General features: G+C 47.0%; 4 protein-coding genes and 1 pseudogene across 5 annotated transcripts in view; all 5 read right to left on the reverse strand.

Moving 5' to 3' along the window:
- Positions 1–9,996: 9,996 nt before the first annotated feature.
- On the reverse strand, positions 9,997–14,355 carry LOC109781224 (linoleate 9S-lipoxygenase 1). Its single transcript, XM_020339824.4, has 6 exons — positions 13,937–14,355; positions 13,261–13,553; positions 12,055–12,699; positions 11,856–11,963; positions 11,452–11,762; positions 9,997–11,321 (listed from the first exon to the last, which is right to left on the reverse strand). The coding sequence occupies exons 1-6, from the start codon at positions 14,127–14,129 to the stop codon at positions 10,286–10,288; spliced, it is 2,586 nt and encodes an 861-aa protein (XP_020195413.1). The 5' UTR covers positions 14,130–14,355; the 3' UTR covers positions 9,997–10,285.
- A 10,782-nt stretch (positions 14,356–25,137) lies between these two features.
- On the reverse strand, positions 25,138–27,274 carry LOC109781223 (F-box protein At1g55000). The gene is made up of 2 exons (XM_020339823.4): positions 26,718–27,274; positions 25,138–25,778 (listed from the first exon to the last, which is right to left on the reverse strand). The coding sequence occupies exons 1-2, from the start codon at positions 27,078–27,080 to the stop codon at positions 25,404–25,406; spliced, it is 738 nt and encodes a 245-aa protein (XP_020195412.1). The 5' UTR covers positions 27,081–27,274; the 3' UTR covers positions 25,138–25,403.
- A 2,563-nt stretch (positions 27,275–29,837) lies between these two features.
- On the reverse strand, positions 29,838–31,107 carry LOC141021617 (uncharacterized; annotated as a pseudogene).
- Positions 31,108–68,942: 37,835 nt separating this feature from the next.
- LOC109761610 (uncharacterized) lies at positions 68,943–69,866 on the reverse strand. Of its 2 annotated transcripts, none has more exons than XM_020320421.4 (2): positions 69,706–69,866; positions 68,943–69,630 (listed from the first exon to the last, which is right to left on the reverse strand). In XM_020320421.4, exon 2 carries the CDS (start codon positions 69,552–69,554, stop codon positions 69,384–69,386), a length of 171 nt encoding a protein of 56 aa, XP_020176010.1. In that variant the 5' UTR covers positions 69,555–69,630; positions 69,706–69,866; the 3' UTR covers positions 68,943–69,383. The 2 variants fall into 2 exon arrangements, with proteins under 2 accessions (XP_020176010.1, XP_020176011.1); XM_020320422.4 differs by having other exon boundaries at positions 68,943–69,624; positions 69,706–69,858.
- An 877-nt stretch (positions 69,867–70,743) lies between these two features.
- The window catches only part of LOC109761612 (pentatricopeptide repeat-containing protein At2g13600), a 3,324-nt gene continuing 2,274 nt past the window's right edge, over positions 70,744–71,793 (reverse strand). The window contains exon 1 of the mRNA XM_020320424.4: positions 70,744–71,793. This exon is cut by the window's right edge and continues 2,274 nt beyond it. Coding sequence (XP_020176013.1) covers positions 71,641–71,793 — 153 coding nt within the window. The 3' untranslated portion in view covers positions 70,744–71,640.

Here is a 71,793-nt window from a genome sequence, read left to right on the forward strand (position 1 = left end):
GAGTGTTTGAGATCCGGTGACCAAGAGCTTCAGCTCTCGTACGTGGTTACTGTTGCTGCTGGTAATTATAAACAGTGCTGGCCACACTGCACTGCCTCTGGCTGAACTGGCCAGCAACACATTTGTACCACCCCGATCCAGATTGAAGGTGTACAATCTGCGCCCTGCCGGAAATACTAGCTTTGCAAGCGCACACGACCATGATTCACACGGCACCACGTGAAACGCTCGCTGATCTACAGCTAGCGGGGCCACCACCTCAATCGAATATGGGGTAGTACGGTATGATCCCAGCAAGAAGGTTGGCAGCCGACAGAAAATGGAACCGCACCGCATATTCGATTCGGATTGCGACGCGCACGGCTAATAGCCTGTCCAGTGTTCATTCACGCGCAACACGATGAGAGAGAAAGATAATGGTCGTCTCGTCTCTTTCTGAAAACTGGTTATTCTTCCCCTTTTGGGGGGCGTCTTCACGTGCATGGTTGCGTTGTGCCCATTTCATTATTATTATTTGAACCCAACACATATGCAAGTTCTTATATATACGCGTATACACCAAGTCCTATGAACACACACATGCATACCATATACTTATGAGCACCTTCGATGACTGAGCCGGCATATTATATTCAGATTTTACAAAGTTACCATAAGCGTCTCGTTGTCGACGGTAACGTCTCCTCCCATTGAACGTGCATCGTCAGAAATCCTGAAATAAATCCAGGTTAAATATATACGAGCAACATGACGTGAATCCTGATGAGTTGGGGATACCGTTGTCCTCCTAACCATCCAACTACATGTCTTGACAAATTGAGGTGGGCCTTCTGCTGCCACTTTATATGAACAACATATCACGACGTTGATTAGAGCCTCCAGCAAGTGTGAAGTCAATCATTCATTCGTACGCAAAACTCATCTATCTTTTTACACTGCTTTGTCAATGTTTAACCTATGTGCTAGTCTACTTTGTTCCTCAAAAATGAAAACTAGTCTACTTTGTTCACTGGAATCGGGAGGCTGATTGTTAAATGGCCGGATCAAGATTGTTTTATTATAAACACGTGGGGGACATAAAGGACAAATCGTACAACTATTGCAGTGCTTAATCATCGTAGTTGATCTGCCATCAACAATCAAACTTACTTTCCGAAAGAAAAAAAAAACAGTGTTACTAAATCTCAACCGAGACTTAACCAAGTCTCAGTCGATGCTATATTTCGTGAGATCTTATATTGAGATCCGTGTAAATTTTGCCTTTCAGTTTCTTACATGTTATATCACTTGACGGAGACAAGGTCTCAATCGACTGAGACCTAACCACACGCCTAAAACAAAAAACCAACAACAATCAAGCCCTCCAGAAAAAAAACGTTTGAGGATGAGTATGTAAATTCTCCGCCCAAAAAAAAGGGTCAGTATATAAGTCCAAAAAAACTCTTCCCATGTCCCTAATCCCATCGGCATCATCATCCTGACGCATTATGAATTGCAATCATTTTAGCAAACATGATTTGGTGAATTATTAATACTAGACTATCAGCATGGGATACTACATTGTCAAAATAGGCTAAGCCCTGATCAAAATGAGGATGTATATACCTCGTATGAGAGATTTATACAAAATCCCATCCAATTTGGAGGGAATTGAGGGCGATGATGATTTTTTTTAAAGACCAAAAAGAAGAATTGATTAAAAGAAATGACGACAGACGGAAAATAACTACTCTTATACAATTCCAGAAAATATTATGTTGGAAGGTTGTCATTTGGAAATGTTTGGAATAGCTGAGTACAGGGTGTCTGTCAGGTAAGCAAGTGCATGTATGGACGGGAACTTGGTGCTCTCGGATACCCTCGCACCCTATATGCACACAATAAAACATTAGTAATTCAAAAAAAGTACAAAAAAAAATCCAAATCTTGTTTGGAATCAAAGATGATCAGGTATTGTACACGTATAAAAATTTTGGACAAGAAATGATTCCTATTGACTTCAGGGCAACAAAAACAAGTTTATGACGACAATATAGCGTGTATAGTACTTGTATATAGCGTTTTTTGCCAAATATCCGACGAATCTTTTTATACGACTACAATACTTGATCATGTCTGATACCCAAAAAGATTTGGAATTTTTTAAACTTTTTTTGAATTACCTTTTTTTGCCATGCATGGAGCTGCTAGTTAAAACTGCAAGCTAAGTAGTACCACTACTACTATGTTTAGAATTTGTGCTCCGCCTAAAATACTTGTTTTGCAAGCTTACACGAGCATGATTAGCAACGCACACGTTACAATACCACGTGAAACGCTCGCTGATCCACGCTGAATCATATGATCCCGGAAAGGCTGATCCACTACAAATATTCGGACTGCGACGCGCATGGCTAATTGTCTGTCCACTGTTTATGCACGCTCAAGCTGAGCATCTATATCAATCAATAGAGAAAGATAATGGCCGTCTCTTTCTGAAAACTGGCTGTTCCTCCCCTTTTGGGCGGGCCATGGTGTTGGTTTCGTGCAAGCAGGGCCCATCTTAGGCCTTGATTAAAAGCCCCGAGCAAGCATGAATTCATCATGCGTACTCCTGTGTAGAGAAATATAAAAGCGTTTAGATCACTACAAGTGCTATGTAAAACCCGTCTCATCTTTACACTGCTTTGTCAATGTTTAAGCTACTAGTCTGCCACCTTGCATGCTCCCTCAAGAAAAAGAAGAGGAAAACTAGACTACTTTGCCCACCGGAATTGGGGGGCTGATCGACAAGTTCAGAGGCTGGATCAGGATCGTCTCGTTAAACACGTGGGTGGGGACATATGAAGGACTAACAATCATACAATCCTTAATCATTGCGGTTGATCTCCCATCAACGATCAAGCTCATTTATCCTCCCGAAAACGTTTGCGCGTTATCTGTCTCCTCCCATCGGTATCATCATCATCATCGTCATCTTGTCGCATTATGAATTGCAATATTTTAATTAGTAGCAGAAACACAGGGATTTGGTGGATTATTGATCCTACACCGTCAGCAGAGGATCCGTTCGGCTGCCAAGAGGGAGATAATTAGGATGACAAGGGACTACAAACACCCACCTCCTTTTATTAATTCAATTCAACACGGGCATGTTGTTTGGTCGAGTGCTTGAGATGCGGTGACCAAACAGCTTCAGCTATGATACACTGCCTCCTGCTGAACTGGCCAACAACACCTTTGTACCATCCAGATCCTGATTCTTCTCGTAATATTCGGATTTGATTTGATTTACCTGACATATATATATATATATATATATATATATATATATATATATATATATATATATATATATATATATATATATATATATATATATATACACATGTACAGTCCGTTAGCTCATGCAGCTTCTCCACTGATCAGTGAACATGGGAAAGGCGATGGGAAAGATAATGGTCGTCTCTTTCCGAAAACTGGCTATTCCTTTTCTGAAAGATAATGGAGTTCCTTTCGTCCCGACCTTGATTAAAAGCCTCGAGCAAGCGTCAAGTCATCATTCGTACTACGCGAAACCCATCTCTTTTTACACTGCTTTGTCAACGTTGAAGCTAAGCTGCTAGTAACTCTACTTTGCATGCTCCATTAAGTAAGAAAAAGAAAAGGGAAAAAACTAGCCTACTTTGCCCACGGGAATTGGGGGCTGATCGTTAATAAAGTTCAAAGTCTGGATCAGGATTGTTTCATTGAGCACGTGGGGACATATAAAGGACTAATCATCCAACCATTGCAGCACTTAATCATTGCGGTTCATCTCCCATCAACGATCACGCTAATCCATCGGTCCATCCCCAGGCCGTCTCACTCTTCCTGGCAGCTTCACCCGCCCTCCCGGAAACGTTTGCGCATTATCTATCTCCTTGCGTCGGCATCATCATCATCATCATCATCATCATCATCATCCTGACGCATTATAGATTGATTTGGTGATTATTGATCCCACACTGTCAGCACAGGATCCGCTCGGCTGCCAAGAGGGAGATACTAATAAGGAGCGCAAGAGACAAACACGCACCTCCTTTTTTTCTAAATTCAACTTGGGCATGTTGGTCGATCGAGTGTTTGAGATGCGGTGACCAAGAGTTTCAGCTCTGGTACGTGGTTGCTGTTGCTGGCATGGTAATTTGGCCACATTGCGCTGCCTCTTGCTGAACTGGCCAGCACACGACCATGATTAGCACCGCACACGGCAGCGGCACCACGTGAAACCCTTGCTGATCTGCAGCAGGGCCACACTAAGGACCTCTTTGATCTGCAGGATTTTAAAAACGCGGGAATAGGAAAAGAACAGGATTAGAGTGTTGGCCGCACTGTACTGCCACTAGTGCAGAACATGCCTTTATCACCGGTTCGTAAGGGTCTTTAGTGCCGGTTCTGCAAACCGGCACTATGGAGTGGAGACTAAAGGCTCCCCCTTTAGTATCGGTTTGGCACGAACCGGCGCTAACGTGCCACCACGTGGCACGAGCCAGGCCCGGGTGCGTGTAGGACATTAGTACCGGTTGGTAACACCAACCAGTACTAAATGTTTGGGTGTGTTTTGGTTTTAATTTTTTTTCCTTTAATTTGTGTTTTCAATTTAATTTAGTGATTGTTTTACATTATAATGAGTTGTTAAATCATTAGGTGAAAGTACCACAGATTAATTTCGACTGGATGCATGTGGATATTTAGTGATCAAGTAATATGGATATGGCATATACTTGATCACTTAGCTAGGATCCATCCAGTTGAAGCTAATATGCGGTTTCTTTCATAAATGATATAATAACTCCTCATCATCATATTAATATAAAAACTCTTGCATCATATCATCACCAACAACAGTATATACTAGCTAGCAAAGATATCATCGAGTTCAACATGGTCATGATATTATAAGCGTTCATAACACCACAAAAGCAAATCACTCTTTGAGATTAAGTTCAGGACGAAGAACACGGACACGCATGAGAGGACAACAAGTACTAAGAGCATGATAACTAGCTAAATCACTCCTGCTGCTCTCTCTCTCTCAGGTAAAATAGCATAGAACATGTATAGATCTCCTGATTCATCATATTGGAGCATGCAGATGAACTTGTCTCCTAATCATGGGATGCGCTTCTGATTGCTGCCCCCTAGTACTTCTCTGCGATCGTTAACAATTTTGCTCCAATCTTTAACTATTAAGCATTCATCGTTTTCAGAAATCCTGAATGCACTCATGTGCACCGTAGGATATCTTGGCCGTAAGCTAACAATTGACATGCGACCTTTAGTCTCGATCCACTGAGGCACAACTGTCATCGGGAGTCCCTGTTGAAGAACATCGTATAGTAATTAATATACTTAGCAATGAAAGTTTAGCTTGAAAAATAATGTATGCAAAAGATGCACTGAGGACTAATAGTAAAAATCTTACCATCTTTCCTAAATACATGTGACCGTAGTTCAATACGATCACTATTGGTCGCACGTTTTGAGTACTAAGATTTTCAAATTCAGGAAAATGATTTCTCTTAACAGCATCAAGATCCTCAAGCCATGAAACATAATGACTTATCTCCTCGCAGTTTAGTTCAGCTCCGGGACAGTAGTAGGTCCTGTCTACCAAGCGCCGGACATGTTTGCTTGAATGGAAATAAGCTGTCAATAAAAATTAGTTGTCAACTATTTTTGAATAAACAATATCAAAGACATAAATATGGTTGAGAAACTCACATAATGGTAGAACCGGAGGCGTCTGCACATCGACCCAGATGTCCCTATTACCTTCAATATCATCTTCCGGACGAATATCAATGGTCATAATCATATCAGGCTCAAATGCAAAAGCCTTGCATAGTGCTTGCCAAGTTTTGCATTCAAAATAGGTGTACGTGTCTGCATTGTATAATTTGACGTTGAAAGTATAACGAGCATGCTCGGTCTTCAGGTAAACTCTCTTTACCTCCATAGTTTCCATAGCACTGAAACCTATCTTATACAAGACAAAAATTCTTGCATGGCAGGGGATGCGCTAGTAGAATAGTGAAAATTTAAAATTATAAGTTGAAGCAAATGAAGCATATATAAGTCATGCTTAATTACGAAAAAAGACTTGTCGTTGTGACTTACTGTATCCACTTCGAAGGTCTCATCCAAATTTCTGTCGCACAGGCCGCGCTGGCCTTCACAGAATTCGCACTTCATGAAATCTTTTTTGTCGTCAGACGACATTTCCTATGTTCATATAGGTGAAACATTAAACACTTACTAGTTCTATTAATTCAACTACTTCTATTAGTTCAACTAGTTCTATTAATTCAACTAAGCATTTAATAAAAATAAACGTGTTCTATTAATTTTCTTACTAAAATAAAGTAGCTAGTTCCATATAGTAATATTTTAATTAGATCATCAAATCTCAGATATCTAAATTTTCTTACTAAAAATAACTAGTTCTATTAATTTAACTAAGAATTTACTAAAAATAAACTAGTTCTATTAATTTTCTTACTAAAATATATAAAGTAGCTATATATGGACTAATATTTTAATTAGATCATCACATCTCATATACCTAAATTTTCTTACTAAAAATAAACTAGTTCTACTAATTCAACTAGTTCAACTAAGCATTTACTAAAAATAAACTAGTTATATTAATTCAACTAGTTTAAATAATCTCATATACCTAAAAATAAACTTGTTCTATTAATTTTCATACTAAAAATAAACTAGTTATATTAATTCAACTAGTTCAAATCTCATATATATACCTAATTAATATCTAGCTAATTCATCTAAAATTGACATTAATATTTAACATCTTTTCCATATAATTCATTTAACATTGACATTCTAACATCTTATCTACGTAATTTATCTAACATTAATCTAAACAACAGAAAACAGAAAATAAGTAAAAACAATATGTGTGTGTGTGTGTGTGTGTGTTTGTGTGTGTGTACGTATGTGTGTGTATGTGTGTACGAGCGGGGGGCGGCGGCATACGGGCGGCGGCGCGAGACGGCGATGCGACGGGGACGGCGCGACGACGAGCGGCAGGCCGGGGGCGACGGCGCGATCGAGACGGCGACGTGGTACGGGGCGGCGGCGACGGGCGGCGGGGGCGACGGCGGTGAGGGCGACGACGGGCGGGGAGGGCGACAGCGGTGACGGCGACGACGGGCGGTGACGGCGACGACGGGCGCCGGGGGCGACGGCGCGCGGCGATGTCGTGCGAAGTAGTTGGAGAAGAAGTGGTGGTCGATGAAACTGAATTTTTCGTAAGTGCTAAAGGCCAAAAATTTTTTTGCTGTATTTAGTTTCTTTGTGAGTATAAAAAAATATATAGTTTTTTTCTTTTCTGCATTATTTATTTTCTGCTATTCATTTTGTAGTGATTTTCAATTTCACCGTCATTTAGCTGTTTTGCACATGCTATGCGGGCGAAATGATGATACCATGTCAAGTTCCAACATTTTCAGAATTCATTTTGTAGTGATTTTCAATTTCACCGCCATTTAGCTATCTAAACAAATCGGTAAATGACTGAAAACAGCAAATAATGTCAGAACGTGTTGGAAATTGATGACGTCGCTTTGAATGATGCATACTAAACGCAAAAATAGGATAGAGTTCAAATAAGTTTAAAAAACATTGAAGTGCCCGTGTAACAGATGGGTTCTCGTCCGAAACCCTGATACTCCGAAAGAGATTGTCCAGTTTGTACACGAGGTGCGTCCAGTTTTCGCCGTGACCCTCTCTACTCTTTTGCACATGCTATGCGGGCGAAATGATGATACCATGCCAAGTTCCAACATTTTCAGAGTTCATTTTGTAGTGATTTTTCAATTTCACCGTCATTTAGCTCCCTAAACAAATCGGTAAATGACTGAAAAACAGCAAATGATGTCAGAACGTGTTGGAAATTGATGACGTCGCTTTGAATGATGCATACTGAATGCAAAAATAGGCTGGAGTTTAAATGACTGAAAAACAGCAAATGATGTCAGAACGTGTTGGAAATTGATGATGTCGCTTTGAATGGTCTGTACGGAACGCAAAAAAGTCTAGAGTTGTAATAAGTAAAAAAAAAATGAAGTGCCCATGTAACAGATGAGTTCTCGCCAGAAATTTTGATACTTCGAAAGAGATTGTCTAGTTTGTACACGAAGTGCGTCCAGTTTTTGCCGTAACACAAGAAGTCTGGTGTTGTAATAAGTTATTAAAGATAAAAAAGAGGCACAATGCTCGTTAATTAGCTTCAAGCCTTTCAGAATAGTGCAAACTGCACTGCACATAGCTCCGTGCAGTCTACACTATTCCTCAAGGCTTAAAGCTAAGCAACATGCAGATGAGCATTGCGCCTCTCCTTCGTCGTCTCTGCACTCAGGGCTTATAAACCGCTCCTACTGCCTCTCTCTTCGCGAGGTGGGACTAAAAAACAGCTTACTAAGAAACTATAGTACCGGTTCATGGCACGAACCGGTACTAAAGATGCCCGTGGGGCCACAGCCTGACGCAGTATCATTAGTACCGGTTCGTGACACGAACCGGTACAAAAGGTTGCTCACGAACCGGTACTAATGATCTCCGTCCGCCTAGCCGTTGGAACCGGCACTAATGGACACATTAGTACCGGCTCAAAATCAAACCGGCACTAATGTGCTTCACATTTGACCCTTTTTCCACTAGTGTGCACTGCCTCTTGTTGAACCGGCCAACAACACCTTTGTACCACCCCGATCCAAATCGAAGGTGTACAGTCTGTGCTCTGCCTAAAACCCTAGCTTTGCAAGCGCACACGACCATGATTAGCACCGCACACGGCGCCACGTGAAACGCTCGCTGATCTACGGCGGGGCCACGCTAAATCAAGGCTGGCAGCTCAGCGGCCGGAGCAGAAAATAGAAGCCGCACTGCATATTCGATATAGGCATTTGGACCGTCGGATTCTTAGATTGGACGACATCCGTGAGAGGTTGGATCTGTTGGACCTATGCGCTATTTTTGGACTCCTCGTATGGTTTTTTGCAAATGTTGCAGAGTTGTTGAGAGCCGTCTGATCTAAGAATCCGACGGCCCAGAAGCTTGTATCATGGTAGCACCTAAAACTTGGTAGCACTGGATATTTTCCCGTTCGATATATTCGGATTGGGACGCGCTGCCTGTCCAGTGTTTCTTCACGCTCAACACGACGGAAGAGAAAGATAATGGTCGTCTCGTCTCTTTGTGAAAACTGGTTATTCGTCCCCTTTTGGGGGGCCGTCTTGACGTGCATGATTGCGTTGTGCCCATCTCATTATTCTTGACGAATTGAGGTAGGCCTTCTGCTGCCACTTTATACGAACAGCATATCACGGCCTTGATTAGAGCCTCCAGCAAGTGTGAAGTCATCATTCATTGGTACGCAAAGCTCATCTCCCTTTTTACACTGCTTTGTCAATGTTTAAGCTACGTGCTGGCTAATCTACTTCGCTCCTCAAAAATGAAAACTAGTCTACTTTGCACACCGGAATCGGGGGGCTAGCTGATCGGCAAAAGGCCGGATCAAGATTGTTTCATTATAAACACTGCCTCTTGCTGAACTGGCCACCGGACAACTGAAAGCCTCACGATTCAGGCTAGTCTGACAACACCTTGTGTAGTTAGCACCATTCAGATCCAGATTCTTCTCATCATACTCCCAAGCTCAGTTTGTTCTTCAAGTGGCTCTTCACTGTGAACACGCAAAGTTACTCAAAGTTGTGCGTTGATTTGATTTACCTTTACCTGACAAGCTCGCATATGTTCGCCATTTCCACATGGCAAGGAAATGTATGTTACACATGTCAGTTGCACGTGTGCAATCCGTTAGCTCATCCAGCTCCTCGGTCAAAATTTGACTGCTCCTCTACTGATAAATGAACATGGCCAATCGATGCATGTAATTAATTATTACGAGTTGAAAAGTCCGGCTCCCTCTGTTCAGGTGCATAATTCATCTTTATGATGACACGGTTTCCGTGGAAACCTAAATGCTTTATTTATTGTTAATTTTTTTTATAAGCACATCCAGCCTATGCATAACTAAGATGCACACAGCCAACAGCAACACACACAAATAAACACCGTGATCGAACAATTGCTGACACAAGCTCACACACAGTGTCACACACACTGCACTAGTCTCTCGACACGTTCCCGTACGTGGTGAACGAGTCGCACGCTCTTTATTCGGACGCGCACGCACCGTGGTTGGCGTCAGACGAGACGAAGCTCCGATGTACCATGCTCAGATGGAGATGCTGTTGGGGATGCCCTTGGCGGTGAGGCCGGCGGCGGCGCCCTTGTGGTCGGAGGTGTTGGGGTAGAGCAGCATGTAGGGGAGCTTGGCCGGGCCGTTGCGGTTCAACAGCTGCGGGTCGTGGTTCATGCCCACCACCTTGCTCTCGATCTCCACCAGCCGCTCGCTGAACCGCTTGAACACCTCCAGGGCCTTGGGGTCCGAGGTCCACTCCGGCGTGTCGCGCTGCCCCAGGTAGAGCTCGTCAGAGGAGTGTTTGGACAGCACCTCCAACAGCGAGATGCCGATGATGGTCTGGATCTGGCTGGTGATGGTGTGGATGAAGGCCCGCTCCGGGTCGCGCTCCAGCTCCGCGTACGCGTCCGTCCCGGGCTCCGGCATGCGGCGCCGGCTCACCGTCGGCCGGTTCGGGAGGAACCCCGCGTACGGGTACTGCCCGAAGTTGACCGCCGCGTGCAGCGCCGACCCGATCCAGATGATGGTGGTGCACGCCTTGGCCAGCTCCCCCACGCCCTGCATCCTCGGCCACCACGGCGCGTCCTTGAGGTCGCCGTGCCCGACCTCGCGCGCCTCCTTCCACCACGCCTGCAGCTCCGTGTCGCCCCGCAGCACGCCGTCGTCCGGGTAGTAGATGGCCAGGTACTCGCCCACGTACTGCTCGATGGCGTGCCAGATCGCCAGCCCGTCCGCCGCGTACGGGTAGTCCGACACCAGAAGCCGCACCTTGTAAGGGCTCGATAGGTCCTCCACCGCCATGCCCCTCTTGATGAGATCGTCGGGCAGGCCCTGCTCGGTGAACTTCCAGTCCTTGTACACCACCGACGACATCCCCAGCGCAAACTTGCCCGGGAACACCGTCATCTCGAAGATGCCGCCGGCGTTGATGAGCGTCTGCCGCGCCAGCGCGTTGATGGTCATGGTGTCGCGGTAGTGCGGGCTCAGCAGCTTGTGCACCGGGTGCGTCACGCTGAGGTGCCGGTTCGTCGAGATCACAAACGGCTCCATCACCGCGTGGGTGTTCAGCCTACACGTTTCAATCATAGGTCAGTTGTGCATCGACTGACTGAATCACACCGAGTCAGTGTCGCCATTGTTTTTCTTTTCTTTTTTGAGGGGTGTGTCGCCATTGTTTGGTTAATCCGTAGTGCACGTACCAGTGGCTGACGAGCTGGTGCCAGCCGGAGTCGTTGACGGCGACGTAGGCCTTGGCGAACTCCCACACCCAGCCTTCGACGCTGCCGCTCGGCACCGGCGTGTACACCTTGCTCTTGGCGATGGTGAGGCCGCCCTGGATGACGGGCTCGCTCAGCTCGATGGCGAGCGGCGTGAGCCTGCCGTCGCCGCGCAGGAAGAAGAGGGTCCTGGTGGCGTAGATGAAGTTGCCGGGCAGGTTGTTGACTTCGATCAGGAACGGCATGAACCGGTCGTGGTGATCAAGTATGTAGAGCCTGTTACTTTCCAGCGCCTGCATGCAACAAGCCAAAATTACTTAGACCTGCTCCCACCAAATCACAGTTGATCGCGATGGGTTGGCCAACTCGATCGTGTATATTATTACCTGCTGCACGGTGAGGCCCTCGAGGTTCTTCTGGATGTGTGCCGCCGTGATGGTGCTGGTGTGGTCACCAAACTTGCTAGGGTCAAGACTACTTTTTGGCGGGAACTCCTGCATGCATGCCGACCCAACACAAAGTAAGATTTGCGTGCTCTCACCATGGACAACATACATATTCTACACATAGTAACCGTTGACTGACCGTGAGACGCGTGATCATGACCGGGTTGACGCCGGCGAGCACCTCGCGGGCGAACTCCTCGTCGGTCCTCCACGCCTGCTGGTCCGCCTGGATGATATGTGGCACAGGGAGCTTCAGCAGCGAGTCGCCGCCCACGGGGAGCAGGTCCTTGATGAGCTGCAGCGGGAACTGCTTGCGCAGCTCCTCGAGGGCGGGCACCATGGGCAGCTTGATGCCGCCCTCGTAGAGGTTCATGATGTCCTGGAAGGAGTCGAACTCGCCGGGGGTGGTGTCGACGTAGGTGCGCACCGCCGGCAGGATGCCCTGCGTGATGGCCTTGATGGAGTAGCCCAGGAAGTCGGACGTCTTGAGGTGGCCGAACTTCTCGTCCCGCGGCACGTAGATCTGCTCCAGCAGCGACAGCCGGCTCTCCAGGCTCGGGTCGCTGGCGTTGGGCTTGCGGCCCGTGCGGCCGCGCCGCGGGTAAGGGTGCTCGGCGCTGCCGCCGAGGACCGGGCGGCCCTCGCCGAGGTCGTTGTAGACGTCGTAGCGGTAGACGCGGTCGTGCTCCTGGTAGGGCCCCTGCCGATCGTCGCCCCGCAGGTTCCGGAGCTCGTCGTCGCGGTACGGCTTCAGCGCCGCCGGCATCTGGCTCGGCAGGTACGTCTGTACGCGCGTAACATGGCAAGAAAATTTGTCATTTTAGACGAGCACTGAACCTGCAGGCCGGAAGCCGATCGATGGCTTGCTCATGACAAAAGAAGTACGTGAATTAGATGAGCAGTATAATCGCTTTTTCTTTCATGTGTTTTATGTCACCGTTTCGGCAAAGTAAACCGGATTGAGTGCTACTACCGTATCATGCAACATCTTTTAAAAGTTCTGAGGCGGCCATGTAGCGACCGAGGTCGTCCCATGGTGGTGGAGCCATGCTTGCGTTCATGTGAGCCCACGTACGTGTCTTATCTCAAAGAAATAACCCGGCAGCAGCAGGTCGCACACTTGGTCAGGCAAGGGCAACAGTTTTCTTCACCTACCACGGTGCCACGGTGCCGGTTTCATTCAATCTTCTGCTGCACCTAGCCATATCCTTTTTCTCTACCAACACGGAATAAATTCTGCACCTACTAATCTTATCTTATCTCAAAGAAGACTTAATGACCATGAATGACGAAGGCAGTGAAATGGAAAGGAAAGGAGAGGAAACAAGGGAGGCTCACAACTCACATCGTTGGCGAAGAAGACGCGGCTGTAGGTGTAGGTGGCGGCGGGGTAGATCCAGGAGTTGGCGACGAAGGAGAGGTTGCCGCGGCCGGGGACGTCGTGGAGGGTGACCGTCTTGAGCAGGAACTCGGAGCTGTGGTAGTTGTTGACGACGATGGCGCCGGGCACCCCCAGCTTCTCCACCTCCCAGTCGAAGGTGAGGCCGAACTTGGACTCCCCCGTCGTCAGCGACGGCAGGCTCGTCACCCACTGCTCCAGCTCCGCCTCCGCGCCCACCTTCCCGCGCCCGCCGTTGTCTGCACGCACGCACGCAGTTCGTTCGTTCTCACATGTGCTTTAGTTTACTAGTACGTGTCAACCTGATTGATTGTTGGGAGTCGAGTTCAAAGCTTTAGTTTAGGTTGTGATAGTTACTTTTGACGTGTGCTTGCTTGTTCTATTGCTTTGTCTCGAGCATCCGATGCTCTGCAAGCTCTGGTGCACGCACCATGCTACTATTGTCTCTTCTTTCCATGGCATGCCCATGCTCAGCTAAAGACGACCGACCGACCGAGGCTATCTCTATCTTTAGCCGATCGAGATACATCCATGCATCCATGGCCGACAACACAAATTAAAAGACATATCTAGTAAGGAGAGGAGAGGAGGAGGAGGAAGAGGAGAAGGGTGCACTGCTTACCGTGGTCGATGAGGGTGGAGCTGATAAGCTGGCAGGTGACGCCCTTGCCGAGGAAGTCGCCGATGCCGTCCATGATGGTGGCGCCGAAGTCGGTGAGGTCCAGCACGTTCTTCCTCATCAGCACCGCCGTGCCCTTGAGACGTGCGCTCTTGTTCGCGCCGGTCAGGCTGTCGATGAGCCCGCCCAGTATCATCTTGCTGCTATTTCAGTACCGTCGCTACTTCAACTGCACTAGCAGTGCCTTTCGGTGGAGAGCTGTGCGGAAGGAGATGGGTGTGTGTTGTGTGAGGGAAAGCGTGTGAGGAGGTCGCAGCGCGGGCCGGCCAATTTATAGGGGGTGGGGGTGCGGCGAGAGCGCGCGCGTGCCCAGCGCTGAGCACGGAGCTTCGTACACGAGTTTTCTTGGCCTGGCTGTTACGTGGATGGCGTGGCGCCTGCCCGCGCTTGTTGCGATGGATCCATCTCCCCGTCCTTTTCTGCTGCAAGCGGCGCCGGCGCGTAGCGGCTGGCTCGATCGGATCGGACTACCCGCAGCGCCGGACGGCGACGCGCCCGGCTCGTCTTTCGCATGGCGCGGTCCAGCTCCAGGGATGGGGCATCCGCGCACGTCGCTGCGACGAGGACATATTTTTGCGTCCGGTGCATTTGGCGGTCAAACGTACGCGTCGGCGACCGGCGGGGCGCGCCATACATACATGCGGACCGAGAGCGGCGACGCGTTGGTCGTGTGAATAGTTGGCCGAGTGGTGCATGCATTCCGTTTGTAGATAGCTGTAGGGTTAGGTTTTCGTTTGGCTTCGTCCGGGTGGTGGCCGCGCACTAGTGTCCAATACATCTTCCGCAACTCCGGTTCCTCCACGGCGGCGCTGGAGGCGGCATTATAGAGTTGGGGGACGTGTCTTCCCCAAGTCTCCATGGAGCGCCGGGATCTAGTGTGGGTGGGGGAGATTGGCGAGACGGCGGCGTCCATCTTGTTTTCCCTTTTGTTTCACCGGCTTCTCCATCCATACATGCAAGCGTCCTTCCGTCGCTACGACGAGGATATATCTTTGCGTCCGGTGGATTTGGCGGCCAAACGTACGCGTCCGCGAGCGGCGGGGCGCGCCATACATGCACGCGGGCCGAGAGCGGCGACGCATCGGTTGCGTGAATAGTCCGCCGACCGAGACGTGGCGCTACAACATCGTGGATAGCGAGGCCAAAGCTCGCGACAGGCGTGAGCGCGTCTCTCGTCCCGTGCGTCAGGATCGGCGCGACCGAGATGAAGATGGTGACCGCGGTCGTGGCCGCGACGGGCGCGACGCGTCCAGGGGAGGTCAAGACAGCGGTGCACGTGTCCACAGGAGCCTTTCCCGTGCGCCACGCGACGATCAGCGGCATGACCAAGACAGGGGAAGCAGGGATGACCACCGCGGCAACCGCGACGGCCGCAGGCGCGCTGCATCGCCGCCGCCCCCGCCGGCCGCCGCCCCTGTCCTCTTGGGCTCCGGCGCCGCCCCTGTCCTCTTCGGCTCCGGCGCCGTCTGCGACCCCGAGGCTTGCGCCCTGGAGATGGGTCGAGCCCCTCCGGCCACCGCTCTGGCTGCTCCGGTGGAGGCTCGTGGTCGCAGCCCGTCTAGGCACGCGCGCCCAGGCAGTGCCAGGCGGGACTCAAGGGACGCCCGCACTCCTCCGGCTTCGCCGCCCCTCTCCCCCAAGTCCGTGCTCCGCTCACCACCCCCCTCCAAGCGTGATGAGGCTAGGGTTGCTACAGAGGCCATTCAAGAGAGGAGTCCAGCACTCATTGAGCTTTGCTCGCCGGTCTCCATGTTGAGCCCCATCCTCCACGTCTCGCCAGTACGCCCTCCCGGCTTTGAGGCATCTCCTACACCACCCCTCCTCAGCAGTGGCCCCCTGCAGCGAACCCCGACATCTCCACGGGCTCGTAAACGTGCAGATGATGACGTGTTGCCGGCGGGGCTTGCTGAGCTGCTTGTGCCAAGCCTGGGGGTGGCTCTCCCGGAACCGCTGTTCTGTGCTCGCCAGCCTGCGCTCTTGATGTCTGCCCCGGATCTCCCTCCTTCCCCTGCTTCAACACCACCCAGGAAGCCGGCAGCCCGTCGGAAAACTCTCGCTGGCGTGAAGATCTCCAAGGTGGGTGGCCGCTCCCTGCAGAGGATCAGGCGCCCTGCTGTCCTCGCAGCAACGACGCCGGCGGCACAGGCGGCTGAGCAGTTTATTGGCCGCAGCCTGGGCATCATCAAGAACGGGCAGGACGTCACCACTGCCACCCTGGATGCCTTCGCTGTAAAGTTCAAAGAGCAGCTTCCTCCTGATGTAATTGTGGCCATGAGAGAGTTCTTTGAGCTAGACAATGGGGCTGTTACAGCGGTGGAAGATGCTCTGATCGAGCATGGTGGAGCGGGGGTCCTCGACGCTGTGGGAGCAGATGTTGCCGCGGGCTCGCTGGATGTGAATGCCTGAGGTTTAGATCATGTAGTAGCTGCTGCTGGGTGCATTGTTCCTCATGTTAGTGCAACATCTGTTGTTTTGTAAGGGTCTGTTCCAGTTCAAGGGCAATAGCTCTGTTTATGGAAGAACTACAACTCTGTACGTGGTTTGTACCAGTTCAAGGGCAATAGCTCATGTTAGTGCAACTCTGTACGTGGTTTTTAGTGGCGGCCCTTCGTCCATTTGGTCTTGTGCTAGTCCATGCTTCCATCTTGTTCATGCTTGTGTGCGCCCCCATCATGGGCTTCATCCAAACCTCCAGGGCCACCTTACTTTCCAATGACAGTACAACCGATAAACACAATTAGCTGGAATGTGCGGAGGCTTAATTGCCCAGACCGAAGAGCTACTGTTAAAGCAACGCTTGCCGACTCCTCCTGCCAGCTTGTCTGTCTTCAGGAGACTAAGTTGAATGTTGTCGACAAATTCATCGTTGCGTCACTTGGGGGAAACAGATTGGGTGGCTTTGCCCAGCGTCCGGCGAACGGAACTAGGGGCGGTATCCTATTGCTATGGGATGAGAATCTACTTGATGCTTCCGACTTTGTCACCTCTGCATACTGTATTTCTGCCACGTTCTGTATACGTGCTTCTGGCTCCTGCTTCAAGCTCACTTCGGTCTATGGCCCCACTGATTCCTCGTGCAAAGACGCTTTTTTGCGGAGTTTCTCAGCCACAAACCACCTACGGATGTGGCTTGGTTGGTTATCGGGGGCTTTAACCAAATTTACCGAGCCAGGGATAAGAACAAGAGGAACGTCAACACGAGCAGAATTAACCGCTTCCGCTCGACGCTTCATTCCTGTGAACTCAAGGAAATCCACCTCCAGAACAGACGCTTCACTTGGAGCAACGAACGCGCCAATCCCACCTTGTGCAAGCTTGATTCCTTCTTCTGCAATGCCGAGTGGGACACCACTCACAACAATCATTTGCTACATGCCCTGTCATCTTCCCTCTCTGACCATTGCCCTCTGTTGCTCGCCGACGACAAGGGCCCTAGGCGCCCGCGTACATTCAGATTTGAGAATTTCTGGGTATCACTGCCCGGATTTCACGAGGTCGTTCTTGATGCTTGGGCGGAGAGGGTGAGTCATTCTGAACCGTACCAGGTCCTCCACCATAAGCTCAAAAAAACGGCGCTCCGCCTTGCTCAGTGGAGCAAGCGTATCTTCTCCAAGGCCAAGGTGCAGCTCCATGCAGCCAACATCATCATCCTTCGCCTGGACATTGCGCAAGAGGAGCGCCTGCTATCCCCGGAGGAGCTTGACCTACGCTCTAGGCTTAAGAGGCGCGTGATCAGTCTTGCGGTTCTAGAGAGGGCAAGAAAGAGCCAATGCGCTAGGATTGCGAACCTGAAGGATGGGGATGCTAACACAAAAATTTTCCACCGCCGCATCAACGCTAGGAGAAGGAAAAATCACATCCATAGGATAAAAAACGCACAAGGCTGGGTCACCGACCATAAGCAAAAAGAGGACATCATCCATAACCACTTTGCCGAGGTCATGGGCAGAGCAAGCACGAGCTCTGTTGACCTTAATTGGGATGAGCTTAATATCCAGTCGCATGACTTGGATGATCTCGGTGATCCCATCACCGAGGATGAGGTTTTGGCGGCCATAAAAGCAATGCCGGGGGACAAGGCTCCCGGGCCGGATGGCTTCACGGGCATCTTCTTCAAACGTTGTTGGGAAATTATTAAGCATGATCTCATGCGGGTCATCCAGAGCTTTGACTCGCTCCACACATCCCACTTGCAATGGCTCAACTCTGCCAATGTGGTGCTTTTGCCCAAGAAGGAGGGGGCGGAGGGCGTCTCTGACTATAGGCCTATTACTCTTGTCCATGCTGTGGCCAAGATTATCGCCAAGATTCTTTCCCTGCGGCTTGCCCCTCACATGGACGTTCTCGTCTCCAATGCCCAAAGTGCTTTCATAAAGAAGAGGAGTATCCATGACAACTTCATGTATGTGCGCAATTTTGCGAGACGGTTGCACAAGCGCAAGACTTCAGCCCTCCTCTTCAAGCTTGACATTAGAAAAGCTTTCGACTCGGTCAAATGGGAATACATCCTAGATGTATTACAACGCAAGAGGTTCCCTTGCAAATTCCGGAATTGGATCGCCGCTCTACTGTCATCTTCCTCTTCGCGCGTTCTCCTCAATGGGCTTCCGGGCCCCCCGATCAAGCACGGCCGCGGGTTTCGTCAAGGGGACCCAATTTCACCTCTACTGTTCGTCCTTGCAAGTGACCCCCTTCAACATATCCTCGACATCGCAACTCACAAGGGCATCATCCATAGGATACGCGGCCGCGGCGTCATGATGAGAACCTCCCTCTATGCGGACGACGCGGCCATCTTCATGGCCCCAATCAAGCAGGACATTGATAACCTCTCAGTCATCCTAAGGGGTTTCGGCGAAGTGACAGGACTCTGCACCAACTTCCGCAAGAGCTCGGTTGTGCCCATTCGATGCAGCCACCTTCCTCTGGAGCATATTCTGAGTAGCATTCCGGCGACCCGCGCCGCTTTCCCAATCAAATATTTGGGCCTCCCGCTCTCAGTTCGACAACTTCGGAAGGTCGACTTCCAGTATCTTGAAGACAAGGCGGCCGGAAAATTAGTAACTTGGGAGGGACAAAGCATCACAACTATTGGGCGCACTACCCTTGTCAGATCGGTCATCACCTCTCAAGCGGTATTCTCCATCACATCTCTCATTGTGCCAGAGGGCACACTTCATAATATCAACAAGATTGAGAGGGCCTTCCTCTGGTCAGGGTCGGACAAGACGACCGGCGCAAAATATAAGGTCAATTGGGACATGGTCTGCAGGCCTACGATCTATGGAGGCCTGGGCATCCTCAACACCGACAAGTTTGCTCGGGCCTTGCGACTAAGGTGGCCATGGTACGAATGGAAGGAGCCTACCAAGCTTTGGGTTTGCTTGGGCAACCTATGCACCGAGGAAGATATGAATTTCTTCAATGCCTCCACCACAATCATCGTTGGCAATGGTGCAAAAACACCGTTCTGGGACTCCCCGTGGTTGCTTGGTTGCAAGCCCAAGGATATTGCCCCCCTTATTTTTCAAGCCTCAAAAAGGAAGAGATCGACGCTTCGTCAGGCCCTTCGAGGGAACGCTTGGATGACCCACATCAAGCATGACACTATTGTCTCCGTCGCACACATCCGGGAACTTTTCTCGCTTTGGGCTCTTGTGCATGACTTCCGTCTTGACGATCACGTTGAGGACGACATTGTTTGGAAACATGCTGATGATGGGCAGTACTCGGCGGCCACAGCATATAAGGCGCAATTCCTTGGCCTGACGCACTCGCCCATTCACCACATGGTTTGGAGAGCTTGCCCCCCCCCTAAGGTTAAATTCTTCGCATGGTTGACCTTGCAAGACCGGAACTGGACCGCCGACCGGTTGGAGCGGCGTGGTTGGGATAATTGTGGGCTTTGCCCGCTTTGCAAACGTGAGCAAGAATCGGGCATCCACCTCTTCGTCAAGTGCCGCTTCTCCATTAGGCTCTGGCGATCGGTCATCGACAAGTTTGGTCTTGTGCATATGGACACCTCCGATTGGCACCTTGAGGATTCCCTCATGCAATGGTGGGATAGAAGGACCGACATGCGAAACCCCAATAGACGAGCGATGGCCTCCCTCACCATGCTCGTCTCTTGGACTATTTGGAACGAGAGAAACGCGCGGGTGTTTCGCAACAAGAGTGCGCCGCCGCCTATCCTGCTCCAAAATATCGTACTCGAGGCAAAACTATGGGTTACGGCAGGTGCTAAGAAACTAGGGCGTATTGTTGTACGAGAGTAATTGCCATGCCGTTTTGCAAGGGCGCTTGTAAAAACTCTAAACTCTATTCTCCTCTTATTTAATGGATGAGGCAAATCTTTTGCCTCCGTTTCGAAAAAAAAATAGTCCGCCGAGCGGTGCGTGCATGGGGCTGAGACTATGTTTTGTATTGCTTCCAACCGTTATATGACCTTTTTTTATTGAACACAACACAATCATAGACGCTCATTTTCTGATGCTGAGGGCAAAACTAATTGAGCGGGTGGCAAGTGAGGTATACCGGCCGTCGCAAGGATGGAGGCCGGGAGTGTGAAGGCCGGGACACTGAAGATGTGCTTCGGCTGGAACTGAACATGTCCTTCGGCTCTGTCTACCATTTGGACTCCATCCCCTGCAGTAGCGTCTTTTTCTGTTATTCTGAACTTGTCTGGCTATTAGAGTGGCTTTATTTTGGGGTGTTTTACCCTGTAATATGGTCTTTATTTGCGGGAAAATTTATTACTCATGTAGCAAAGCTACTATCGAAGTTACAGAGATTAACAACCTCATCAGGTCCAGAGCCTAGCCACACTATAGTGCGACTCGAAGTCCTACCAAAAACTGCCAGCATTTGGTTTACATTATTTTGACTACGCCGTATGTGAGTAATACAGGATTTTAGATGTCATCTAAACTCCTTGCGCTTTTGTTTTACTTTGGACCCGCCTAGCAGTGCTGGGATGCTTTCGTGACCAGATTTGATTTCGTTAATGAAATCGGAGGGATGTCCATCTTTTATTTTAAAAATATATATAGACGCTCATACACACACATACACTCATCTCTATGAATGCATGCAGGCATACCCACCTCCGAGATATTATCGGCGGTGGTTCGCCATCTTGAGATTAAGATTAACATGGTCAACATAAACGCATCATAGTCGATGTGAACGTTTTCTTAAGGATTGCCACTTCGTGGCAGTGGCTACCTCAAATCTTTGAGTTGAGGGAGGTGTGCGTGTGAGGTTATATTATTTACAGAAAGGTGTGTGACTTTTGGTAAAAGCAGTACTTCAAATTTATGTGCATATTTTTGTTTACATCTCTCTGGAGAATTTTTGTTTGCCCATATTAACATGCCAGCTCTAGAAAAATTTCCTGCTAAAATAGGTTAGATTACGGACAAGCAAAGGTATAAAAGAATAAGTAAAGTTTTGAGGACCCCACAAAAATAAGTAAAATTTTGAGGAATAGTAGGATAAATTGGACCCGGATCGAACGTACACTGAACACGAGCGGCGGCGGAGAGAGACACGCCACAAGGCTACAAGCACTAGGCCAAGAGCCCATCTACACTACTGTACTATCTTTTTTTTTGAGGGAACGACTCTACTACTGTATATATTGGCACCATAGTACATACTCTCCCCTTTCTGGTTTATTGGGCTCATCTCACTTTTTAGGGTTTTTCATTTTATAAGTCTTATTTTCACTTCTTTCCATCACATGTTCACATTCCGAGGCACATTAAATTGATGCATGCAAGGATTAAAAGAAAAGTGACCAATGCATGTAACCATTCCTACTCATTTAGTGGTCACTTTAGTTAATGCGGATTAAAGTTTGAGTAACTACGAGATATATTCCTTCACTCATCTTCTACCTTGGTCGATGAGATTTCATATTAAGCCTTATAAACCGAAAAGGAGGGGGTACATACCATGCACGGCGATAATACTTCTGGTTCCCAATCAATGAACGAACTGAAGTGTCAGCTAGTAGTAGTTGCACTTGCTAACTTCTCGTCTTTAATGGCACCAAAATTCATTTGTAAATATGGCAACGAAATTCCATTATATTGAAACATTATATTGACATCTTTTTGGGAGAGTGATTTTATTGGCGTATGCTATATCCACTAAAAGCACAATGGAGAACAAACTAGAGAGATCACACAAAGGTTCTCAAAGAAACAAAAATGCCATTGATTTAATGGAACCTTTTATTTTATTCATTCATTTTGAGTTCAATGGAACCTTTTTAAATAAATAAATCTTCATATTTTAGCTAAACATATCATAGGCAAGTAGATTATCATGCATGTACTTAGAAAAATCACAACCTTAGATCTAACATGTCGGCTACAACCGATTGAGCCTCTAGCTCTTACATTCTGATATATTTTTATGTCATAGAGTCAATATCACGAACCAAAGATCCACCAAGACTTGAGATTCATTTTTCGATTCTATGTATGCACTGATCTAGAATTATATACAAGCAAGATAAATTGTTTTCTAGAGACAGAAGAGTTGTTTTGTATTGATAGAAGAGGATGTTAGGGCGCAAAATTTTTATCAAAGGCAAACTAACACAATGGTCTAAGCCGCCGAAAGAAAATTGGAAAAAGGAAAGGAAAAGAGAGGATCGCACTGGCCCCAACAGAGACCTGCTGGCCCCAACATGGAGTAAGTGTTTTGGATTATTTGGCGGTGGTAGTCTTAGAGAAAATCGATGCTATGACCAATGAGCAGGAGGCTAAAAGGTGTGGAAAATCATTGTGCGACAGTGAAGCAATTATTGAATTAGTTGAAATGCATTTCGTGAAAATAATATAGTTGAAACAGTTCGAGACATACGAGACATGTTGTCAATTACATGGTTCTCGGTTGCACCCTTGTCAATTGTACCTCTAGCAACTGCATTCAGAAGAAACATATAGTTAAGGTACGTGATACAATAGAAATAACGGAGCTGAAAACCATTTACTCTCATCGCAAATAACTAACACTCAACCTTTATAGGATAAACATGCACCTGTTAGAAAGACGCATAGTATAATCTAGCTTCTTTTCTCTGCATTTGTTGGAAAGACACACAATGCAACCGAAATAAGAAAACAAATTATTCTCTTCACAGAAAATAACGGTTTACTCAAATATTATAGGATAAACATGCACTCGTTAGCAGGACAAATAGTATCATCCGACTTTTTTCTTTGGGAGAGTTTATAATGTCGGCAGGGTAGGGGGAGGTTGAGGGAGCACTTGAATGAGGTTTATATGATTATAAATCGTCAAAATCATGCATGTACCGTCCAATAATATAATTATTTGGATAGGTAAGTAGTACAACCTATCAGCCGGCCAGATCGACCGGTTTTAATTTCATGAGGGATCCATTTTTCGCGCTCTGCTATCATCTCAATCAACCAAGAAAAGTAAATTGCACGTACTACATACCTTCACGGTCTTCATCATATAATAAGAAAAAGGCATGTCGTCCTTCATGCATTATCTGGCTATGGAAAAGGGTAGTATAGGAGTTTTCCTTCTTTTTATTTTGCAGGGATACAAGTTCGTGTCATTCACTGCCTCACAGAGTTCAAAAGTTGGGAATCGTAGGTGAAAGTTCTCACGGTTTCGAGTGTGAAGTCAAAACTTCCGTCCAAAGAAAAAGAGTAAGGACATGAACAACGGAACGATTGGAGTTGATGAAAGTTCATTTCCAAGTGAGAGGGAGTACTTAGGAAAAAAAAAATACTGCGTTCGAGAGCTAAAATTTACCTGAAAATCGAGCTCCCAGGTTGGACACCCTCAGGTAGAAATATTAGTCCTGACATGTCAATGCTATAATAATTTGCTCAACAAAACTCAAATGTCCGTTAAGTGCAAGGCATACGTTTGTACTTTTTAGTTCTGTGCTGCCTATGGTGTAAGATCTCCTTTTTTCTTTTCTTTTCTTTTTCTGCGGGTGAAGATCTCCTTTTTTTTTCTTTATTGGCAAATCTGTAAAGATGTCCATGTAAAATGAGAAAGGAAAACATACATGTGCACACTCTCATCGTGCCGGTACGTGCATTTCATGGGAGTGCTCTGGTCCTGTTGAAATTTTTGTTAGATCTGCCATAGTAGTGGATAAATATGTCATGTGACGAGATCTCAATCGATTGAGATTTATAAGGTGACTGAAACTTTAAAGCCTCCGGATTTGCATCCAAGGGCTGGTGTTTTACTTCCCAATTTCCCTTTGCTTTCGGCTGGATACGGGTCAACAATGGGCTGTCCAATATGGGCCTTTTAGCTACGACATGTCTATGCTAGCAATGGGTGCAGAACTTCGCTAAGATACACGCGGATGCGGGAGTTCGAGCTCGAACAGGAGGAACGGCATAGCAGTCTGTCAGGACAGCCATGGTAATTATCTGGGAAGTTCTGCCCTCGTTGTTCGAGGTGTCTGTGATCCTGCAACTTTGGAGGCCATAGCCCGTCGCGAGGCAATTTCATTGGTGGAAGACCTCCAAATCCACAACTTCATAATAGCTTCAGACTGTAAACAAGTGGTGGGTGACATTTTGAAGGGCAACCAAGGTGCTTACGGAACGATTATCAATGAAATCAAGTCTAGATCAGCTCCTTTTTCTTGTATCTGTACTTTTGAGAGTCGTGATGTTAATTTTGAAGCTCATAGATTAGCTAAGTTTGCTCTTACTCTAGCTCAGGGGCATCATGTATGGCTTGGCCAGCCGCATCCAACTTTGGACTTTGATCAATAAAATGTGGCTTTACCCCTAAAAAAACTTATATTACTTTAACATTTCTAAAAAAAGTATATTACTTTAACAGAAAAACTAAAACAGCAGTTTACAAAATAAAGAAAAACTAACAAATATTGAAACTAAATTTTATCTATAATCAACAGAATTTCTGGAGTACTTTTACCCTGATAAAAGAAGAAATAAGTACATGACACTTCAGTACAGCCGTAATTGTGATCAAGATTTGCAAAAAAAAAACAAGGAACAGTCAACTGAGGATTAGCAAATCCTAGATTTAAAATGATGCGAAAGTGAGCCCGAATTCGGTGTATGGGCTACAATGAGTGCAATAAAATAATTTAGGGGAGAGGATTTCACTTCTAATACAACAACAGATGCTATACTTGACTGTTCTTGGAGTCCTGGCTTGTATGCCACCCAGTACTTGCTACAGTTATTAACTTTTAAGTTCAACTTACATGTATAAGTTTCATCTTACAAAGGTCCACAGTTTCACACTATATTACACATAAGAGAGGGCAAACCAAAAATGGTCCAAGCAGAGAAGTAGGTGGAAATCATCAAATGGTATGTATACTCACCTACACACCAATACCCCTGCATATTAGAGCCTGCATCTAATGGCCTGCTTGTCGCTGCTCCCACCTAAGGTCCTCCGAGAACTCCATCATAGCAGCTCTCGGATCGCCGTCTGTGACGGACAGGTAGTACTCGGCAGTTCCGTCGTCAACGTGCAAGCTCCGCCTCACCGACTCGAGAATCCGTTTGCTTCGCCTTTTTGCAGCTGCAGCGTTCGCCAAGGATTCTGCGTTTCCATTCGGGTGGCCCTCGGGATAGAAGACCGCGACCTCTCTCTTTGAGTTGTGATCCATCTCAATGTAGCATGTGCTACCCAGCAGGATTTCTGGATCACTGATTGGTATCAGAAGCCTCTCCCTTGAGTAGATACCGTGGTCACTCATCATATTGTTGAACCGTTTGATATCGGTCACCTGCTTGAAACTCACAGAATATCAGATAAGGTTTGACGAAGAATAAAGAAGGTTTGCTCACACATGCACAGTACAGCTGTATAACTTTCTGAAACAGCGGAAATATTTGCCTGGAATGGTACAAATTACCAGCTTTCAGCCACTCGCAAATGAAGTAGCTGAGGATACCAATTGTTTTCAAATTTAAGTTGCATAGACAGCTTTGTCAATAACAGTAGTCCAAAAAGTCTGAACATGTGTGTGGTCAATGTTTTAGATTAACTCTATATCAGCATCATTGAAGATAAAAAAAGGGTTATTAGCTGAAGGTGCATGGGCATTCTACAGCCTTGCCTTACTATCAATTGTGGCAACATTATGGAAACCAAACCTCAAGAGCTAGCTCAATTACTTTGAGACCTAACAAAGTAAGCCACTACAGCCGTACTATCGATTAGAACATTCAACATTTAAATTGATACAGCCGAGCAACGAGTATTGGCAGAACTATGGAAGCAGTGTATCTATTCTATCATCAAACGTTGTATCATGAGCATTATCAGATAGCCAACGATTAAAAGGTGATGAGCTATGCCAACAACAACGGTGGTGAGTTCTGCGACAGTGAAAACGTTGACTGTTCTTCATGATCAGAAATTATTGTGGTGGCTTGCAACTTTTCTTCATTTTACCTTAAGACTATCTGTTAAGCAATCACTCATGACTTCCATAGTTCTAGTTCAAGTTCCAAGAAATCTATGTCGTGATAAGAACTAAGAAGACATAGTCTCGCGTCATACATGTTTGCAGTATTCGATATTATGGGATTTGATACTAGTACGGAATCTGCCAAATTCAGTATGGGTTGGTGCTGCTTCAGAAACCAGAGCAACACAAGGTACGATTCAGCTAACAACGACAGCTGAAGACTAAGCTTTAGACGGGGAGGGCAGATGATACCTGGACGGAATACTTAAGCGCGACGCCGGGGACGGTGTCCCCGCGCCGGACGGTGTGCGAGAGCGCGAAGCGGGCGAGGGAGGCGGCGCGCCAGAAGGCCCTGGTGGCCGGGTCGCCGAGGACGCGGCGCACGCCCCAGGGCGCGCGGAAGGCGGCCTCCAGCACGGCGCGGTCGGAGGCGACGGCGCGCCAGAGGCGGCAGACGCAGGCCGCCCGCGCGACGTCCGCGGGCGGGAGCCGGTGCAGGACCGCCCGCAGGAGGTCGCCCGGGAAGTCGCCGCCGCTCATCGGGGACGGCGCCTCCGGATCGGGTTCGGCGGGGGAGGAGGCGGGGAGGGCGTGGTCTCCGGCGCGGCCGCTCATGGCGATCGGGAGGAGGTGGAGGATCGCGCGGGTGGATGGGGGAAGGAGGCGAGGCGGCGTGTGCGGACGGGGGAAGAAGGCAAGGCAGGGGAAATGGAGAGATGTGGTTGGCGCGCAAGAGCGGTGCGTGCACAGCTCGCGGACCGCACCACAGCAGCCCGGCGTTGCGCCGCAGAATTCCTCCACGCCTTGTGTTATCTTTTTCTTTGCCAAGGATAAAGCGGATTTTATTTCGTCTTCCTTGCCCGGCTTTTTTTCTGTTAGGATTTAAATTAATTCTGTTATTAGAGATAATCTCACTTGTGTAAACGGACGTCGGTTGCCACAGGCACCCGTTCGACATTCCCACGACCCCCACGATCGGACGCATCCGTTCGTGGCGACGGTTTCCTATGTATATAATCCTCATGGATCATCAATGAAACCGACTGTTCGATCAGATCATTCTTTTACACGTTATCAGCACTTGCCTTTGCACAGAGCACGCATAGGCAAATCACGCCGGCGACAGTCGCCGAAAAAGAGAACCAAAAGGGAAGAAAGGAAAAGAAAACTTCGAGAAACAATCCAATGAAGAAGGAAATTTGTTTAGTGGACAGTGGTGCCTCTAACACAACTCTAAGGGAAGTTAAATACTTCCGAAGTCTCAAAAAGAGTAAGGGAAGTGTTATGACAATTGGTGGTCATGACACGGTAATTGTTGGTTCTGGTCAAGCCACATTTACACTCCCGAATGGTACAAAACTTGAAATCCAGGAGGCTTTATTGTATCCGGATTCAACTCGTACCCTGTTGAGTTTTAAGGATATCCGCATGAATGGCTACCACATTGAAACTCATGAAGACAATGCGGTTGAAAGCCTGGTCATAACTCAACAGAAGGGAACCGACAAGGAAACCCTTGAGAGACTGCCTGCTCTATCTTCTGGATTGTATTACACATACATGAAGCCAGAGCAACATTTGGCATACAAAATAATTTTTCAGAATCTTGACAAGTTCAAGATATGGCATGATCGCCTGGGTCATCCTAGTGTGGGGATGATGAGAAAAATTATTGATGGTTCAACTGGACACAACATAACGGTTGCTAATTTTCCCAAATCCTCGGATTTTGTATGCACTGCATGTGCAACTGGGAAATTAATCACAAGACCTTCATATCTGAAGATCAAGAATGAACCACTTAATTTTCTTGAACGCATTCAAGGAGATATATGTGGTCCAATTCAACCGTTATCAGGGACCATTTAGATATTTTATGGTGCTCATTGATGCATCAACAAGATGGTCCAATGTGTGTCTATTATCAACAAGGAACCATGCTTTTGCAAAGCTGATCGCTCAAATCATTAAACTGAGGGCAAATCATCCTGAACACAGGATAAAATCCATCAGAATGGATAATGCTGCTGAATTTAGTTCACGAGCATTCAACGATTACTGCCTAGCTTTGGGCATAACTGTGGAGCATTATGTACCATATGTACACACACAAAATGGTCTTGCGGAATCACTTATCAAGAGGATCAAGTTGATAGCAAGACCATTCCTACAGAACTGTAATCTTCCAACATCTTGTTGGGGACATGCGGTATTGCATGCCGCGGAGTTGATACAAATTCGACCAACTGCATATCATACGGCCTCCCCGTTGCAGTTAGTACGTGGAAATCAACCAAGTATTTCCCATCTTCGAAGATTCGGTTGCGCTGTGTACATACCGATATCACCACCTCAGCATACATCGATGGGTCCACATAGAAAAATGGGGATCTATGTGGGGTACAATTATCCGTCGATTATAAAGTACCTGGAACCTCTAACAGGGGATCTATTTACAGCCCGGTATGCTGATTGTATCTTCGATGAGGACAATTTTCCGGCATTAGGGGGAGAAAAGAACCACAAAGAATGCCGGGAAATAGATTGGAATGTCAAAGGCATTCAATCCTTAGATCCACGTACGAATGAATTTGAGCTGGAAGTTCAGAAGATTATTAGTTTGCAAAATATTGCAAATAATCTGCCAGATGCATTTACTGATTATAAAGGTGTCACTATATCCCATGTTCCTGCTATGAATGTTCCAGAGAGAGTTGAGATATCTCATAAGACCACTCAACCGCCCAAGAGGGGGAGAAAACTGGACAAAAAGGACAATGCTTCTCAAAAGCGTCCGCGGGAAATGAGGATCCCTCAAATAGTAAATGCAGGTCAACCGCGAGTTGATATTCAACCTAATGTTGAAAGACACCTGAAGGATGTTATGCATCCAGAACCCAGCACAACTGTGCACACAAATTTTGGTGCTGGGACATCGGTACACCTTGACTCGATTGTTGTGGAAAATCACGATGAGTCAGAAGGTATTGATGAGATTTCCATCAACTATGTTGAATCAGGAGAATCATTCAACAGAAAGACTACAATTGTCGACATATTTTTCGCCTTAAAGATCGCAGATGACCTGGCATTGGATCATGAACCTAAGTCCATGGCAACACGTTGTTTGGTGTCAAACAACATAAGGTGTAATCACCACTTCTCACTAGTGGTGACCTTACCACACGGACTGAACATTGTCTTGTCCTAACTATGAAACAAATGACAGTTTATCCTAACTAATAACAGATGACAATATAAATTATTAAGAGCCATATGACTGAATAGGGGATGCTAACTAGGTGGAAGTCCATCCTCTTCCTTTTGTGTTGCTTCTTTTTCTTCTCTTGTGCTAATGCCTCTTGTTCTTCTTCAGATCCTTATCTGGCCTTTGTTATCCCACATTGTGTGAGCACACTCCAACCTTTTGTCCTTCCATGCTTCATTGTCAAACGCCTCCACGTCATGGTCGGAGCTGACCATATCATCGAGCATCACATCTCCTCCTCCGGCACAAGTTCACCACAACCCCATTGTAGGATCCAGTTATGAAGGATGCAACATGCAAGAACGAGCTTAATCTGGGTAGGGTAAAGGTGGAATGTCTTCTGATCTAGGATCTTAAATCTATTCTTCAGAGCTCCAAATGCCCTCTCAATTGTAATTCTAAAGCTGGAGTTTCTGAGATTAAACAATTCTTGTGGAGTCCTAGGTATAGTTCCTACCAGAGAACTCGTTCAGATGGTGCCTAGTTTTCCTGAAGGGTCGAAGAACACCTGACCAACATGCATAGCCAGCATCTCCTAGTTAGAAATTGCCATCGGGGATATTGATGCCATCAGGTCTACTCATGCTGTGACCTAGAATTTTAGCATCTTGTGATCCTTCTCAGCTAGCTAGCACATCTATGAACTTCAAATCGAAGTCAACAGTAGAAAGAACATTCTAGCTTGTTTAGTGCTTCCTCCCCCTATATGTTGCAGATTGTGACCTTGGCACTCTAGTAGTGACATGAGTACCATCTATTGCTCTGATGCAATCCCGAAATGACATGAAGAGATGGTTTTATGGCTATAGGAGAACAATACAAGCATGTCAAGGCATAAACTACGAGTAGTGCTCACCTTGAAATATGGATACCGTTGTGGGCTAGTGCGAATCTTGCTAGGAGTTTGCCCGGTGGGTGACCTGATCATCTCTCCTATGAGCTCCCCCCCAGCATACAACACTTGCTTGAAATACCTGGAAATGGTCTTCACTGATCTCCTGAACGTGTTGTGGATCACCCTGAACCTTTGGCTATGACCACAACATGGAGGAACATGGCAACTTGCTCGGTGGTGTGGATGCTATCTTCTAGCAGCCCCCTGCTCCTAAATGTCTGCACAAGCCTCGCAAAAGGAGCTCTTTTTATTCGAAGCATCCACATAGACTTTGTGTCGTTGCAGCTGTAGATGTAGTTCAGGTTCACTATCCTCTCCTGATCCCGGATTAACATTGGACCATACCGGATGACAGGCTTGTCATTCCGACGAATAGCTCTCTTATGGACCAACAAGATCCAAGCCTGAACCACAGCTATCGGCGATGCTGCCTGAACTACAAGCTTCATTCGTTCATTCACAACATAAGCGACATCCATGGTGCGGTCAGTAATGGCGCAATTGACCCTATATCGTCCTAACAAATGACATAACAGAGGGGCTGGGTTTTCTATGTTGCTTACCAGCTTCGGTGTTGGGGGTGACATGGCTTAGACGAGAATGACCAGACGAAGTTGAAGAAGAAGGGGAGAAGTAGCTGGTGCTGCCGGAGAGTGATGTTACTGTTGGAAATATGCCCTAGAGGCAATAATAAATGGTTATTATTATATTTCTGTGTTCATGATAATAGTCTATTATTCATGCTATAATTGTATTGTCCGGAAATCGTAATACATGTGTGAATACATAGACCACAACCTGTCCCTAGTAAGCCTCTAGTTGACTAGCTCGTTGATCAACAGATAGTCATGGTTTCCTGACTATGGACATAGGATGTCATTGATAACGGGATCACATCATTAGGAGAATGATGTGATGGACAAGACCCAACTTAAGCATAGCATAAAAGATCGTGTAGTTTCGTTTGCTAGAGCTTTTCCAATGTCAAGTATCTTTTCCTTAGACCATGAGATCGTGCAACTCCCGGATACCGTAGGAGTGCTTTGGGTGTGCCAAACGTCACAACGTAACTGGGTGACTATAAAGGTGCATTACGGGTATCTCCGAAAGTGTCTGTTGGGTTGGCACGGATCGAGACTGGGATTTGTCACTCCGTGTAAACGGAGAGGTATCTCTGGGCCCACTCGGTAATGCATCATCATAATGAGCTCAATGTGACTAAGGCGTTAGTCACGGGATCATGCATTGCGGTACGAGTAAAGAGACTTGCCGGTAACGAGATTGAACAAGGTATTGGGATACCGACGATCGAATCTCGGGCAAGTAACATACCGATTGACAAAGGGAATTGCATACGGATTGATTGAATCCTCGACACCGTGGTTCACCCGATGATATCATCGTGGAACATGTGGGAGCCAACATGGGTATCCAGATCCCGCTGTTGGTTATCGACCGGAGAGGCGTCTCGGTCATGTCTGCATGTCTCCCGAACCCGTAGGGTCTACACACTTAAGGTCCGGTGACGCTAGGGTTGTAGAGATATATGTATGCGGAAACCCGAAAGTTGTTCGGAGTCCCGGATGAGATCCCGGACGTCACGAGAGGTTCCGGAATGGTCCGGAGGTGAAGAATTATATATAGGAAGTCCAGTTTTGGCCACCGGGAAAGTTTCGGGGGTTATCGGTATTGTACCGGGACCACCGGAAGGGTCCCGGGGGTCCACCGGGTGGGGCCACCTGTCCCGGAGGGCCCCGTGGGCTGAAAGTGGAGGGGAACCAGCCCCTAATGGGCTGGGGCGCCACTTTGGGCCTCCCCCCCATGCGCCTAGGGTTGGGAACCCTAGGGGGGGAGTTTCCCCTTGCCTTGGGGGGCAAGGCAACCCCTTCCCCCTTGGCCGCCGCCCCCCCCTTGGAGATCCCATCTCCAAGGGCTGCGCACCCCCCTTGGGGGCCTATATAAAGGGGGGGGAGGGAGGGCAGCACACCACAGCCTTTGGCGCCTCCCTCCTCCCCTGCAACACCTCTCTCTCGCGCGCAGAAGCTCGGCGAAGGCCTGCCGGAGAGCCGCTACATCCACCACCACACCGTCGTGCTGTTGGATCTCCATCAACCTCTCCTCCCCCCTTGCTGGATCAAGAAAGGAGGAGACGTCGCTGCACCGTACGTGTGTTGAACGCGGAGGTGCCGTCCGTTCGGCACTCGGTCATCGGTGATTTGGATCACGGCGAGTACGAATCCGTCATCCACGTTCATTGGAATGCTTCCGCTCGCGATCTACAAGGGTATGTAGATCCACTCCTTTCCCCTCGTTGCTAGTAGACTCCATAGATGCATCTTGGTGAGCGTAGGAAAATTTTAAATTATGCTACGATTCCAACAGTGGCATCATGAGCCAGGCCTATGCGTAGTTACTATGCACGAGTAGAACACAAAGAAGTTGTGGGCGTTGATGTTGCCAATTCTTCTTGCCGCTACTAGTCGTTTCTTGTTTCGGCGGCATTGTAGGATGAAGCGGCCCGGACCGACCTTACACGTACGCTTACGTGAGACAGGTTCCACCGACTGACATGCACTAGTTGCATAAGGTGGCTAGCGGGTGTCTGTCTCTCCTACTTTAGTCGGAACGGATTCGATGAAAAGGGTCCTTATGAAGGGTAAATAGAAATTGGCAAATCACGTTGTGGTCATACGTAGGTAAGAAATCGTTCTTGCTAGAAACCTACAAACCACGTAAAAACTTGCAACAACAATTAGAGGACGTCTAACTTGTTTTTGCAGCAAGTGACATATGTGATATGATATGGCCAGAAGATGTGATGAATGATATATGTGATGTATGAGATTGATCATATTCTTGTAATAGGAATCACGACTTGCATGTCGATGAGTATGACAACCGGCAGGAGCCATAGGAGTTGTCTTTATTATTTTGCATGACCTGCGTGTCATTGAATAACGCCATGTAATTTACTTTACTTTGTTGCTAAACGGTTAGCCATAGAAGTAGAAGTAATCGTTGGCGTGACAACTTCATGAAGACACAATGATGGAGATCATGATGATGGAGATCATGGTGTCATGCCGGTGACGAAGATGATCATGGTGCCCCGAAGATGGAGATCAAAGGAGCATGATGATATTGGCCATATCATGTCACTATTTGATTGCATGTGATGTTTATCATGTTTTTGCATCTTATTTGCTTAGAACGACGGTAGCAAGTAGGATGATCCCTTATAATAATTTCAAGAAAGTGTTCACCCTAACTGTGCACCGTTGCGAAGGTTCGTCGTTTCGAAGCACCACGTGATGATCGGGTGTGATAGATTCTTACGTTCGCATACAACGGGTGTTGACGAGCCTAGCATGTACAGACATGGCCTCGGAACACACGCAATACACTTAGGTTGACTTGACGAGCCTAGCATGTACAGACATGGCCTCGGAACACGGAGGACCGAAAGGTCGAGCATGAGTCGTATAGAAGATACGATCAACATGGAGATGTTCACCGATCTTGACTAGTCCGTCTCACGTGATGATCGGACACGGCCTAGTTGAGTTCGGATCATGTTTCACTTAGATAACTAGAGGGATGTCTATCTGAGTGGGAGTTCATTAGATCATTTGATTATATGAACTTAATTATCATGAACTTAGTCTAAAAATCTTTACACTATGTATTGTAGATCAAATGGCCCACGTTGTCCTCAATTTCAACGCGTTCCTAGAGAAAACCAAGCTGAAAGATGATGGCAGCAACTATACGGACTGGGTCCGGAACCTGAGGCTCATCCTCATAGTTGCCAAGAAAGATTATGTCTTAGAAGCACCGCTAGGTGAAGCACCAATCCCTGAGAACCAAGACGTTATGAACGCTTGGCAGCAGCGTGCTGATGATTACTCCCTCGTTCAGTGCGGCATGCTTTACAGCTTAGAACCGGGTCTCCAAAAGCGTTTTGAGAAACATGGAGCATACGAGATGTTCGAGGAGCTGAAACTGGTTTTTCAAGCTCATGCCCGGGTCGAGAGATATGATGTCTCCGACAAGTTCTTCAGCTGTAAAATGGAGGAGAACAGTTCTGTTAGTGAGCACATACTCAGAATGTCTGGGTTGCACAACCGCTTGTCTCAGCTGGGAGTTAATCTCCCGGATGACGCGGTCATTGACAGAATCCTCCAGTCGCTTCCACCAAGCTACAAGAGCTTTGTGATGAACTACAATATGCAGGGGATGGAAAAGACCATTCCCGAGGTATATTCAATGCTAAAATCAGCGGAAGGGGAGATCAAAAAGGAACATCAAGTGTTGATGGTGAATAAAACCACTAAGTTCAAGAAGGGCAAGGGTAAGAAGAACTTCAAGAAGGACGGCAAGGGAATTGCCGCGCCCGGTAAGCCAGTTACCGGGAAGAAGTCAAAGAATGGACCCAAGCCCGAGACTGAGTGCTTTTATTGCAAGGGAAGTGGTCACTGGAAGCGGAACTGCCCCAAATATTTAGCGGACAAGAAGAAGGCCGGCAACACCCAAGGTATATGTGATATACAAGTAATTGATGTGTACCTTACCAGTACTCGTAGTAGCTCCTGGGTATTTGATACCGGTGCGGTTGCTCATATTTGTAACTCAAATCAGGAACTACGGAATAAACAGAGACTGGCAAAAGACGAGGTGACGATGCGCGTCGGGAATGGTTCCAAGGTCGATGTGATCGCCGTCGGCACGCTACCTCTGCATCTACCCACGGGATTAGTTATAAACCTCAATAATTGTTATTTAGTGCCAGCTTTGAGCATGAACATTGTATCTGGATCTCGTTTAATTCGAGATGGCTACTCATTTAAATCTGAGAATAATGGTTGTTCTATTTATTTGAGAGATATGTTTTATGGTCATGCCCCGCTGGTCAATGGTTTATTCTTGATGAATCTCAAACGTGATGCTACACATGTTCATAGTGTGAATACCAAAAGATGTAAAGTTGATAATGATAGTCCCACATACTTGTGGCACTGCCGCCTTGGTCACATTGGTGTCAAGCGCATGAAGAAGCTCCATGAAGATGGACTTTTGGAGTCTCTTGATTACGAATCATTTGACACGTGCGAACCATGCCTCATGGGTAAGATGACCAAGACTCCGTTCTCCGGAACAATGGAGCGAGCGACCAACTTATTGGAAATCATACATACCGATGTGTGCGGTCCAATGAGCGTTGAGGCTCGCGGAGGATATCGTTATGTTCTCACTCTCACTGATGATTTAAGTAGATATGGGTATGTCTACCTAATGAAACACAAGTCTGAAACCTTTGAAAAGTTCAAGGAATTTCAGAGTGAAGTCCAGAATCAACGTGACAGGAAAATAAAATTCTTACGATCAGATCGTGGTGGAGAATATTTAAGTCACGAATTTGGTACACACTTAAGGAAATGTGGAATAGTTTCACAACTCACGCCGCCTGGAACACCTCAGAGAAATGGTGTGTCCGAACGTCGTAATCGCACTCTATTGGATATGGTGCGATCTATGATGTCTCTTACCGACTTACCGCTCTCATTTTGGGGTTATGCTTTAGAGACTGCCGCATTCACTTTAAATAGGGCACCGTCTAAATCCGTTGAGACGACACCGTATGAATTATGGTTTGGGAAGAAACCTAAGCTGTCGTTTCTAAAAGTTTGGGGATGCGATGCTTATGTCAAGAAACTTCAACCTGAAAAGCTCGAACCCAAATCGGAAAAATGCGTCTTCATAGGATACCCTAAGGAAACTATTGGGTATACCTTCTACCTCAGATCCGAAGGCAAGATCTTCGTTGCCAAGAACGGGTCCTTTCTAGAGAAGGAGTTTCTCTCGAAAGAATTGAGTGGGAGGAAAGTGGAACTTGATGAGGTGATAGTCACCCCTTCCGAACCGGAAAGTAGCGCAGCGCGGGAAAATGTTCCTGTGGTGCCTACACCGACTGGGGAGGAAGTTAATGATGATGATCATGAAGCTTCAGATCAAGTTACTGAACTTCGTAGGTCCACAAGGACACGTTCCGCACCAGAGTGGTACGGCAACCCTGTCCTGGAAATCATGTTGTTAGACAACGGTGAACCTTCGAACTATGAAGAAGCGATGGCGGGCCCGGATTCCGACAAATGGCTAGAAGCCATGAAATCCGAGATAGAATCCATGTATGAAAACAAAGTATGGACTTTGACTGACTTGCCCGATGAGCGGCGAGCCATAGAAAACAAATGGATCTTTAAGAAGAAGACGGACGCAGATGGTAATGTGACCATCTACAAAGCTCGACTTGTCGCTAAGGGTTATCGGCAAGTTCAAGGGGTTGACTACGATGAGACTTTCTCACCCGTAGCGAAGCTGAAGTCCGTCCGAATCATGTTAGCAATTGCCGCATACTATGATTATGAGATATGGCAGATGGACGTCAAAACGGCATTCCTTAACGGCTTCCTTAAGGAAGAGTTGTATATGATGCAGCCGGAAGGTTTTGTCGATCCTAAGAATGCTAACAAAGTATGCAAGCTCCAGCGCTCAATCTATGGGCTGGTGCAAGCATCTCGGAGTTGGAACATTCGCTTTGATGAGATGATCAAAGCGTTTGGGTTTACACAGACTTATGGAGAAGCCTGTGTTTACAAGAAAGTGAGTGGGAGCTCTGTAGCATTTCTCATATTATATGTGGATGACATATTATTGATGGGAAATGATATAGAATTCTTGGAAAGTACAAAGGCCTATTTGAATAAGTGTTTTTCAATGAAGGACCTTGGAGAAGCTGCTTACATATTAGGCATCAAGATCTATAGAGATAGATCAAGACGCCTCATTGGTCTTTCACAGAGTACATACCTTGACAAGATATTGAAGAAGTTCAGTATGGATCAGTCCAAGAAGGGGTTCTTGCCTGTATTGCAAGGTGTGCAATTGAGCACAGCTCAATGCCCGACCACGGCAGAAGATATAGAAGAGATGAGTGTCATCCCCTATGCCTCGGCCATAGGGTCTATTATGTATGCCATGCTGTGTACCAGACCTGATGTAAACCTTGCCGTAAGTTTGGTAGGAAGGTACCAAAGTAATCCCGGCAAGGAACACTGGACAGCGGTCAAGAATATCCTGAAGTACCTGAAGAGGACTAAGGATATGTTTCTCGTTTATGGAGGTGACGAAGAGCTCGTCGTAAAGGGTTACGTCGACGCTAGCTTCGACACAGATCCGGATGACTCGAAGTCACAGACCGGATACGTGTATATTTTGAATAGAGGAGCAGTAAGCTGGTGCAGTTGCAAGCAAAGCGTCGTGGCGGGATCTACATGTGAAGCGGAATACATGGCAGCCTCGGAGGCAGCACAGGAAGCAGTCTGGATGAAGGAGTTCATTACCGACCTAGGGGTGATTCCCAATGCGTCGGGCCCAATGACTCTCTTCTGTGACAACACTGGAGCTATTGCCCTTGCGAAGGAGCCCAGGTTTCACAGGAAGACCAGGCATATCAAGCGTCGCTTCAACTCCATTCGTGAAAGTGTTCAAAATGGAGACATAGATATTTGTAAAGTACACACGGACCTGAATGTAGCAGATCCGTTGACTAAACCTCTCCCTAGGGCAAAACATGATCAACACCAGGACGCAATGGGTGTTCGATTCATCACAATGTAACTAGATTATTGACTCTAGTGCAAGTGGGAGACTGTTGGAAATATGCCCTAGAGGCAATAATAAATGGTTATTATTATATTTCTGTGTTCATGATAATAGTCTATTATTCATGCTATAATTGTATTGTCCGGAAATCGTAATACATGTGTGAATACATAGACCACAACCTGTCCCTAGTAAGCCTCTAGTTGACTAGCTCGTTGATCAACAGATAGTCATGGTTTCCTGACTATGGACATAGGATGTCATTGATAACGGGATCACATCATTAGGAGAATGATGTGATGGACAAGACCCAACTTAAGCATAGCATAAAAGATCGTGTAGTTTCGTTTGCTAGAGCTTTTCCAATGTCAAGTATCTTTTCCTTAGACCATGAGATCGTGCAACTCCCGGATACCGTAGGAGTGCTTTGGGTGTGCCAAACGTCACAACGTAACTGGGTGACTATAAAGGTGCATTACGGGTATCTCCGAAAGTGTCTGTTGGGTTGGCACGGATCGAGACTGGGATTTGTCACTCCGTGTAAACGGAGAGGTATCTCTGGGCCCACTCGGTAATGCATCATCATAATGAGCTCAATGTGACTAAGGCGTTAGTCACGGGATCATGCATTGCGGTACGAGTAAAGAGACTTGCCGGTAACGAGATTGAACAAGGTATTGGGATACCGACGATCGAATCTCGGGCAAGTAACATACCGATTGACAAAGGGAATTGCATACGGATTGATTGAATCCTCGACACCGTGGTTCACCCGATGATATCATCGTGGAACATGTGGGAGCCAACATGGGTATCCAGATCCCGCTGTTGGTTATCGACCGGAGAGGCGTCTCGGTCATGTCTGCATGTCTCCCGAACCCGTAGGGTCTACACACTTAAGGTCCGGTGACGCTAGGGTTGTAGAGATATATGTATGCGGAAACCCGAAAGTTGTTCGGAGTCCCGGATGAGATCCCGGACGTCACGAGAGGTTCCGGAATGGTCCGGAGGTGAAGAATTATATATAGGAAGTCCAGTTTTGGCCACCGGGAAAGTTTCGGGGGTTATCGGTATTGTACCGGGACCACCGGAAGGGTCCCGGGGGTCCACCGGGTGGGGCCACCTGTCCCGGAGGGCCCCGTGGGCTGAAAGTGGAGGGGAACCAGCCCCTAATGGGCTGGGGCGCCACTTTGGGCCTCCCCCCCATGCGCCTAGGGTTGGGAACCCTAGGGGGGGAGTTTCCCCTTGCCTTGGGGGGCAAGGCAACCCCTTCCCCCTTGGCCGCCGCCCCCCCCTTGGAGATCCCATCTCCAAGGGCTGCGCACCCCCCTTGGGGGCCTATATAAAGGGGGGGAGGGAGGGCAGCACACCACAGCCTTTGGCGCCTCCCTCCTCCCCTGCAACACCTCTCTCTCGCGCGCAGAAGCTCGGCGAAGGCCTGCCGGAGAGCCGCTACATCCACCACCACACCGTCGTGCTGTTGGATCTCCATCAACCTCTCCTCCCCCCTTGCTGGATCAAGAAAGGAGGAGACGTCGCTGCACCGTACGTGTGTTGAACGCGGAGGTGCCGTCCGTTCGGCACTCGGTCATCGGTGATTTGGATCACGGCGAGTACGAATCCGTCATCCACGTTCATTGGAACGCTTCCGCTCGCGATCTACAAGGGTATGTAGATCCACTCCTTTCCCCTCGTTGCTAGTAGACTCCATAGATGCATCTTGGTGAGCGTAGGAAAATTTTAAATTATGCTACGATTCCAACAGTTACCCCCACCAATGCGGCGGCCGCCGCTGCTTCCGCATATCAGAGTCGTCACCGCCGCCAGTGCCAAGAATATAGGAAGGGCTTGTCCTAGAGCCAGGGGTGAGCGAGTAAATGTGGGAGGGGGTTAGGTTATTTTTCGTGCTAATCTGCCTTCCTTGATTTTTGTCTCCCTCCATCTCCGCCCCGATTCCCCCTGCACCATGCCCTACGCCAGGACCAACTTTTGCGCCCGACTTAGACTGGCTCGCTGGAAACGGCCGATTCGAGCGTTCCCGGTGAGCCAGACCCTAGGGTGCTTTAAGTATCGTACCGATGCGAGTCAGGCCCCATAATCAGTTGTCGTGAAGTTGTGGTTTTATGTAATAATAAGCTCATAGAAACATAATCTCCGGATCGATTCACCTCCTCCGTCGACATTGGCATATTTTCGAACTCATATGGCTTTACTGTTGCCAACTTGTCTTTTTATATATATATTTTGTTAGAATGTTCTCTTAAGGTTGTGTGCATCTTAGCTTTGCAGAGGCCGAGTGTCACTTTATGCTTTATATCCACTTGATGCTACATTCTGAGTTAATAAAAGTGCTCTTTATCAGGAAAAAAACATGTCTTGCATACCGTGCAGTTAAACTTGCAAGCTATGTAGTGTGAGATGATATGATGTAATCTTACGGACATGTCGATAAGACGACATACAAGGATGTAATATATGACGACCGGTGGGAGTTTGACGCCGTAGGTTTTTTGTATGCTTGCAATCATCCTTAGTTTTGGCCGTTGACAAGAGCGAGAAGAGGAGTGACAACAATGGGAGGGAAATCAAGAAGACCAACAGAGGAGGCGAAGGAGTCACTACAAAAAAAAGACACATCCGTGACATTTTGGGCCGAACGATTTTTTTTTCTGTCATACATATGGCACTTCTATGACGATAATTGTGACAAAACCCGATATCATCATAGATGTGGTGGGCTCCTACTTCTATGACAAAAAATCATGACAGAAAATGGGCTTTTCGTCCTGGGCGGGCCGGAGACGCAGTTGCATGACATTCTTTGGGCCGTCCATGACGGAAAAAACCGTGGTAGAAGCGAGGGCGAGGAAAATTTCGGGGAGTTCCCGGTTACGGTGGGAGGTCGGGGGTCGAGCGATGCGCGTTTCTCTCGTACACGTACGCGCGTGTGTGCGAGGCGTTGGCTCTAACTAAACCCGAGCGAGGCGTTGGGCTCTAACTGAACCCGATCAATTGCACTGCAGGCTACGCGTTACTGAACCCGAGCGATCGATCGATGGCTGTTAACTGGACCCGATCGAGCGATTCCTTCGCTACTGCTGCTAACTGAACCCGATCGATTGGATGAACAGTGAGCATTGCGGGGGAGGGGGGGTTGGGTGAACAGTGAGCGGTGGCGTTGCCTCTGGATGAACAGGACCCCGTGGTGTGGAGGGCTGGATGAACAGTAGACGGTGGAGGGGTGCCCATGGAGGGGTTGTTGAACAGGACCCCGTGGTGTGGAGGGCTGGATGAACAGTAGACAGTGGAGGGGTGGTTGAACAGTAGCCGGTGGAGTAGCGCGCGGTGGAGGCTGGAGGAGGTCGACGGTAGCCCGTGGAGGCTGGAGGAGGTCGACGGTGGAGATGAACAGTATCCCGTGGAGTCCCGTTTTGCGGTACGCCACACCCCTCCCGATGAACAGGACCCCCGTTTCGACCGTAGGAGGTCCGTTTCGTCCGTTTTGCGGTACGCCACACCCCTCCCGATCAACAGGACCCCCGTTTCAACCATAGGAGGTCCGTTTCCTCCGTTTTGCGGTACGCCACACCCCTCCCGATCAACAGGACCTCCGTTTCGACCGTAGGAGGTCCGTTTCCTTCGTTCTGCGGTACGCCAGGCCTCGTTTCCATCGCATGTTCCGTCCAAGCCCTCCCGATGAACACGACCACGCATTCCGTTCCGACCCAGCCGGTTGGCTCCCACGTGTTCCGTTGCCTCCCGATGAACACGACGCATTCCGTTGCCTCCCCATGAACACGACGCATACCGTTGCCTCCCCATGAACACGACGCATTCCGTTGCCTCCCCATGAACACAACGCATTCCGTTGCCTCCCCATGAACACGACGACGACGCTGTTTCTCCGTTCCGACCCAGCCATGTACACGAGCCCTGGTCGTACGTATGTGCGAGTAGGCGTTCGAGACCCTGCCCGTATGTACACATACGTGGCCGTATTTTCTTTCTTGCACCCTGGCCGTTGTACGTACATGTACATGCTACGTGCGCGCCTCTACTACAACACGTGCGCGCCTCTACATCGACCAGTATGTACGTACACGTTCGCGACCAGAATGACAACGCTACATACGCTTCGACCAGGTGGGTCCCGACTGTCAGGCACTTCCTTCCCTGCGAAGATGTAGCTGGTGGGTCCCAGCAGTCAGGGGGGCGAATCATTTTGTTTTTTTGCCCGGACGCACTTCCTTGCGTGCGAAGGTGTAGCTGCTGGGTCCCAGCAGTCAGGGGGGCGAATCGTTTTTTTTGCCCGGACGCACTTCCTTGCGTGCGAGGGTGTAGCTGGTGGGTCCCAGCAGTCGAGGGGCGAATCATTTTTTTTCGGACGCACTTCCTTGCGTGCGAAGATGTAGCTGATGGGTCCCAGCAGTCAGGGGGGCGAATCATTTTTTTTTCGGACGCACTTCCTTGCGTGCGAAGATGTAGCTCGTGGGTCCCAGCAGTCAGGGGGCGAATCATTTTTTTCACGAAATACGGTGGCCCGTCCGGTGGGTCCCCGCTGTCAGGTGGAGGAATAATTATTTTGCGCGTAATAAGGAGGCACTTCCTTGCGGCTGCCGTGGACCCAGCTGTCAGCCTCTCCACGTACAGTCCACGTCCGATGGAAGTCGTTCCTTGACCACGTTGACCACGCCGCGCCGAGAGCACCAGGGCGGTGGACGACGGCGAGGCCTAGGAAGGGGACGACGCGGAGCCGGGGAAGACGCGGCAGTGGATGCACACGCGGAGAGGAGTACGAGGGTTCAATGGTTCGGCTGCGCTGCCGTCGCCGCAGAATAACCGGGGGTGTGGGTGAGTGGAGGGATGGCCTGGCCAGCGGTGGGAGTAGTAGGGGGCGGTGAGGCCTCCACGGCAGCACAGCCGGCCACGGGAGGCAGGAGCAGGCGGCATGACCGGCGCTGCTTTGGGCGGCTGGAGCAAGAAGACCAGAGGTTGAAGAAGCACGACGGCCGTTGGATGGACATCGTACGGTCACTGCAGCTAGAATCGATTATATTGACTAAGTTGACAAAGCCCTTGGTACGTCAACTTAGTAGGCCCACAGGTCAGCTTCCGAAACGGTGCGCCCCAGATGTCAGGGGGAGGAATCATTTTTTGGGCGGGTGAAGCTAGAATATCCGAGATTGAAGAAGAAGCACGACATCCGTTGGATGGACATCCAACGGCCACTGCTGCTAGAACCGTGTGTTGACTATAAGTTGACCAAGCCTTGCATACGCGTCAACTCTGTTTTTTTAGGGGACGCGTCAACTTAGTAAGGCCAGAATTGTGTGGCAGAGAACTTATAGCCCATTTGAGATTTGTAAGAATGTGTAGCCCATTTTTGAATTCTAATGGAATTTACTACAGCCCATTTACAGTTTGTTAAAAGTACAGCCCATTTCAACCAACCGTTCAAAACAGAATTCAATAAAATTTCCCACATTTTGATGGGATCCGAAATATTTTTATCCCGAAATTTCTAGTCAGATTAAATACAATTTTAATATAAATTTATATTACGTAAAAATCCAACGAAACATTGCGCTCGCAACAATTAATGAAATTAAAATTTTCAATATCCAAAAATAATATTTTATAAAATAATCACGTGTTTGGTGCATTTTTTATAGTTACTGCCCAGTTTTTATAATTACATCCCATTTATTATTTCTTAAAGCCCATTTTCTTGTTAAGCCTAATGCATCCCTCCTAGGAAAGATTTGCAGCCCAGCGGGGCGGAGAATAACAACTTGACCTTGCCTGGGTATTCCTAAAAAAAAGTTTAGCTGGGCTAGCCATTTTCAGCTTGAAAAAAATTAATATCTGGGCTGGATATCTGGCCTGGGCTAGACGGGCCACAGCCCGCCCAGTTAATACCCGCAGCGATGTTTTCGTTGTTGTTTAGAGGAGAAAAATTAATATCTGTGCTAAACATCGAAAAACTCTGCAGTGCTCACACCTCAAAAACACAAATACTGCTCGAGCTGCTTGGTCCCAGCTGTCGGCCGCTTCTTGTGCAACTCTCTCGTTTATTGATTACTACATAGGTTGACAATGGTGTGGGACCGTGATGTCAGGAAACCAGGAGGAAGCAAAATAAATTATAGTTATATATATATGTATATATATATATAAAATAAGGAGGCATTTGCGTACGTGAGGCTATGGACCTGGTGAGTCCCCATTGTCATCCTCTCCAAGTAAAGTCATCTCCTCGCCCGCGCGCGCTTTCCGCCCGAAACAGTCAGCGCCGCCCGCCCCGCTTCCCGGTGCAGGCGATTGCTCCGTCTTCAAACGACACAAGTGCCGTCCGTCCGTCCATCTGCTGCCCACATTAATGATACGCGGTTGCCGAGGCGGCTACTCCGGCGCCACACGTCCGTCCCTCCGCCCGCCCACCATTGCTATATAAACTGCTGCGCCGGCCATAGCCGCAGTCATCCGCATCCGTTCTCTTTCTCCTGTCCACACCACTACTGCCCACCATGGCTTCCTCATGCTCCAGCGCTCTTCGGGACGTGCGGACGACGGACCACAAGGAGATGGCAGCCATTGCTGCCGACCGGCTGGCCGGCAGGCAGCCGGAGGATGACGACGTCCCAATGGAGAACATGGTAGTCGACGATCCGGCGCCAACCCCCTCCTCCGCGCCATCCTCGCCGGTGCATTGCACCATGACCATCGGCGAGGCCCGTGCCCAATATATGGACAGGGTGAGGCAGATGCGTGAGGTGTAGTTCCGGGAGGCGCAGGCCGACGCCGCCTACAACCACCATCTCCTCCAGGAGCACCTGCAGGCGGAGGAGCAGATCGCTGCGGAGCGGGCGGAGCAGGAGGCGCTGCTCGACTCATACCGCTCCGCCCACAAGGGCCGCCTCGAGCGCTGGCGGTACCGCATGCGGGTGGCGGAGGCTGCGGCCGCCTACAAAGAGGCTAGCAAAGAGGGCGATGAAGCGGGCGAGGCACTGTTTGGCGAGAGCAAGGACGAGGCAGAGGACAATGCCGGCTCCGACGAGTCCCCGCTCCGCTGGCGTCGACGAGGCCCTCCTCCGTCGAGGCCCCGCGGCGCCAACAACGAGGCAGAGGACACCGCCGGCTCCGCCGAGGCCCCGCCCCGCCAACAACGAGGCAGAGGACATCGCCGGCTCAGCCGAGGCCCCACCCTGCCGGCAACGTGGGGGAGGATTTCCACCGCTCCGCTGAGGCGCCACCCGCCGGCAACGAGATAGAGGACATCGCCGGCTCCGCCGAGGCCCCGCCCCACTGCCAACAAGGCCGCGCCACACAGAAAACGAGGAAGAGTAGAACACGGTAGGTCGACGCCGCTCGGGTCCAAGTAAGGCCACCGCTGCTACCCTCCGGTTGAAGCCAAGCTAGGCGGGTTGACCATTGACGGTCGGTTAGCTTCTTGGCGGCGACGTGGAGTCGGAGAGCTGCGCTGGAGAAGAACGCTGCTTCTAATTAACTGCTGGTGCAGTTGGCTGACTGACACGTGGGCCCAACAGGCCACATGTTAGTTACGCAACTGCACCTGTAGTTAAGTCACTGAAGCTTCTGTTCGGCTCAGCAGGACACAGGTGGGTAGCTTTGGTTAATTAATTATACCTCCAGCGCACCCCTTTTTAGTTGAAGAATGTATGAAATGTAATGAAATCCGACATGTTTATATGAAATCCGATCGTGTATGAATGAATTTATTTCGATTACTTCGAATTCCTGTATCACTGGCATTGGATGAACATGCAAAACAATACGTACTAGCATTATTCCCAGGGTGATCACCTCGTTTGCAGCAGTTTCACATGTACTCCCTCCGGTCCTTTCTAGTCTGCATACAAGTTTTGTCTGCAGTCAAAGTATCTCTACTTTGACCAATCTTATACAAAAAAGTATGCACTTTCACAATGTGCGAAGTAAAAAGGAATAGAAGGAGTACAAAGAGTTTGAGCAGCTTTTTAGTGTTTTTGTACATTGCAATCAAACACACAGGCCTGGCAATTCATAGAGAACATTCAAAACAATCGATGATTATGCATCTCAGCGACTCACACGTCAGAGGCAATATTTACTTCACAACTAAAGAATAAAGAAAAAATTGATCGACGCTGCTGACAGCAAAGGGCGTCCCATTCGAAAATATCAAACGCATGTCTTGCTAAAATCAATGAGCAAAATTTGACAAGGTTGTCCCATTCCAAAATATCAAATGCCTACGATTGTGGAATGGGCAGGGTTTGCCATCAGTTCGGACATTGACATGGCACCTCGTGCTAAATAAACCAGCTGTTCTTTTTGTGCAGTTCCACCAAAATCAACCAAATTCGCGCGTAACTTGTATTATTTCGCCATAATATGTTGCAACGCCTTGAACTTATCGGCACCTCCTTTCTTGTGGTGGAAATGAATGATTCGATGTATTCATAAACATTTTGTGCAGTTCCCATTGAAATCAAGCTGAGCACCCCTGTTTGCACAAATACAAAAAAGTGATTAGTATAAAGCAAACTGTACTATGAATTGACAGTTTCAACAGGCACATACATGGTCCATGTAGAGCACACCTTTAGAAAAATGGAACTCACCAGAAAGAATCCTAGAACAACATTGCACTCGCGCATCACAACAAAAAAATGGAGATTTGTCAGTCCTTCCGAGCTGAAGTTAGTTTGGTCTTGTGGGGAGTAATGTAACCATCCTTCAACTGCTCCTTCTGATGAGAAGATAGACAGGGCTTCTTCATCCTGGCATAATCGGAACTAGTCACTTCACGTACTCCATATTCTTCTTCAGAGGAAGATGATCCTGTTGTGCAAAGACAAGAGGACTACTAAATGCTAGCATCCCTGTTTGCTCGAAAAAAAGGAAAGGAAATATTTAAAACAGCACAGATGAAGCACTTCTCAAGGACAATACCACTTTTTCATGACAGTATCTAAACAGTAGCACAACACCAATAGAGATGACAAAGCTCAATCATATGGATGAAATCAGTGGGCGAGTACCTTTGTCAGGAGGCTTATTGTGTAGAGCATACAGATGAAGCACTTCTCCGGAACCATCTGTTGCTATCTACGGTGGTGGCCATGCTTACTATATACTCCTCGATTAGTTTAATGTTTCCAACATCTTCTTGTGCAGTTCCACTAAAATATATGGTATCTTCAAAGAAGATCCCTGTTTGCACAAGTAGAGATAATTACATATTACATTAAGAGTGGCATCAAATCAGTGGCAAAACAATTGCTCGTTCCGGCCATAGCAATAAATTAAGATGCAAAACTATATCATTACTTGTGTCATCACAGTTCCAGTGCTTCATTACAGCACCGGGAGTTGATTTTTGTTTTTCTTTCGCTTGTTCTTCCCCTTCATCACTTGGTTCAATAACAGACAAGCTTCGCCTTCAATGTAAGATTTGGCATGTCAATTAGGGAGCACAAGTATAGTACTAAACTTAATTTTCTGATGAAAGTGGCAAAATACAGGCCAGCAGTTGTGAAATATCCTTATCTTACCTCAATGGGATATTACGGTGCACATACAGATTGGAAGTCTTGTCTCCATTTGTGCAGTTCACTAAAATCAAGCAACATTATCGTACAAGTAGCACAACATATGAAAGCACACTGCAGAATCATGTGAAAGAAGGCTAGTACTGACCTCTCATGATGCAGAATTCAAACAACTCACAAGAAGAAGATCTGAACCAAATTCGCCTTAACGGATAGGAAGTAAGATCTCCTCTTGTGCAGTTCCACTAAGATCGAGCAATCAAGCAACATTGTCGGTGTGACATTTTGGTTGAACTGCACAAAACACTCTTAAAACAAAAGTGTTTTGTGCAGTGCAACAAAAGGTCACAATGGCAACGAGGTGAAGTAGATAACCCTGTTTACACAGAGGTGCAAAGGAAACAATTAGTGGTCAACAACGGTGGATGACACAGAAGCCAACAAAAAGAAGCATCTACCTTATCTAAATGGGAAAGAAAGCAAGACAGTAGCATTTCTCAAACGGTGGCATTGATTAATATTAACATAGAGATTATATTAACAATAAAATTCATTAAACATGTAATTTGCTTTTAACTGTGGCATTGCATCAATTTTCCAGCGGCATTATTAGAGGGTGTTTGTTTACAGGGACATTTTGGTGTAGGGACTAAAAAAACTCCGTGTCAGTCCCATCTAAACCAAACAGGAGGGACTTTTAGGGACTAAAAGTGGGCATTTGGGACTAAGAAAGAAGACCCCGAGGGAGTCTTTTTGGGACTTTTTCCAACAGTTGCCCCTGCCACGCATCGCACCTTGTCTCTATTAGTTCATTACTAGGGGTAACATGGTCTTTTAGCATGTCATTTAATAACCTCTAGTCCATGTTTAGTCCCTGGAACCAAGCAGGTAGGGAGTAGGGAGTTTTTAACCAAACAGGGCCTTAGATTAACAACAGCTAATGAGTTGCACGGGACAGTGGACGCACCAGCACCATGTGCATCTACCGATGTACTGTGGTCATGCACAGTCTGTTGCAACAAAGAACAAACAACCAAGGAGCATATTTGTGTTGGTCCCAGTTTTGTTATCTTTAGACACCTTTCCCTATGTGAGCGCAGCAAATCTAGTCCTGCTCAAACTCTACAGCCTTGTCCCTTCCTTTCCTTTTTGAACTAGTACTTTCGCCCCTTCCTTTCCTCTTTGAACCACATCCTAGATTTATGCGATACAACTTTCCTCACTACTTTCCCCCATTCCTTTCCTCTTTGAACCACGTCCTAGATTCATGCTATACAACTTTCCCCCTTCATTTTCTCTTTGAACCACGTCCTAGATTCACGCTATATACAACTTTTCCCACTACTTTCCCCCACTCCTTTCCTCTTTGAACCACGTCCTAGATTCATGGTATACATGCAGCTAGAGCAATGCATGTGGAGTAAGTAAATTATACCTTAAGTTTCTTGGGGCGTGGTTCGATGGGCGACGGGACGTCGGCGAAGAAGAAGGGGTCGAGGCCCTCCCGCGCCGCCGCTGGGTGGAAAGTGAACAGCTGCGCCGGTAGTCCCTCGCCGACGGCGACAGCGTTAAGCCTCCTTCCCTTCCCGGCGGACGGATCCTGCCGGCTCTTTGAGCAGCAGTGAGGGGAGAGAGAGGCCAATGAAGTCTTGTTTAGATCTGGAGAGGGCGAGAGAGTGTGAAGAGAGCAACTACAAGCGCTGAGGCTCCAGCGGGAGAGGGCGAGAGACTGTGAAGAGAGCAACTACAAGCGCTAAGGCTCCAGCGTGTATATATATACTGGAGAGAGAGTGTGAAGCGTGCACACCCTAGAAAACATTTTGACCAGTCAAAGAATCCTCCTGGCACAAATTATGCTCAAGTGTAGTTATCGAACCCGAGACCTCAAGTTTGATGAGCGAACAGGCTAATCAGCTACACAACCCTCCCGTTATGTTCAACGAGAGGGAAATAACCTTTTATACATTCCTGCATTCGTGTGACAAGCATGACGTGTTTATTTTTGTGTGTGTGGGAGTCATTGGGATTTCAATCATAATCGTGTCATGTGGCTTTGGTGGTAAGACTATCCACAGTGGTGCAGAAATAATGCAGCCTTAGTCACCTTACCTCTCTCCACGTAGTACGTTGGGTCCCACCAGTCAGAGGGTGAAACAAACAAATTAATAAGAAAAATAAAAGCGCCAGCGGTGTATCTTACCTCACACATCTCGCTACTGCTCGGGAACACTGTCCAATTGATCCCTCTGTTCACTCACGCACTATTTTAAGTGAATCCTTATTATAACATGCACACAAATTTTGGGTACTTGTATTCGACTTAAGTCAGTGTGCCACCGTATCTCGTATACTTACTACTCCCTCCGTCTAGGTGTAATAAGTCACGTTAGAAGGTGCAACGGGACCAAGGTGCGTGCGTGTGCGTGTGTGTGCGTGTGTGTGTGTGTGTGTTTAACAGCATGTGTGTGTTAGAGAGAGCGACAGATCGACCTACTCCTACAGAGAGATGTTGTGTAGTGTACGATTTTGGCCGCGAGAGTCGGTGCATCCTCTCGTTTCCGGGCGTGTCCGGTAGGGACATGCGGACAGCTGCCACGCCCGCTCCTGACCAGCCTGGCCCACCCAAAGCCCCTCCATCGCCCGCGCGCGCTTCCCGCCCAAAACGGTCAGCGCCGCTCCAAAGAATCGGTGCCGCATTCATGCCCGGGCAGAGCGGACGCGACCTCTCACTGGCGCAAGAGTGATGGTTGCTTCGTCCGTCCAACTTACTGCTGGGTCTATGTGATTTGACGGCTCATTGGTCTTTATTACTGAGGTGGTAGGACTGCTGGATGTCCCACGCTTTCGGCGAAAGGAGGTACTACTACTAGATTACAATTTTCTCCATTCTTACAGCGGAGGCGTGCAAGAGCAGTGAAAACACGCAGGCTCAGTGATTACATGGCCCACCTCACACTATCACCGTGCGACACCTAACTCTTTACATAGTACTCCCTCCGTTCCTAAATATTACTAGATGAGTCCCCGTGCGTTGCCGCGGAACAACGGTATATCTCTCTGCGCAAAATTATCGATTTCATAGAACTAAAAAAACTCTATAACCGCATGACAAATGCGGTAGCCAAACTAAATAAACTCCCATCATCATTTAGATCATCCCACGTAAGGAAAAAAGATCAGCCAAGTCCTACTGCATAATGGGATTATATTTTTCTTTTTGACATGTTAATGGGACTTAAAAGCTCACTTACATGCATGCTACCGGTGCATGCTTGCATGCAGACATGTTGATGTGATTTAAAACCCACTCACATGCATGTGCCACGGTATTTCTGCATGCTTGCATGTGGCTTAGTGCAGAGCCTCTCAACGTCTAGATCAGACGGCTATTATGGACTGATTTACTTCATCTAACGGCTACATCAATTTTGATGATGTGGCTCAAGGAGAGGATAGAGAATTCCTAGTAGTGGGGGCTAGCTATTACTAGTAGATAAGTCTTTGTAGAGATTCCACTACATACGGAACAAAATGAATGAATCTACACTTAAAATGCATCTATATACATCCGCATGTGGTTCATGGTGAAATCTCTACAAAGACTTATATTTAGGAACGGAGGAAGTACTAGTATAGTACGTACTGTAATTTATCAGCGAGATAAATTTGTACAATGCTATGAAGCTTCCAGCTTCTGTTACATGTATCTTGCGTCCAAGGTTGCCCGTTGCAACATTTCATCAAATACAAAGGAGACTAACATGCATGCTATTGCATCTCAATGATTGACAGGTCATAGCAAATATGTACTCCCTCCGTTCCAAAATAAGTGTCTCAACTTTGTGCAAACTTTAGTACAAAGTTGTACTACTACTAAAGTTGACACTTATTTTGGAACAGAGGCAGCTAAAGAAAAAAAGATCCATGCAGTCCCTAGCCCTTGAACCGTGAACCCTGACCAGGCTTCAATTTGCTGGCAACGTTCGAGCTTCCTAATATATGAAGTTTGCAACCTTTTGACCATCGGATCATTTTGTGCAGTTTCACCAAAATCGAGATGAGCATCCCTGTGGCAAAGAAATTGGAGAAGTGTGATTAGAATAAGATTACTGGGACTAGTTGATGAGACATAAACTCATCACAAATACAGTACGTAGAATCCAGTAGAGGTATGTGCGGGGCAAAGAAGTAGAGAAATATCCACAGGGAGTGATGTGGGCAGCTGGAGCAGTGGTGCAAGCCGGCTGTAAAGGGAGTTGTACCTGAGGGACGTAGCTCAACCTTGAGGAGGGCGGCGGGAGGCAGCAACTGCCCACGTCGCGGCAGTGAGCAAGGGACGAAGTCAACCTCACCGGCTTTGTGAGAGAGAACGGCGGGGACCCCTGATCGGGACGTGCCGACAGTGGGTTTTCGCCGTCGGCGACGGCCACCGCATCTACACTAAGCATCCACCCCTTCCCCAAGCGGACGTGATCCGCCGGGATGTTAGAGATGTGGCCACAGTCGTTTTGTGCGAGAGAGTGTGAAGAGAGCAACCCCAGCAAGCAACCGTGTAGGCTGGCCTGTCCTGACTATGTATATAGTGGAGCGGTTTCCTTTTCTCTCCATATGAACCTATCATATTGCATACGTGCCACTGAAGAAAAAAAAACTTTATTTATAAATGACGCGGCACCTACTACTCGTTCTCCTATAACTTTGCGCTTGGCATCTCCAAAATATTAACCTTGCGATTGGCTCTTCACCTCTTCGGGAAGTCGAGCAATAATGGTAGTGCAGTATATATCGTTCTGGCTATATGAGACCGAATGAATTGCTGCACATCCACCACGTGGGCGAGGGTCGAGGGGCGAGGGAGAGTGCTACATACGGAGCAAAATGAGTGAATCTACACTCTAAAATACGTCTATATACATCAGTGTTTGGAGTATGTACTAGTAGTTCATATTGAAATCTACTAAAGAACATATATATTCCAAACAATATGATATAATCTCTATAACCAAGGTAGTAGGGACGAGGAGTAAACGGAGGGAGTAGTAAATTTTTCTCCTCGTCCTGCGAGCCACCGCGCGCATGGGCGAGGGAGTGGGCGTAAGGCGGAGCAAGCTTCACCTCATCCTGTGAGCCACCGCGCCCGTGGGCGGGGGAGACGGCGTACTAAGCAAGCTTCTCCTCGTTCTGCGAGTTGACGGGACACATCAAAAGTACTCCAGTGTATAGAGCCTTGCCTCTAAGGTAGGCCCCACATGGTTTACCTCTTTTTCTAACATAACACGTCAAGTCGCAATTTGTTTGTTCACCCGTGGTAGACGATCCTCCCTCCACCAAGTGGACAACCAGTACACGTGCCAAATTACCACGTGGGCTGCCTTTTTCGTACAGAAATGAGCTCCACCGTGTACCCCCGCGGGTGTGGTTGGGAAAGAGACGGGAGTACATGCGCCGTGCATGCACCTCTTCTCTTCGTGCACGTCCCCCACCTACGTGGGTGTGTGTGAGAGATACAAACCGCGTTCATGAGTGTTTTTTGTTTTGGGTGGGGGTGGGGTGGGGGGTTGATTTCGTGAATTATTTGTGGGAATATGTGTCGATGACATCTCAAACAAAATTTTGCATGCAATGTGTGTGAAATGGAGGCCTATCCATATCATACATAGAGGGTCGGGCAATCCACGAGAAGAGAGGGAGGGGTCATAGCTATCGATAGAGTCGAAGAGAGGATCAAGTGGGTGGGTGCGAGATCGATGAAGAGAGCCATCGAAATTGTGTGTGTGTGCAAGTCAAAGATATAGGGCGACTGGCCTACCGGAACGTTAGAGGGCACATGTCAAGTTTGTGTGTGGCAGGGAGACATGACTAGAGCGCTCGATGTATCGGTGTGTGTGGGGGGAGGGGTAGGCAGAGGCCTAACTATAGAGGTAGAACGACTCGTATATGTGTTGAGAAGGAGAGACCCAACTATGTCTTGAGGGAGATCGGTCGACATCCATACATAACTGAAGGACGAGAAATATGATGGGACAGAGAGAGAGAGAGGAGAGAGAGAGGGAGGGAGAGGGAGGGGTAGAGTGCTGGATGGGTGATGGAGTTGCTTCTCGAAGATGGTGGGAGAGGCCTACTAGACAAACTGAGGGTGGAACTGCAATGTTATCAATAAGAGTGGGGATGTGTTTCTGTGTGTGCCTGTGCGTGATAGATCTGTCGGGACGCATCCATGGATGATGAAGGGGAACCATGTGTTTGGTAAGCAAACCTAACTAGATCGGTAGATCAATGTTTGTCGGAGGAAGGGAGAGACACAACTAATGAGGTAGATCGATTGACGTGTGGGTAAAAACGAGTTATAAGGACCTAGCTAGCTATATGTATAGTGAGAGATCGGTCGGTGTACGTCCATTTGTTAGAGGCAAATAAGGCCCAGCGAGACGGATACACAGAGAGAATGGAGCTAGGAGGTGGTGCGAGAGGCCCAACTACTAGCTAGATAGGGGGAGGAGTGTGCGGTTGTGAGATCAATGAAAAGAGGGGCGGGAGTTTACACGTGTGTCTGACCGTATGAGAGACACGAGGCAAGGACACATAAAGGAGGAGATTGAAGGTGTGTGTGTATGTTGTAGGCAGGCATCGCTGGAGAGGTTTATCGATCGGTGTGTGTCGGAAAGGAGTTGTGGAGACTCTGGGAGAACGACCTAAAGAAAAAAATGAATGTGCCCGGTGGATAGAATGCCGAGGGAGGGGGGGGCGAGGAGGGCGTGTGCATGCACGAGAGAAAGTTAGTGGTAGCTACAAAGGTTAGAGGATTGTGTGGGTGTAAGAGACTAACAAAGATCATAATTTGATATGAAAGCGGATTCATATATTTGAATAGGAGATCATAGTGTTTTAAACATTGCATGCATGAATATAGCGGTGATACACGTGCTGTGCACATGTTATACCATAATGTGATAATGCATGGCGTTTGCAACTCACAGCTAAATGCCGAACAATCTAAACCATACTATACATCAAACAATCTCACATTTTATTTGAATTTGTGATAATGTGTGGCGTTTGCAGCTTACAACTAAATATCGAACAATCTAAACAATACTATATATATCGAACATTCTCACATTTTATTTGAATTTGTGGTAATGTGTGGTGTTTGCAACTCACATCTAAATGCTTGTAGGCGTAGGGGGCGGGGCACCATACATAATGTGATAAACACATTATACATATGAGACATGGTTTAGATTATGAAGATCTAGCTAGAGCTAGAAATGTAATGTGATTTGAAATCAAAATAAAGTGGATTCAAAAAATCTAGTTCGAGTTCATATAGTACACATAGTTCATATGTAACTCGAGACTAATCATGTGGTGTGCTGTGAAGATAATACACAAACGATGGTTTAACTTGACAACAATGATGATTGTAGATCTTATTAAAACAGAGAAACGAATTCAAATGTTTTGACTTCACAACAATCATTACTGTAGATCTTATTCAAATAGAGAAACGAATTCAAATTTAGTTCATATTGAAGCGGTAGTATATACGTTTGGAATGCACTAAAACGTTCATTTGAGTAGTAGGTTGCATGCATTATACACGTAGCGAAATATTTTAATTGAACATAACATGAATTCAAAGTTTTGAATGACATTTGTAGTGCGCATTGATTTGGTACAGTACACGTTAGGCTTGTCCAGAAATTTCAACCCGCGCCTTGTTAGCCCGAAATATTTAAGATATATCTTTGTCTCGTTGTGCTCCGACAACTCCCTCCATCTCAACCCGCGCCTTGCTATTCCGAAATTACAATGCGCGCGAAAACTCCCACCTCCTGTGAAATCCCGACACGCAAAATGCCCGTGGTACCCCTGAACCAAAAGAACCGCCTCAAATCGGTGGGGGTACTTTCGTAACTTACCCCACATTTCGGACAAGCGCGTCTCTAAGCCATGGTTCCCCACTGCCATCCCATCTGCCTACCCATTCGTACACCGAGGCCGCGAAAACCCGCGACGAAACCCCACACCCTGCTCCGTCCGCCACCCAGCCGGAGCCTCTTCCCCGACGACGTCGTCCACAGCAACACCTCGACGTCCCTCATCCACCGTACCGGATGAGGATCCGTCGTCGATCTCATCGTCCCGCCGGTTCAGCGACCCCGTCCTCCACCTCCAAGGAGCTGCCCCGATGTTCCCCTCGTCTTTCGCGCAACCTCCATTTCCACACCACCGTCTTCACCTGCACCACCGGAAGAGCATCATCATCACCGTTTCCTCGGATGAAGCTGCGGCCTAATCGGCGTCACCAAAGAGGTTGTACACTAATCGCCGCATTTTCTTCTTGATTCGATCTCACGGTGCTGCCGGCGCTCGGTCCCGAGCCGACACGGCGCGGCTCCATCCACGGTGGCGTCGCCGGCCACTTCCTCCACGGCGTCGCTCCCTCGGCGGCGACGTCCACATCAGTAGGAGCTGCTGCTGCTTTAGCTCTCGCTCGCGCTGCTGCTCTGCTCTTGCTCTCGGTCCCCTGCCTGGTCTGCTCTTGCTATTGCTCTTGCTCGCGCTGCTGCTCTCGCTCTTGCTCTTGCTTGCGATGCTGCTCCGATTTAGCTACACTTCAGTCGACTGAATCGACTTTTGGGTCAGTCGATTTTCAGGGGGTGGGGGGGCTCGCCGGGGTGAAGGAAGAACTAGCCGCAGCGGGGAGGGGGGCTCGCCGGAGAGGTACCCCACTATCTATCTTAGGGTTCAGGATGGGGGCGGTGGTCGTCGGCGATGGCGGGGCGTTGGCGGGGCGGTGGCGTGGGGATCGCGAGAGAAAAAGCTCAGCACGGGGGGCCTAGAGGGATGGCCGGGGCGGCAGCGGACCGGCGGTGGGGAGTGTTTTCGGGGCGGGCGGGGCGGCGCACCGCCGGCCGCGGGCGGCGGGGGGCTGCTGTTTGGCCGGTGGTGGCTAGTGGCTCAGGGGGGTGGAGGTTGAAGATGAACCGCAGGCCCTTGATTTCGTATCCAACGGCTCCAAAATCGACTGACCAGAGATGAAAAAGTCAGTCGACCGACGTGTAGCCTCACCTTGCTAGTGCCTTCAGTTTCGATAGCAAAATTCAGTTTCATCAGCAAAATTCAGTTTCGTCAGTTAAGTTCAGTTTCGACAGTTAAGTTCAGTTTCGACAGTTAAGTTCAGAGATGAGCGGCTGATGTATTTTACATCTAGCACTTTGTGGTTATGTATTTTACATCATGTATTGGAGATGCTATTAGAATTCCACTCAGGTTAACGTTGTTTGTTGTCTCTCTTGTCCTGCTTCAGCCTCGGCGTCGTGTAACTCACCGGAGCTGCTCCAACGACGAAACCCTCCATCACAGCGGAGCAGTACCTCGGGCTCCATCTCCAGACGCCTAAGATCTTCTTCCCCTCCTCCGACAGCAAAGTCAGTCGGAGCATCCTCACCGGCCAACCCAATCATGCTGAGATCGACATGGCTTCGCCAAAGAGGTTGTACACTTGTTGCATCTCTTTTTTACTCTACATGTTATATATATTGTCCACTGAGCACACGGATTTGTTCCTTTAGTGTCTCCTTGAAAGAAAAAACGTAGGAATTTTAATTTTCACTTGTCCTCCTTTTCAAATTCCTATTCATGAAGCACAAGACTAAGAGATAGTAGCATAATAGCATTATAACCATACATTTTCTTGTGGTTTGACTTAATCTCACCATGCTTCTTTGCATCCTGTGATCTTCAAATTGTTGTGAATCAAACACCCAGATTGGCAGAAATCCTATGTTTTTTAATTCTCTGTTTTGCACGTGCATTCCTATCCTATTCCTGTCTATTTCCTATCCCTGCATTGTTGGAATCCTCCAATTCAAACGAGCCCTTACAGAATTACTTCTCTTACAGATAGTTGTCAAAGAAAACCTTGCGTGGTTTGTCCCACTCCTGTTGCGCCGTCGTCCACCCCAGCTCAGCTGCTCCAACGACAGAAGGGTCCAGCACAGCAGGGATCCGGCCTCCAGACTGTCTTTCGCCCCCTCAGATCTTCTTCCCCGCCGCTGGCAGCCATGAAAACTGCATTACCATCATCAACCGAGCAGATGAACTCGAGGACTACACGGGTTCGCAAGAGAGGTTGCACTCTTTCGTGTCTGCTTACGTTATGCATCGCTTAATATTACATGCTACTTTATCGTCCTGTTCACCGATTAGACTCTGAGTCAGCTCCAAACTAATGGTCAAACTTGAGTTTTTAAATGGTTGTGGGGTACATATCGGGGCCGCTATCAATAGTATCTATCTACTATCTGGTTAATCTCCGGTGTCTACTATGAGTTTCATGTTGGGTGGGAAACAAACAGTAAAGAAGCCATTATCTGTATTTTTTTAACTGAAGCCATTATCTGCCTGCTATTATTGGTTTTGGGTCTATCCACAGGTTGCTACCATCACTCTGGATTTCTGCATGCACTCCTTACATAATCTCACTATGTTTTATTCCTATGCATGACAGTTATTGTAAACAATGGAACTGAACATGTAGAGCAAAAGAGACGAGCCTTGCGTGGCAATAAAATTTCATGCAGATGTCGCTCCATGGTAGGCGCAAAGGGAGCCCCCCCCTCCACGCATTTTGGATTGTAATCGAGAGGAAGATATCTGTTCTGAGGGGGATTCAGAAGGAGAAGACAACTCCTATTTACCCCCTGAGGTCTTCGCTCTAACTTGGCATGCTGATGTTGGTTATATCATGCATATGGTGTCTTGCATTGCTTACTTTATACATCAAATATGTCATCTGCTTAGTTTAGACATCCTTTGTGCGAATGCCATCTGTTTAGTTTATTCATCGTTTATGTGAATTATGCAACGCCATCTTGTTTAGCCAGGCATCATATATGTGAATTTTGCAATGCCATCCTGCTTAGCCAGTCATCTTATATGTAAATTATATCAGGCCATCTTTTTTTTCGTTACATATTACATTTGTCAACAATGTTAGTACATTCAACTGCTCTTCGTGTGCATCAGCCATTTGACACAGTGATGGCAAATTCTGGAGTGAAAACAAGGTCTTCAGAGCAGACTATGCTATCTGACGAAGCGCATATCTCGCTGGTTACGGATAGCTCCTCAGAGGAGGATTCAGAGACAGATGACCAGTCCTATTCCCCCCTCGAGGTGTATGCTCTAACTTGGCAGGGTTATGTTTCTCATATCGTGCGTATGGTGTCTCGCATTGCTATGTCATTTGATTAGTTTAGACATGCTTTGTGTGAATGCCACCTGTTCAGTGTCTAATTACCATATATGTGAATTATGCATTGCCATCTTGTTGCAAGACATTATATATGTGAATTATACAATGCTATCTTTTTGCAAAGGCATTATATATGTGAATTATGCAATGCCATGCTGTTTAGCCAATCATCATGTATGTGAATTATATCATGCTATCATTTTTTTGTATTACGTGTTCCATTTGTCGACAAAATTTGTATATTCAACTACTCTTCCTGTGCATCAGCCATTTGAAGCGGTGATGGAAGTATCTGCAGTGAAAACAAGGTATTCAGAGCAGACAATGCTACCTGCTGAAGCAGACATCTTGCTGGTTACAGAGAGCTCCTCAGAGGAGGGTTCAGAGACTGATGACCAGTCCTATTTCCCCCCTGAGGTCTATGCTCAAACTTGGCAGGGTTATATTACCCATGTCATGCATGTTGTCTTGCATTGCTTAGTTTTTACATCATATATGGATTGCCATCTGCTTACTTGCTTACTATATAAATCATATATTTGAATTATATCATGCCATCATGTTTACATAGTACATACACATCATCTATCTGAATTATGGCATGGCAACCCATTTAATAAAGACATCATATAGTTATATCATCTCATCCTGTTTAGTGTTTACAGTCATCATATTTTGAATTATGGCATTCTATCCGTGAATGTATGTGAATTATGGCATGCCAACCTATTTAATAAACACATTATATAGTTATGTCATGTCATCCTGTTTACATAGTCTCATATTTTGAACTATGTCTTTCCATCTTTTTTAGTTAGCCATCATAATGTGAAATTGTGTCATGCTATCCTGTTTAGTTAGCCATCATATATGTGAAATTGTGTCATGCTATCCTGTTTGGTTAGACAACATAAATATGAATTATTTCATGCCCTCTTTTATTCCCCACTATCCATTGCACCTGTCTATCATACAATGTCTATACTTTCAATTACTTTTCTTGTTTATCAGCCATTTGAATTGGAGAGCGTGATGGCAGTATCTAAGGGAGTAACAACACGGTCTTCAGAAAAGATAGTGCTACCAGTTGATGCAGATAGAACCACGGTTGTACTTGCCCAAGGACCAGATCCACCACACATAACCCAGACTCTCACAGATTGTACCCCTACCCAGTTGGACAGAGAACCAGCTACACCCCTTCTAACCCCAACCCCGGCAGATAGTAACCCAGTTCTAGTTGACACAGCACCGTCTTCACCACAGAGCACCCAAACACGAGCAGTTAGTAAGGGAATTGCAGTGCCCAAAGCACGAGGACCACCACTCCGAATCCCAACTCAACGCTTAAAGGAGAAGAAGATTTGTTCTCAGGTCAGGTTCTGTAGCTATGGTTCATACTCCTTTGCTCTTGCATTACTGTATTTACTCATACCAACTATTTTCAAATTTGAAGGATGGAATTGAAACTCCAATGGCGCAACAGGTATGTTTTAAACCTGTTTCTTTAACTGGTTTGCTGTTGTAACCTGCTCTATGTTGATTTCAGTTTCAATTGAATAAACAGTTATGTTCTCATGTCATGCACATTACAAGTGTTGTTATTGCTCTATAGTTACCCACACTTATATTCTGTCTATTCTGCTTTGTCTTGAACAAATATTATTTGAACTGTGTCTCTATCTTGATTTGGCAACAAAAACTAGAATGATATAGACCATAAAGTGACCATGGTACATAGATATATGTTTGTTTCATACTGTTATCCTGTCCACTTTACTACTGAACTCATTTACCAAAATGAGTTTCATATACAACATGGTAAACATGTGATGTGTCTGCTTGTTTCTCTTTTAGAATGCGGACAAAATATTGGAGAACAGTACCGTGTTATCCAATGGTAAAGGAAGTAATGCAGATAAGGTTCAACATAGTGAGACATCCCTGTTGGTCTCCAAGAAAGCTGATAAAAACTATCTTGACGACAGTGAGGGAACCCAAAAGTCCTGTCTTAATGTAGTGTTCGAGTTACTGGCCACTACTGCTGGCACAAGCTCTTTGAACTCGCTGCCTGAATCAGTTCGTCTTCTTGAGTCTCAACTTCAAGTTGAAAGACATCGATCAGATGTGCTGCGACAGGAAGCTGAAGGACTGAGGAAGTCCCTGCAGAATTCAGATGCATATTTTCTGGTGCAACAGCAAGCGCTGGAGGATTTAAGCGCCAAACAAGAGAAAGTTAATAAGCTTGCTAAGCATCTTGCCAGCATTATGGGTACCCAGGATATTGTTTCTTGAGATCTTCTGAAGTGGTTTCAGTTCTGGATTTGTTTTGCTGTGGCGTTTATTTGTGCTGGTCGCCAACTTTGACAACCAGTGTATATGATATGCTGCTTTGTTCCCTATATTTGCACTGGTGGCGAACTTTGACGCCCAGTGGATGTAATATGTGTAATAGCCGTGATAGCCTAGCGTTAGTTGCTTGCTTATTTATTTCCTTGTTGTCTTGTTTATTTGTTTGCTTGTAGTCATTGCAATTCTTTTTCCGCGGTTAGCTAGTGGCTGCAATAACCTATTTTTTAAAACTAGGCCACAATAACCATGGGCTAATATTTATTGTAGTGACACTGGGCCTTCTACTGGCCGTAGAAACAGTGGGCCTTCTACGGGCCATAGAAACAATGGGTCTTCTACGGGCCGTAGAAACAATGGGCCTTCTGCGGGCCGTATCACCAATGGGCCTTATACGGGCCGTATGATCGATTGGCCAAACATGGGCCAAACAGACCGCATTATGGCTGTAAACGGGCTAGAGTTGGAATCGCCCGTTCATGGGCCGACCATAACGGGCCATCGTTAATAGGCCGTATTTGATGACGCTATGAAAACGGCCCAACGTATTAACGGACCACAAACGGGCCGACTGTAACCACGGGCTGAATTTGGCCCACAAGCAGAAAATGACAGTAACGGGTCATAAGTAAACGAATGCTGGAAATGAGCCCAAGAATAAATGGGCTCTGAGAAGGCCGAAAGATAACATGGGCTGGAAACGGCCCAACGGAATAACGGGCCGTTAATGGGTATAAAGTGATACACTGTTCATTACGGGCTAGTTTCACCACGGGCCGTTAATGGGTGTAAAGTGATACACTGTTCATTACGGGCCAGTTTCACCACGGGCCGTTAATAGGCCAAGAGTTACATAGGGCCTCATATGGGCCGAAAGACGTCATGGGCCATACATGCGCCATAAGTGAAAACGGGCTGGAATCATATTGGATGGCCCAGATGACGCTACTGGGCCTAATTCGGATAGGGCGTAACGGGCCTTGGGTTAGCGGGCTGTAAATGGGCTATATGCGAACAGGCCGTTAACAGGCTTTCCATGGGCCAGCCCGCCACCTTTTGACCAAGTCAAACGGGTCGGCCTTTTCACAGGAATGGGCCTCTGTTGGGCCGTGCCACGTGTCGACGTATCATAGGCGCCTTCCGTCCAATGAGTGGATGACATCTGTCCCAACGATGAGCCGACACGTGTTTCCTCCAGCCAATGATGATTTTACACGTGGAAAATCCCCATTGGTCGGGGCTGTTAACGGGTTATCGGATCCAAAACCCGACCCGATAGCTTAACGACGTTCCGTTACGGTGGATGCCACGTGTCGGTCACCCTTGACGAAAGCACTTCTGTGACGCGCGATTTATCGTCATGGAAGTGGACACTTCCGTGATGATAAGTTTGGTAATGTCATGGAACACTTCTACGACAGCACGGGTATGACTATCTTGATTCTGTCATAAAATCGTCATGAATGTACATGCATGACAAAAAACGCGACCTACTGTGACAAACACGTATCATCACAGAAGTGTATTTTTTTTGTAGTGAGTGATCTAAGTTTAAGCTTGTTTAGTTTGTAAAATGTAGTATAGCTTTCAAATTTAACAATTTTGGTTAACTCTTTCAAAACAACGGAGCTGTTCATGTTATTACAATCTGAAGTCATAACGTGAAAACTGCAGCTGCCGAATGACAATAACCTCTAAGGTTGATTCCCATGTTCCTAACGTGAATGTCTATGAGCTATGTAGCTTTTGTTTCTCTATGGATCTCTTTTAGGTACTGTTATTTGGCGCTCATTTTATTTCCATGTTATGTCGACCACTAGAGTGCTTGAGGTTCTAGAAATCTCGAGTAATCAACAACGAAATCCTCTCTTCCTTGAGGGAAAGAAAAGAAAGATGAAACGTTTGATCACATTGAGACAGTCGAGCTTTAAACACGATGCTCGAAACTAGCATGATACCTTTTGTTGCGCGAACAAACCAGGCCCAAAGAAGCACTACATATATATATGTTGGGACTTGGGAAATGTATAGAAGTAGGAGTATGTCCTATTACAATACAAAACGCGCAATCAAACTGCGATTGTACATTTATACATGAACGAGGACCGCATCCCCTGCCTTAACTTGTGGCCAGCAATAGCAGGAGTACCATGCTTGTGTTCCTTAATTTTTGAAATGCAACTATTGCGATTTTAGCAACTATGGCTCAAGTTTTCCAGATAATCAGGATGTTCGTGTTGCAGTCTTCATGAGAATTGCAACAGGCGAGTGACAGTTGCATCTTGATTAATTCCTCTGCTTTATATCGCTACTGTCAGTACCATTTTAATCTTCCTTTTTTATTTGGACGGTAAAATTAGTATAGTATGTAAAGTTAGCTTTGCCACTTTAGGCTGAGAACTGAATCAATCTAAGCATAAGAACCATCATAGCTAATATGATATTATACTCAAAAGTCGGGTGGGCCACCTCAATGTACGTATATTGAACTCGTGGCGTTGAAGATTCGTCGGTTCCTCTCTTTCCAGGCATTCCACATGATATATACAAGGTGTCTCATGCACCTCCACTTATGGTTACTATCTATATGATGCAAAATGCCATCCCGCCAAGTTTCTATTATTCGTAGGTGAAGGGCGACTCTAGAGGGACATCGTTATCCACCCAAGCAAGCACCAGGTGGTGGACGGTGATCGTGAAGAGGCAATCCTGACATAGGTGGAGCACAGTCTCAAGGGCCTGAAGGCAAAAGGTGGCAGATGGGGTCAAGTAGTCAACCCCGTTGCGCCAACCGGTCCATGGTGAGAATCTTACCATGGAGGACAAGCCAGTAGAAGAGTCTGCATTTCAGTTTCACATAGGCTCTCCAAATCTTCTCCCTGAGAATTTTCGGTGACACCTGATGAATTGTGCCACATAGGTAGAGCAAGAGGAGTATTGTCCACTAGAGTTCCAAATCCAGGTGATGGTGTTCCTCCAACTAGGGTCAAGAGTCACGGAGTCGATGATGGTGGCCAAGGAAATGAACTCCCTGGTCTACCTAGATATGTTTAATATTGTCACCAAGTGATTCTAGTTGTCGTCACATAGCTCGCAATGTACCGTCCTATATTTTCGGGTTGCAATGCCAAAGAGTTGAGGGCAGTGATGGCGAAGCACCCCGATCTTGCCGGTTGTCATGCCAGAAGATGCCTTTTTATAGCCTAAGGGACCTCCCATCCGTGACTACAAGCCCCGATCGAGACCGTTTACCAACGACAATATATAATTCGTATTATCCAGCAAACTAAACATACTTTTTCTTCGCGGGGCAAACGAAAGTCCTCTTAAGGAGTGCTATTAGAGTTTTTTTATTCGTGGATGATTTGTCATATGTACTCTCGGATTTGTGTTTGCATAATCTCGTATGCCGCCTTCGCCTAATATTCCCCTTAATCTAAATATGGGATGCAAAGCCTAGTCGATACCTCCTTTTTGAAGAAGGAAAAAATCAACATAATGGGAGCACAATATTAATAATCTAGGATCACAACAATCAGTAAGCTCTAAGCTCTAGATTGAGCATTTCGTATCACATTGTTTGAAATGTTAAAGCATCAATACTAAAAAAATCTGAAAACCTAACCGAGGAAACATGCAAACATAAGTTTTGACTTCCTATATTCAAACAGAAAACATGTTGGCACTTGTTAAGGATTAAGTGGCATCTCTTTGAATCTGACCAATTCTAAAGCAATATAAATACAACACATTCATTATATGACAAAACACAGTTGTTTCGACTTAATATGTCACACCAAGTTAATCCTAAGGGCCTTTGGGATAATCTATTTGATTACAGGGTTTTGTTCCCAAGCAAAGATATCCGCTAAGGTTGGTTCGTTCATCCTATTATGATATTCATGACCAAGAGGTACTGGATTATCTTTCGGGTAGGCCCTGAAAGAAGAAGGGCTGAAATGCCAACGGACCTTTGTCTATTCGCTAATTCACCTGATCCAATAGTACTCATTTTTGAAACGTCCAGTGCCATGAAGCGTTGAGTATGAATGAGCAATCTCGCTTCTATCATTAGGACACATTCTCGTCCTTAGATTGCTAGCATTCCGACGCAATAGAGTTGTTCTTGGTAGCGTTTGTGACATTCTAATGTTAAATCTCAGAGCAATTGGTAGGGTGGATGTACTTTTAACATGTTGAAACAAACCTTAACCATCTGATTTCGTTGATCATATATAATAAAGAGTCAATTCTATACATTTTACTTGGCCTTTTGTTCATAGACTCCACTATACCATTACTTCTCAAATGCTATTTGCATCCGAGTTGATTGTTTATCAAAACATAATGAGATGATGGTATTTTCTTTTGAGTGTATGCATTTTATTCAGCAGGAAAAGAGACAGGTAACAGTTTTTGTCCATATAAACTTGACCTGTGAAAGGCATATGACCGTGTGGATTGGGACTTCTTGAGGCAGGCGATGGAAAAGTTGGGCTTCGCTCACCAGTTTGCACCGACGCGTGGGCTTCGGCAAGGTGATCCCTTATCCCCGTTTTATTCCTTTTTGTGGCTGAAGGTCTCTCGGTGCTTCTCAGGAATGGCGCAAAAACTGGAAATTTTGAGCAAATTAAAATTTGTAGAGGTGCCCCTGGTATCTCTCATCTCCTTTTTGCGGATGACACACTTTTGTTTTCAAAGCAAATCTTGAGCAAGCAAATTTTGTCAAAGGAGTCATTTCAAGGTATGCCCAAGCAACTGGCCAGCTCATAAATCCCCAAAATGCTCTATTAAATTTGAAGATGGTTGCCCTATTAACATCCAACAAGAGGTTAGACAAATCCTTGAAGTGGTGCAAGAGGAGTTTGAATCCAAATATTTGGGATTATCAACACTTGATGGAAGGATGCATAGAGGGAAATTCCAAAACCTACAGGAAAGGCTCACACAACGCATTTTGATCTGGGGGACACTATTTCTCAAGCGGGAAAGGAATTTTCTATTAGGTCAGTTGCAGAGGCAATCCCGACATATGTTATGGGCGTGTTTAAGCTTCCTATGCCCGTTCGTGGTGATTTATCAAGGCTGGTACGGAACTTCTGGTGGGGATCCAAACAGGGACAACACAAGGTACATTGGTTGTCATGGGACAATATCATCGAGCCTAAGTGCAGAGGTGGCTTGGGGTTCCGAGATTTTCGTCTCTTTAATCAAGCCTTGTTAGCAAGGCAAGCGTGGCGTCTCATTACACGGCCGGATTCACTGTGCGCCCAGGTTCTCAAGGCAAGGTACTACCCTAATGGTAATTTCGAAGATACTGTGTTTTCAAGTAATGCCTCGCCGACTTGGCACGCTATCCACTATGGCCTCGGACTTCTCAAGAAGGGCTTGATTTGGAGGGTAGGAAACGGGGAACACATTCGCATTTGGAGGGACCCTTGGCTCCCCCGTCCTTTCTCCTTCAAGCCAGTGTCACCGAGAGGTAAATGCTGCTTGAGACGCGTGGCGGAGCTACTGGATGATGTCGGGAGGTGGAATGGAAATCTCCTACGATGCCACTTCCTTCCCATGGATGTTGCGGTTATCATGAAGATCAAGTTGTGGACGATAAGGGGCTTTGAGGATGTCCTCGCCTGGGCACCTGATCCCACGGGCGTCTTCATTGTACGGAGCGCCTACCACCTTTCCCTCGACGAGAGGAACCGCATGTCATCGTGCGCCACGAGCAGGGCACCGGACAGCAAACGTGCTGTCTGTGAAGCATTGTGGGGGTGCCCTGCCCCTCCAAAGGTACGGGTGTTTTTGCTTGGCGGCTTGTCACAAACTCTCTGGCTACGATGGAAAATAAGGCAAAGAGAAAGATCGAGACTTCTGACATATGCACGATCTGTGGTGTGGAACGCGAGGATACTTTCACGCTTTTTGCATATGTCCAATGGCCCAAGGACTCTGCCGTGTGATGAGTGAGCATTGGAGGATGCCCCGGCTGGAAAACATCGAGCATACAGGACGGGAGTGGTTGCTGCATCTTCTCAACAAGAGCAGTGAGGAGGAACGACTTCCTATATTATGACACTATGGAGAACTTGACATGTACACAACGAGCTGACACAGCACAAGCCGGCGACTTGCTACGTTCCGTCATTTTTTGAATAGTTATATGATGTCGCTCTTGTTCTTAAAGCATAATCCTGCAACAAATTTTGAGAAGGAGAAGATGGTGGTGTACCAGGACGGACGTAGCCATGCATGCCAACCAGTGCAAGTAAAAGATGCAAGTACATGTAAAAGATGGAACCGGCCACCGGCGGGATGAAACAAGCTGAATACAGACTGAGTGTTCAAGGAGGAGGACGGGACGGGAGGAGCTGGTATGATACCGCGGAACCGTGGAGAACATATCGTCTTTGCATCATGTCGTTTTCTTCGTACATGTTCTAGCGCCCTTGAAGCGGAAGTTCAGCATGTGCAGAAGGCATTGCCCTCGACTTGGAGTGGAGCACGGAGCCTTTTATCATCGAAACAGACTGTCCTGTGGCTGCTCAAATGCTTATGGATGACACGCCAAATAGATCTTCAATGGCTGCTTTAGTTGAGGAAGGGAAGCTACTACTTAAGTCTAGCGTGATTACTCTATAGCACATGTTAGGAGAAGCCAAAATAATGTAGCTCATGCTTTAGCAGAAATGGGTAGATCATCTACTCGCACGGCCGTCTGGCTCTGCCATGGCCCAGACGAAATTGGCACTCTTTGGCAAGAGGATTGTAATGAACCAGCTTGATTGAAATGAAATTAATGTTTTCCAAAAAAAAAAAACCGGGAAATATGCACATAAAAATTCCAAACGCGAGAAATTTTAAGAATGCTTATACTCCTAGAAGAATCCAAAAATGCACGTAAGACCGAAAGAGGAATTGTATGGACATGATTCGCGTCGTTACAAGTGAAGTGATTGATGATAGCCGAGTTGATAACGTGTTCTCTTCTTTTCCTTTTTCTATTGAAAAGTCTTGAACAACTCAGTGGCCGTGCGGGGAACAGATTATTATCTAATCATTTTTTGCATTCCCAGAAGCTTCTTCAATTATTGAAGCCACATGACGAGGTGGACGGTTCCCGTAGAAATTAGAGTTTTCATACTACTAGAATGAAACAAAATGTACTTCAGCCCTTATCTCTATGGGCATCGACCGAAGTTACCGGTGTGTCAGTTTGCTTTCATACCGCTGCAAATTCATCTTTTAACATCTCAATAAAGCCATTCCCAGAAGTTATTGTTGGCGGCATTATAGTAAAATAAACCGAGTTTTTTATCTCTACAGGAGAGGATGCCTACTTAAGCGTCTACTTGTAGGAACAAACACCGGCCCTTAAGAAAACCTGATTTATTTCTCTGAGCACCTCTTCTAACCGCCTTAGATTGTACAAGAACTTACGGGGCTTACGGTGAATATGGCTGCTTCGAACAAACAAACAATTTCACAATTAATACCAAAATCATGATTGACATTTTTCTTCAGATAAGAAACAAAACTGTCTACAATTTTCTTTCCCTTGGGAACGAACACTAAATTAATGTTTTTCAAGAAGAGGAGTGCCCCTAGCAGAGGCTACATCACGAATCCACAAGTAAAATTGCACAGAACAATCGAGGAAAGCGCCGAGTAAGTCGGCATAATCTGCAACTAGGGCTCATATAAAGCTGCACTACTACTTCTCAATTCGCCGAGTTGACACAATCTGCAGCTCGGAGTCGTCATCATCACAGACTAAATTTCCCCTGTTTGTTAAACCAAACAACCAAAACATCCATCCACCGAGGCAGGTAGGTACGATCTACTAGTATTCTCTGGAAGATGTGTGAAGCACTGCTGTACAGCTCGAAGGGTGGATCCGGAGCCAGCCGAAACAAGGAAGGAAAAAAACCTAGAAGCCGGCGGGGCCGCGGCCGGAGAAGGCGAGGGCGAAGAGGACGACGACGAGGTAGAAGAGGATGACGACGAGCTTCATCTGGAACATGGCGAAGAAGAGCTTCACCATGAACACCAGCAGCAGCGCGTTGAACACGATCGCTATCGCCGCCTCCAGGGGCTCCATCGCTCCTCCCTCCCTCCGGTCCCAACCGACGCCGCCCCGACCAGACCGGTGGCTGAAAAGGCGGAGTGCCCTGAAACTAAAGGTGCCCGTCAGTGATGAGTGGCCGTTCCGAGTGGGGGCGCCGGAAGAGAAGGGGCTGGAAGATGCAAACCTGTGACCTACGGCTTGACGGCGACGCGTATTCTTTGGTGCGGGGAATTCGCTCTCGCCGACCCCGATCGCGCGTCGGGGGAAGGAAAGGAAAGGCGAGTCCGTCCGTGTGAACCCGCGCGGCAGCTGCCGAGGTGTCCCCGCTGAATCTTCGGATGGCCGACACGGAAGGTTATAATTAAAGGCAGGTCGAGGCTACGCGTACACACAGGGGACGGACGCGGCCGAAGGATCCCCTTCCATGTCAGCTGTCAGCTTTTTTGCCACCGTCCGGCCAATTCCCGCGGTCCAGTCAGCTCGCTGGAATCCAAGGATCTACACACTTTCCCGTAGACCGACCGCGTGATGTCTACCAAATTTGTAGCGGCAACATCGGATTTTTAACCGTGACAAACCAAATGTTACGGTAATTTCCTTTAGTCGCCACGCTTGCCAAACCAAAGAAACTCTTGAACGTTTCTTCCGCAAAATAAAATTTAAAAAATAAAATCTGACGCCTAATTTGTAGTGAAATTCATTTGTAGTCGTCGCTACTTGGTCTACGGTCCTGTACATAACGATTATTGCTGGTGTTCTTTGTACTACCTTGACAGTTGATGAATAGATCGAAAGTTTTTCCCGTAAGGAAAAAAAGAAATTCATTTGTAGAAAACAGTCTTTAAAAAATGACACTATCTACCTCTGTTCTTAAATATAAGACGTTCTGGCAGTTCATGTATTTCAGAAGTAACGGGATACATGCATGTTATTTTCTGTTTTCTTCAACCACCGCCTGCTTGTTATTTTTGGGGAGACTGCCAGAGTACTTTTTAGACTTTTAGTGGAAAGTATAGCTCTTGACATTTGTTTTCCTTACAAAATAAGCTCATATCACGGAAAATAACTAGATGTTCCTATTTTTAACGAAAAGCCAGAGCCACTACCAAAAGTACTTTTAGAATAACGAAACGCATACGACGGGACATTATTCTATGGCACCACGTCTAACCGATACCATACCACGTGGGCAGTGTGAATCTCAAAGTATGATGAGACCTCGTCCTCGAATGTAGTACAATTTTATTCCAAAAGGCACGATCCATTGGTTAACCAGATAAACATTTTTTTTTTGAGGGATAACCAGATAAACTTAGGGTGAGGCATACTACTAACTGGTATCAACTCAACTGACAAAAGAACATGACAGTAGCTGTTTTGACATCTGAAAACAGCGAAACCAGAGCAGAGACAAGAAACATTATGATCACACCTGACTTGTGAGATCTGATTTTCCAGGTTGCGGAGATCTTCCTGAACTCGACGCAGCTTTTCCTCCTTGCCGGACTGAAATAGTGCTGACAGGGTTTACCCATTCCAGCAGCAAAGCCCAAAGTTCCAACACGCTAGCTCGTCATGCTCTATGCTGGGGTAGGCTTCATGGCACATCTTCTGTGGGTATTATTTACATCCTCCAAACCATGCTAACTGGTCATACAAATCAATGGCATAGCAGTGGAGCCCAGAAAATATGTACTAGCAAGCAAATACGACACTGAGAATGCTGGGTCCCATTTTCTCTGCTGTTCATCCTAAGCTGATCCACGTCAAATCATATCTCCAGGTTATCAATACCATGCAAGATGTTGTCTCAGGAGCGGGGTCAAGCATACCATGATCATAATACTGCTCAAAAACCAGTGACCAACTAAACCAGCCAGATTTTCCAAGTATCTCAGTCAATTTCGCAATAACTATAGCACTTCATTTTCCTTCTTCATAGTTCAGTACATCGCGACAAACAACACAAGGGGAGTCAAACTCAATGTCCTCAAGATCATTCTCCAGAAATAGTTCCATCTTGCTACCTTTATCTGTATGATGGAACTGAATAAATAATTGGTAGTAGAAGTTCTTTTGTCAAAGGTGTCCTCACTGGTGATCTACTAACGCAACAAATTCAAAGAGACGATTCCCACATTAGTAAATCCAAGATCTCATCGATTTCCATTGACAGTGGATGCTTTGCTTCCCAAGAAAAGAAGGCGTGATATTGACCTCTTACTTGAACCCAGCTACACCCTCCATCTTTCTTGAGTGTGGTCCCTTTCAT

Source organism: Aegilops tauschii, chromosome 4 (assembly GCF_002575655.3).
Source record: "Aegilops tauschii subsp. strangulata cultivar AL8/78 chromosome 4, Aet v6.0, whole genome shotgun sequence".
Lineage (NCBI taxonomy): Eukaryota > Viridiplantae > Streptophyta > Magnoliopsida > Poales > Poaceae > Aegilops > Aegilops tauschii.

Excerpts from the sequence above, each read along its gene's own strand:
- LOC109781223 (XM_020339823.4), bottom strand. The coding sequence starts at position 27,080 with ATGAGCGGCCGCGCCGGAGACCACGCCCTCCCCGCCTCCTCCCCCGCC. Across the intron at positions 25,779-26,717 it reads CGCTTAAGTATTCCGTCCAG|GTGACCGATATCAAACGGTT; the intron begins GTATCATCTGCC and ends AGTTTCAAGCAG.
- LOC109761610 (XM_020320421.4), bottom strand. The coding sequence starts at position 69,554 with ATGGAGCCCCTGGAGGCGGCGATAGCGATCGTGTTCAACGCGCTGCTG.
- LOC109781224 (XM_020339824.4), bottom strand. The coding sequence starts at position 14,129 with ATGATACTGGGCGGGCTCATCGACAGCCTGACCGGCGCGAACAAGAGC. Across the intron at positions 11,763-11,855 it reads AGGGCCTCACCGTGCAGCAG|GCGCTGGAAAGTAACAGGCT; the intron begins GTAATAATATAC and ends TGTTGCATGCAG. Across the intron at positions 11,322-11,451 it reads CACCAGCTCGTCAGCCACTG|GCTGAACACCCACGCGGTGA; the intron begins GTACGTGCACTA and ends TGAAACGTGTAG.